This window comes from Crotalus tigris, unplaced genomic scaffold (assembly GCF_016545835.1).
Source record: "Crotalus tigris isolate CLP2741 ecotype Arizona unplaced genomic scaffold, ASM1654583v1 scf7180000024439.5362192, whole genome shotgun sequence".
Lineage (NCBI taxonomy): Eukaryota > Metazoa > Chordata > Lepidosauria > Squamata > Viperidae > Crotalus > Crotalus tigris.
This window is the reverse complement of record NW_024100609.1, coordinates 3735493-3807581: the sequence shown is the minus strand read 5'-3', so window position 1 is coordinate 3807581 and position 72089 is coordinate 3735493. Positions and strand designations below refer to the sequence as shown.

General features: G+C 39.6%; 3 long non-coding RNA genes across 3 annotated transcripts; 1 reads left to right on the top strand and 2 right to left on the bottom strand.

Annotated features, from left to right (window-relative positions):
- Positions 1-21439: 21439 nt before the first annotated feature.
- On the bottom strand, positions 21440-27712 carry LOC120302884. Its single transcript, XR_005555259.1, has 3 exons — positions 27497-27712; positions 23822-24040; positions 21440-22728 (listed from the first exon to the last, which is right to left on the bottom strand). It is a non-coding gene; the product is annotated as an uncharacterized LOC120302884 (long non-coding RNA).
- Positions 27713-33941: 6229 nt separating this feature from the next.
- LOC120302909 lies at positions 33942-45378 on the top strand. The gene is made up of 4 exons (XR_005555274.1): positions 33942-33991; positions 40707-40887; positions 43457-43667; positions 44677-45378. It is a non-coding gene; the product is annotated as an uncharacterized LOC120302909 (long non-coding RNA).
- Positions 45379-50737: 5359 nt separating this feature from the next.
- LOC120302910 lies at positions 50738-60933 on the bottom strand. The gene is made up of 3 exons (XR_005555275.1): positions 60806-60933; positions 57406-57516; positions 50738-52830 (listed from the first exon to the last, which is right to left on the bottom strand). It is a non-coding gene; the product is annotated as an uncharacterized LOC120302910 (long non-coding RNA).
- Positions 60934-72089: the final 11156 nt, after the last annotated feature.

The window sequence follows — 72089 nt, the reverse complement described above, 5'->3', positions numbered from 1 at the left end:
AGCGACCTGGTCACATGACTATGCTGCTTAGTAATGTCATTTCTGGTATTGTTGTCACTAAGTGAATCCCACAACGTTATTAAGCACGATGTCTCAAGGTCACCATTTGTGACCTCCTGCTAGCTTCCCAATTAACAGTACTTGTTGGAAGACAGCAGGGAAGGTTGCAAATGACGATTCTGTGATGTTGCATGGGACACTGTGGCATTGTACTTGTGAGCCAGTCACCGCCTGCTTGGATCATGATCACATGACCATGAAGACACTGTGACCATTGCAAGTATAAGGACTGGTCATAAGTAATACTCATTGAGCACCGTTTAAGCTGTAACTTGTAAGTTCTAAATGAATGGTTGTTAAGCAAGGATCGTCTGTATTCATGAAATCACTCAGAATTGAGCTCAACTCCATAGAGAGTTGATTTATCAGATATTTTAGAAATGGCTCAAACCAAGAGCTGCAATTATGTTTGCAAAGTACTTTCCATCTTTCAGTCATAAAAAACTTTATTAGGTCCACAAATAATAAATTACCTTACAGTCTTCACATCCTTTTCTCATCTAACCATTAGTTCAGGTTCGTTTTATGCACTGAAATACAACTTAACAAAACAAAAGCATAATAGTGCATGCTAAACCTGCTCAAATTGAAATTCAAAGGTTATGTAATCTTTTTGATGTATAACCTTCAGATAAAATCACATGTATAATGAATAATAAAAGTCTCTCCAATTCTATTTTCATTGGGACTGCAACAAACGGAGGACAGCTTTAATCCTTTCTTCTCTAGCTGTGAATTTGATGACAAGTGTTACTTGTCTTCATGTTGTAATAGGTAGGTAAAAAATGAAAGGAGGGAGGGAGGGAGGAAAGAAGGAAGGAAGGAAGGAAGGAAGGAAGGAAGGAAGGAAGGAAGGAAGGAAGGAAGGAAGGAAGGAAGGAAGGAAGGACTTTCCATATCAAATCTGTTTTTTTTTCTGCAAAGAGAAGTAGGAAAAATAGGTTTGCCCTATCTCTCTGAGAAGGGAACAAGAAGAGATAAATGTAACCAAAGTGAAGATGAACAGACAGAAGGCTGCAGTCTTGACCTGCAGTATTTGTAGCATATTTGTGTTCTTATCTGAAAACAAGCTGACATGTGTTTCCAGCAAATGCCAACTTTAATGTAGCTTGAAGACAAGTCAGATGGATTGGTAATGATTTGCACCCTTCAGGAAATAAAATAAAATTAAAACTTCTCAGAGTAAAGGAAAGGGTATGTCAAGCACCAGGGAAATTAGGAGAGTATATAAAGATTTATTGCAAGCTTAAGCTCTCTACAAGATGCTGACCAACTACCAGTAATGGTCAAGGAAAAATGCACAAGAGATAAGAGTGGCACTTAAGCTGGACTGGAGTTAGAGCTGTTGTGGGCAGGCAGGGACTCCAGTAGGAGATGACAAAGGAAACAAGTTTCTATAAAAAAGACTAAGAAAAAAGTTCATTGAAAAAAAATGCTTACCCAAATCAAGATACATAGATGATCCTCATTATGCTGGAACTCTGAAACATCTTTCACAGCTAAACCGGAAAAAAAAAAAAAGAGAGAGAGGGAGAGAGAGAGAGAGAGAGAGAGAGAGAGAGAGAGAGAGAGAGAGAGAGAGAGATGGTGAAATAGAGCTAGAACACTTCTTTTGTATATCCAATATAGGAAGCTTATCCACGTCACTTTCTTGATTTATTATTTGTATATCCTGTTTAATTATTAAGATGTCAGCTGATTTCTTTTGTACGCCCAGTATAGCATCTTTCCCCCTGTCCTTGTAGCTTGTCATTTTAAATCCACTTTCAAATCCGTGTCAGACTTGTCCAGTAAAAATTGTTCCTCTTCCATAACATCTTTTAAACATAGTATCTATAAAGGCAGATACTCCTAAAATTAACCTCTGACTCCATTGTTCAAAAATATCATTTAATATGTTGAATATTGAAATATTTTGCTCCATTCTGTATTAGTAACTCAAATGTAAGTATTCTTCTTTAATTGTAATCTTTAGTTCCTTCTGATGTTCAACCTTCAACCTTCCATCTTATCATGTTTTTTAAAGAATTCAAAACAAAAGTATTTTGCCATGGAAAGGATTCTGTTCATTAATTCCAAAATCTTATTTCAAATTTATCTGGATCCTTAGTCTATATGTAACTTTCTGAAATCAAGGTTTTTAATCACCTTTCTGCTGTTTATTCCAGAAAAACATTAAGGCCTTAAACTTGTACAGTATTTAAAACTTCTTTCCCTAAGGATTGAAGGAAACTCAACCAGCACTGTAAAAAGTGTCACTCTAAAGGTTCCCAAAAAGTAGTTAACTAGCAAAAGTGATTAGAAAAGGGAGTAAGAACCCAATGGTCTTAAAGGTGTGACTGTGGGTTGAGGTAGATGGTTATTCCTTCCTCTCCCAGAATTCTAAACCTATCTGAAATCCCTTCTTGTGATCTCCTCACAAAGAGCAACTATTTGGAGCACTTATGTGATCTCCAGTCTTCTGCTTGTCCAGAGAGGAATTATAAAGTATTCAAACAAGGGTATGCTCAGAAGAATCAATGGCTCGGATAGTGGTACCTCCCAGAAGCAAAGATCAGGAGGGAAAAAGAACAATTTCCAATTGTCAACTCTCAAAATGAAATTAGTGGAGGCCATTTTCTCTTCGTTTTTGATTGCCACAGAATTAGGAAGGGGGGATGCATGTTTTATCTTAGACATAACAATAAGTTGTGCTGTGAGAACCAAGATCATCGCTAACTGCATTTTGGGGGCCTGTAGTTGCCGTTAGAAAGCCCAGACAAGTAGTTAATTGGGGAATGTGATTTATAACTCGCTGTTGGGGTGGGAAGTTTAACTTTGTAACTTTGTAAACTTTGGGGGGGGGGTATTTCAGTTTTGGGTTCACCTTTGGATGTGCCGTTATTATGTAGCCAAATAAAAATGTTCTTTAAGGAAACTCTTTTTGCCTTGAAGTTCTTTTTTTGGTCTCATCTTTCAGAACCATGACACCAACATTTATGAAATCCAATGAAAATGATCCCTCCCTGTTCACCCACCTGGGGACAAATGTTCCTGGAAATGACACAGTTAGGATTATATCATCTGAGATTTTGGAGGAAGGAAACTCAAACACTGGAGGAGGGGAGAAGAATATTGAAAATGATTGATTGGCTATGCTGATGGTGATGGTGGAAGAAACTGGGTTTCTGGACTACAATTTCAGTTAACTGGATAATAGATTGATAGAATGAGATGGACAGAGTTCATAAGAACTGGAAAAATTGTATACCAGAGGACTTTAAAGTAAATCCTGGAAGAGCTGGAGTTTAAAAATTGAAAAAAAAAGAAGCTTAGGTAAAGATTTATGTGCTGAAGGAAGAAGTTGGAGTGCTGCTAAAATAGAGCTATTAAATGAGAGAGAAAATTGACAATTCTTGGCTTTACATACCAATGCTTAGAATATGAAAAATAAAAAAAGATAATACAGAAAGGCTAATATGATTTGAATAGGCATGAGGAAGCCAAGTAAGATGAATCTCATGATTGGAAACTAGCAATGGAAGGACACAATTTGTTCAAAAGTGCAGAAACAACAGAAAAAAATTGCATGGTATGTTAAAAATGCCCATATCTGCCCAGAAAATGAATTGAATGGATGTGGTGCTACTGTAAGCAGCAACTTGGCTAAAGTAAGTAGAAAATTCATAAGGGTAATATCATTTGTCATGTCAGTTATTGCCTACCCAAGCAGAGAGAAGATGCGAAAAAGATGCTTTCCAAAAACAAACTGCAAATTTTTCAAAATATCATGAAATAGCACTGAGGTGGAACTTTCATTGCTCTGACCTCTCTTGGAAGGAAAGCTCTGCCAAGCAGGAGTAGGAAATTTTTGATTTTGTTTCCAGCAACCTTCTTCTTCACATGAAGAAAAGCCATACTCAACTTGCTGGTCAGGTAAAAACAATAAAGACTTTTTTGAAGACTATTAGCTTGTTTTCGACTTTTTGCTGAAAGAGGAAAAGACTGAACTGATAATTTATAGATTTGGGCATTAAAGAGGGAGGGAAAAGAGTGAAATGGTAATAATTTGATAAAAAAAATAAGGGTGGAAATCAAAATTCTATGTTTCCATTTTCTTATTTCCTTTTTCCTTATTTTTCTTTTCATTTTTAAACACTTTTTTATGTTTAAGAGTCTAAAAAAATGTTTTTTTAAAAGAACCATACTTAACTTCGGGCTGGTCAATAGCAAAGCCTTGAAAGTAGAATAGAATAGGATAGGATAGGATAGGATAGGATAGGATAGGAGCTGGAAGGGACCTTGGAGATCTTCTAGTCCAGCCCCCCGCTCATGCAGGAGGAGTAGGCAACCTTGGCTCTTTTATGACTCGTGGACTTCAACTCCCAGAATTCTGAGATTTGAAGTCCACAAGTCTTAAAGTTGCCAAGGTTGAGGACCCCTCATCTAAGAAGTACTTGAGGAGAGGTTAATTCTCTTCAAGTTTTTTGGAAGTCTTAAGCGATGTTTAAGAAGGGTTAAATGTCAATTATTTGTGCTGAAAATGTGTCTAAGTCAGTGGTTCTCAACCTTTCTAATGCTGTGACCCCATAATACAGTTCCCCATGTTGTGGTGGCCCCCAACCACTTATACATCACCGGGTGCCAGGGGCATGGCCAAAGAAAAGGGGGAAAAATGGCAGACAGCCTTGTTTGGCGACCCCCATGAAATGGTCATTTGACCCCAAATGGGGTCCCGACTGACAGGTTGAGAACCACTGGTCTAAGTGGACTTGACGCAAGTCATTTGGACCTCTTCTATGGTTATTCATTTTGGTCTAAGGTTCATGTTAATTTGATTTTGGATCGAGAATAAAACTGTAAAAATGCAATTTTCTGAATTATATATCAAAATGTTGGAAGTTAGTGTCTAAAGAAACTCTAGCTTTATGAAATGTAGCTTAATGTATTTTTGTACTGGAAAAATGCCACAACTCTGGGCTTAACATCTTGGATTGAGGACCTTTGAATTACTTCTTTACAATGTAATAGACAGATTAAGCACTATTATTTTGCATGGTCATGATTCAAAAATGAGTTGTTCTTATATAGATAACACAATAGTTATATAGGTTTCTTTTTTTTCTTTTTTGGTTCACTTTTCTTTTCTCTTTTTTGAACACAGTGTTTTGCATATTTTTTTTTCGTTTTGTAATATATAACAATAAAATATATATGAAATTTTTAAAAGGAGTCAGCAGTGTGATATGACTGCCAAAAAGGCAATGATAGTTTTAGATTGCATCAAGAGAAGCATAATTCACTAATCATGGAAAATAATTGTTCCAATTTATTCTACACTGATCAGATTTTTAACGTAACATTAGCCCGATTCTGATCCGCATACTCTAAAAAGGCTTCTGTGAAAAAGTTTCAGGGAAAGACATTCATAAGAAGAATACAAACTAAATGTTATAAATGTAAATATTGAGTATGTTTAGCTTTGAGAAGAGGAAACAGAGGGGAATATCTTTGAATATCTGAAATGATATCAGACAGAAGATTAAAACGTGCTTTTTTGTTTTTTTCTAGAAAAGCAGAATAATAGATTAAGTTACAGGAAGACAATTGTAACTGTCAGAAAAATCACAGTAAGAGTAGTCGGACAGTTGAATGAATGACACAGAGAGATGGGCTCTCCCCTTTGCTGGATGTTGGACTCAGCTGGAGACCAGACAGTTATCTGTCAAGCAAACGCCTCTGATTTAGAAGTATTGTATCTTTTCAAGTGATTAAACAAAAGATGCTAAGTCAGGACTAAATTTTGCTGCTGCTCATGTTACTGAAATTCTAGAAGCAGTAAGTCTGCAAGAACTGTAGCATATATATATATAGTCAGGCCAAGGTAACTATACATGATCACAGCCATACTTAATCGATTAATCATAACAGTATTAATAATAACAGTAATGCCAAACACTGTGAGAAGCAAACTCCAATAAGCACTTGAGTAATGTGCCTCGATCATAAAGGAAAAATGTAAATAGCTATTTAATATAATGTAAATATTAGATGATATGGGTGCCACATCAATCAAATCAATCAATTGATAAAATTATGAAGAACTAGCTGCTATAGCTATTCATATTCAGGAAGAAAGCTGGAATTTTATCTGAGGCACTGTCTTGCTCTAGTGGGATTGACCTGCCCCACTTGTGCAGGCAGAAGAGGTCTTCTCTGGACCCTGTCAATCGAGAAATTTTGCTTAGCGGGATCAAGGAGAAGAGCCTTCTTTTCTGTGGCCCCCATTCCCTGGAACATTTTGCCTCTTGAGATAAGATTCCCCCCTTTTTTTGGCCTTCTGGAAGAATCTAAAACCCTGCGCCTGCCAGTTGACTTGGGGCCGGAGGTAGCTGACTGAGAGACAAATGTGCACCCTTGTACAGTCCTTGCTCTTTATTTTATGTATCATTTCCATTATTAAGTGAAACAGGTATGTGTGTCTGTGTCTGTGGGGGTGGAGTTGGCACTGTGGCCTCCCAAACCTGCTAAAAGCAATTTAAGTTTTAAACAGAGCACACAGTATTTTAGGGTTTCCACTGTGATTAGGAAGAGCTCACTTTAGATTCATTGATTTCAGCAGGTCTATTTCAATGAAATAAAATGTAATTATATGAGAAGTACTGCATGAAAAAAAAATCTATAAGAAAAGAAATTGATTAGGAGCCACCAAGTCGTATTGAGTCTTAGCTGCCACCTGGATAGATTTCACTAGGATGATCCATCCTCTCCACGTGGCAAAGAGAGAAACAAACACAAACCAGAAATCCCTAGCAGTAGCATAGAGAAGTCAGACTGCCAAATCACGATCCAGTGACAGATTCATCGTATAGGAAATCCTATATTTAAAACAAGATGATTATATTGTTTGGCCTTGTTTAAATCTTGCCATAAGAAAAACCACAGGATCTTTCTTACCCTACAGCACCTCAGCAGATCCACTACAGGAGTGACTTCTTAGTCGACCTATGAAGTCAGTTGGTTTATAGCTTCAAGCTCTGTTGTAATTGTCTCTGCATGATGGCCCTCCTACCAAAAGCAGGTAGAGATGACTGAAGAAAGAAAATGGCTCAGCATCACTCACCCAGGGATTTCATTATGAGCTCTTTGGCCAGAAGTAAATCCTAGCAGGACTGCCAATAGCCTTGGCCTCATAATAGCAAATGAAGGTGTCACATATTCTGGTACCATTATCACCTTGCGGGCTGATACTTCTTGACAGCCAGGGAAGTGCAATGTTGTCAAGGTAATGCACAGTGCAGTGGTGGTGTGTTACATGTTATGTTGAACCAAAAAAGGAAGAAAATAAACCAAGTTCTGTGATTTTTAGAGTATACCAGAGGTAGGAAAGCTGTGGCCCTTAAAAAGTTACTGTATGACATCCACCGGCATTCCTCACAACAAGCCATGCTGGGTGAAACACTTCTGACCTTAGGCTCTAATAGTTATCAGCTGAAAGTACTATTTCCATGATCTAGGACAGGGGTGTCAAACTGCCAGCCTGTGGGCCAGACGCGTCACGCGGAAGCTGCATCCACCCCATTGCCGGGAATGGCAAAACTGTCCCGATACGTTGAATGACATCACATGATGTCATGAGTTTGACATGTCTGATCTAGGATTACAGAGATGAATGTGTATTCTATAACAGGCAATTTTTTAAAAACTGGTCAGACAAAATTGTGATGATTCCGTGGGACAATTTTAGAGATATGCCTGTTCTGGAAACATAAGAGAAATGACCTTGACAGAGATATGCAGGAATTGTTACCTAGGCCCTCCCCTTATGGAAAAGGTTTGCCATCTTTACATCCTTTTGGATCTGGCCTTGATGCTGGACAATCCCACAACATCTACAGGAATTGAATGTGGCAGATGTGCCTACACTTGGAGAGGAACACCTGGTATTAGTGACACATGTTCTACAATCAAAATGTTGGATTGTTCCAACAGGGCCACTCTTGAAGACAATCCCAAAATTACAGCTGGTCCCACCTGTGGCAGCGCATGCGCTAAGGGTCACTTTTTAGTGATGTTGCAGAACCCCACGGACACTCAGCAGTACAACTCCTGATTCAAGGAGTCCCCTTTGATATACAAAGCCTCACATAGCTTAGACTGGAGTTTATTATAGGACTATTTATTTCCTTACTGCCTATCTGCATTTTCAGCTATTTTATGGAGCATGGATACATCTAATAATCATTAATTCTCTGCGACAGGGCCTTTATCGGGGAGAGACTGAGGCAAACCTCAGCCATAAGAGCTGAGGCAAACCTCCCCCATGTTATGGTTCTACTTTGTAAAGTAGTGTGGTTTACACTATTTGAATTATTCTATATTAATATTGGTATGCTACTCAGAGCCATTTGGCCGTGGGCAGCATTTACATCTGTAAAAAAAAAGTAAATAAACTTTCCTTTGAACTAATTATGTACAAGTCAGAATTCTAAAGTGTTTAAATGAAATGCTCACTAATTGGAAGGTGGGCTGAAGATTTCTCACTGCATTCTTTTCAGACTCAGGGAAACTAGAAACAGAGCATAGGTGTAAGGACACTGAACATGTTATTGGCGAACTCTAAACCAGAAGGTCACTCAAAATTGCTGTCATTCTAGATGTAACTTAAGCTGACTTGACAACAGACAAACCTGACCCACTGATATTTTTTCCAAACTCATTTTTCAGCAAGGACATTCAACCTGATACCTTGGAAACAACACCTGGATCTTTTTTATTCAGTAATTATAGTAAACATACGTTGCCTTTCTGGAAAAGGACACAACTGGACAGCTATGATGGGGCATAGTGAAACAAATAGCCATGGAGATTATTTCAGCCCCTTTGTACTGCTAATGACCAATCAATAAATAGAGACATTGTCTATATTTAAATATGTGCTTTTTGATTACTCATTATCCTGGAAAACTGGAAAATTGGCACTTGAGTATGCCTCTGATCCCAAAGCTGTTTTGCAAAGAAGTCCAGCCTTGTTTATTAAAATGATATCCTAATCATTTTATTTTGCTTAGAAGTGGGATGCCTACTCATTGGGCAGCCACACAGGAAATGAGGTTCTTTCAAAAACAGTCACCAGAAAAGTCACCTTTTTGAAAGTTGTAAAAAGGTAAGTGATGAATTCCTTTTGTCATGGATTAGTTAGTGTTGCCATGGCAAATGGAAAAAAAGGCTTTTACAGAAGTTGGGTTGACTAGTATAAATTATGTTTATGATTAGAGTCAGGACTGTTCCTGTGTAGTCCAAAAAATATCTGGGGATAATTAAAATCATACAGAGTGATTTCCCTGACCATTTTCTCTGCAATCCCAGGACCATCATCAATACTATCTTGGAGGATCTTTCAGCCAAAATGCTGCAGAGTGAAAGTCCAGAGTGCAAGCAGTGCTTACCTAGTGGCCACACGGAAACTCCACCGCTCAGCAAAAAATCAGGTGACCACGGCACTTCACTTGTTAATGAATCACTGAAAGTTGTTAAGCTAGACATCATATGACCATGGCTTTCATTTTTACCTGCTGGCTTCTTCATCAGACTCTGCTTGCCTGAAGCTGGTTCTGAAGCACCCCAATCTCTCTCCCATGATGTAAACGTGAGGAGTAGTCATAAAATTACTTCTTCAGCACTGTTAGAACTTTGAGCAGTCATTAAACAGGACAGCTGTTAAGCAAGGTCTATAAAAGGGATGGACAATAACTTTTCCCAAGCAGCCACATTAAAGCCGAGGTGGCGCAGCAGTTAGAGTGCAGTACTGCAGGCCACTTTAGCTGACTGTGTTCAGCAGGTCAGCGGTTCAAATCTCACCGGCTCAAGGTTGACTCAGCCTTCCATCCTTCCGGGGTAGGTAAAATGAGGACCCAGATTGTTGGGGGCAATGTAAATATATATATACATTGCTTACTGGTGTACACCGCTTAGAGAGTGCTTGCACTTAAAGCGGTATATAAGTCTCATAAATAAATAAATAAATAAATAAAAACTGGGACTGTTGTGGAAGGCCGCCACCGCCCCACCGCCCCACCACCCCAATCCCCCCACTCCAAGCCCTCCACCCCTACCCTGCCCTGCCACATGTCCTGCCAATGTGGATGTCCCACTCCCCGCCACCACCCCCCGCTTATGCCACCCTGCTCCCTCTGACACTAGGGACAGCCGAAAAGCCAAATGTGACTCATCAGCTGTAAAATGCCTATGTCTGAACTATAGTATCTAAATATCAGGAAGAATGTTGTATTAATTGTTGTATTAAAAATAGCTGTATTAATTTGTTAAGAGAAGCTAAATGTATTAAGGCATGAATTTATTGATAAATAAAAGAATATGCTTATCCACTGTGAAAATAAACTATTTTTGAAATAGTCATTTAAAAAGAACTTATTTAAACTTCTGCTGCAATGCTATTATCAAGTGCAATTCGTTACTAATTATAAACTGTTTGTGAATAGGTTTGGGGTACCCATGTCATTTTGATATATGGAAGCATGGATGAAGAATCTAGAAAGATATTTTATTATGTACTACCATAAGTGATGTATCTCATCTAAGGAATTACAGTAGCAGAAGCTAGAAAATGAAAAAGAAAAGGAAGATATTTTCATATCTATTGCAACTGACATTTGGCAAAGACATACTAGAAAAACGATAGGTATAAATCTACTAGTTCAATTATACCATATTTCTGTGAATTACAATACAACATACCTACACAGAGTAGTGAAACAATCCCTAACGTTATTACCATATCAAGAAAATGTCATGCCATGACAATGGTATTTATTGCACTGAAAAGGTAAAATATGTATTATATTTCCAGGAGTAATTAAACATGATTAAATGAAAAAACAGTACTTTACAATAATTCCCTCCAATCAGATTATTAACTATTGGTGTACTTTCTAACTGATATAGGCTGTTTTATTTAAAACTGCTTTCTCCCAAATTGTCTTCAACATATGCTTATGTTTTTTTTCCTACATATTAAATATTTAATATTTGTTCTCTTGGAAGGAGAATTAAAAATATAAGAACCTGGATGTTGGTGTTGCTATGGTGTTTTTTTTTTTCAAAAACGATACTTGTAAACAAATTCATGATTGACAGTTTGAGACTACAGACACACAGAGAGAGATAGCTGTGTTGAAGTCATATCCACCAGACCTTGACCAGCAGAAAAATATATCAGTAAAACATTTGCTGCCTTGATTTTCAAGCCCTCTTCAGTGAATGAACGAAGTCAGTAAATGGTACAATCCGTAAAGGGTAAATGCAGACCACACTAAGAAAAGCAATGGCAAGATTCACTCCTTCATCATTTGACAGAGGAAAAGTTCCAACGACTTTTCTTAAGATGCAGGAGAGAAGGCTGGGGCAAGTGTGGCTGGGTGATTAAAATGGCAGATTTACTCACCTGCCATCTTGCCCAACTGAGAAATTGCAGACACATCTATGCTGCCTGATACCCAAATATACCTTTCTACCCCGGTAACTTAAGCAATGCTGCTGCTGTCCTATCCTGGTGCCTGGATGGGGAACAGCTGGCTTCAATTGAACCTTGGCAACATTAGGTCCTCTGAGTTTTGAGGCCCTCTGACTCAGGAACTATGCCCACTTTGGTAGGAGTTTCGCTGCTTCAAATAAACCTGGTATGCAACTTGAGACTTCCCACTCCTGCTCAAAGAGCAGGTGGCAGTGCTGAATGTCAGTTGTATCTGTTATTGCCCAGGGAGGCTCTGCTCACAATCACTCATCCTTTGGTCCCTTCCCAAATTGACTATTGTAATGCACTCTGTATTGAGTGTCCCTGAAGAGTATCTGGAAGCTTCAGCACCAGCTGAAGTTAGCATGGGACACATTCTACCTCTGTTCCACTAGCTGCATTTGTTGCCAGTTTGCTTCCAGGTCCATTTTCAAGGCACTGGTTTTGACCTTTAAAGCCCTTTTTGGCATGGGGCTGGCTTATCTAACCCTCCTAAGTCATGACTGCCACCTACTCTTTGACCAAGAGTTGCAAGTCTAAGAGGACCCCCAAGTTGCACACTGGGTCTTTCCGGGGCAGTGCAACCCTATCCAATATCAAAGATGGCATAATCTCAGGACTGGATGTTTAGGGATGCCCACACTAAAGAATATTTTGCAATTTAAGTACATGGGTAGAAGTTGGTAACCCTTATTCATAAGCAGGATATTTAAGAGTCGAAAAGAGATCCCTCCCAAATACTAGACCTCTGCCAAACCATAGACTATAGTAAAATTTTAAAGATCAAGCTTGACTAAAATATTCCTACACCTTACTTTCAATTGATAATTATCATTTAAAAAAAAGGCTATGCAAGATCAAGAAAAAAATACGGCAGACTAAAAGGGGTTAACTGGACCCACAGCTCTGCAGCTTTTAGATTCCCAAATACCGTTCTTCCCAAACTCTGCAGCAAAACAGCGATTTTAGCTGTTTGAAGGTTCTTTTTTATTACATGACATAACAGTTAGTTGTTTACTGGTCCTCCTTTGCCTTTAGCCTCCACAAACCTCTAAAATAAAGAAAAATGTAGTGATGTGCCTGTCGTAGTTCCCATAGCCTTCAGAAGTGAAATTGTAACAGTAATATGGACATCAGATGAAAGCTTTTGTCCTTCCTTGAGCTAAACAGATGCTGGAATTCTCTAGGACCACTGGGCTTGTTTTGGTGGAGCACAATAAACATGATGTGATAGTTTGATTCCTGAATTAATTACCCAACCTCTGTCCATTTTATACTGCAGGAAACATTACCCAAGTTTATTGAATGGTTTCCTGCCAATTTTTTCTGCGGCTCAACAAGAGAATATAGCAGTAAAAGCAGACGCTTCCTCAGACCCCAAGAGAAGAGATGAGAGCAATTAGTTACGTGCCTCATCTCAGCGGCTACCAGAACGTGTCATTTCATTTTAATGAATGCCCCATGTATTATCCAACACGCTGTTTATGAATCCAGATTCAGATGCTGATTACTGTTGTCACCAGGTTGACAGAGACTTCCTTCAGGGATTTTTTTTTTTTAGCAGTTCCTTGTCTTTATTTTCTATACTTCAAGATCACATCCCCACATTTATTTATACTCAGTACATTTAGGGAGGGGGGGTGGGAAGTCTCCTTCCCGTTTAATTATTTTCAAGGCTGAATCCCAGAGACTTCAATGAGATTTAACAGTCAATTGCTTTTGGACTGCAGCCCAAAACTTTTTGTTTCTCTTCACTGTGAAAGATGGTGAAGGAGGAAAAAAAGCACCAAATCCCAAAATTAAAATCAGCTTCTCATCACAGGGAGCAGCCTCTAAACCGATCCTCTAGCCAAAGCTTGGCGGTCGCTTTCCAAAGTCTCCAGCAACCCCTTTTCAATTAACTGCTGCTAGAGACCATAAACTCTTCTGCAGGCAGATTGTATACTTGATCATTCAGCTCTGGCTTTTTGTCTATAAGGTCTATATAATCAAGAAACAAATATCCAAGAGAAGGTAGATGAGTAAAGGATGGCTAAATCAGAAAAAAAAAATGTTTCCTTTAATACAAGACCGTCAGATCTGCAAAAAGGCCCAAAGGCTATTAAACAGCATCCAAAAGAAACACAACCGCTTGTAACTCTGCTCCCTGGTTTATTGGATTTTATAGCCCAGCAATCTGCTATTGCTGCTATCACTCTGTCATAAACTTTTTAAGATATTGACTCAGCCTGATGCCTACTAGAAATGTTCCTCTAAAGCTACCAGAAGTCCTAGCTGACTTGGTCATTGATCCTTCTGCCAAGGAATTTGGAGAATTGCCATGACACATAAATATCAGACTTTATTTTGAGGATAGCTATCTTTGCCTGTATGAATGCATATTCATTATGATAAGCCACCCAGAGTCGTTTGCTACGAGATGGGTGGCAAATAAATAAATAAATAAATAAATAAATAAATAAATAATCTTGCTCTCCTACTCCTTGCATACTATTTCTATTCTTTTATTCAGGTAATCCTCGACTTACAATGGTTTGTGTATTGGCCATTCAAAGTTACAATGCATCCCCTTGCTCCTGTGATCAGAATTCAGATGCTTGGCCACTGGTTCATATTTATGACGGTTGCAGTGTGCCATGGTCACCTTTTGTGACCTTCTGATGAATAAAGTCAGTGGAGAAGCCAGATTCACTTAACAACCATATTACTAATTTAACAACTGCAATGATTCACTTAACAACAACAAGTAAAGTCGTAAAATGGGACAAAACTCACTTAACAAATGTCTCACTTAGCAACATAAATTTGGGGCTCAATCGTGGTCGTAAATTGAGGATTACCTGTATAGGGATAGGCACATCAGCAACTCCATCCTACTTCCAGTGGACTTCTTTCTTACTAGCTCCTGCTCTTAATCACCACCATTATCGTGCCATTCTTATTTCCTCCATTCATATCTGATCACCAGTTTTTAAGCAGTGCTTCTGTATCGCATGACTGAGTATAATAAACCAAGAGACACGTGCATGGAACACTGAACTGCAGCCCCCCCCAATTTGCAAACCTTTACAGCTGTTTCTGGAAGAGAAGAATGTAAAATCAGATTTGAAGAGAGCTTTGTCAATGATGTAAACCCCTTCTATGTAGCAAAACAATATCCATCCAGAATGGGGTCTACAACTTCAGGGTCCCCCTGATGTTATGCAATCTCCAAAGATCTTCATAAGGCAAACCTAAGTTTCAGCTCAGGTGCTGCTTCAGAGAAACTACTTCAATGCCACACAAGATATACACTCTGTAAAAAAGAGAGCTGCCACACATACACACGCTCCAAGAAAGGGATGTGGAAGTCATGTAAATCTGTGCATGGGACCATGACATCATGTAACATCTGTATCTCTCTGAGAATCAAAGAAAGATGGACCATGTATCCCTTTCATATAAAGCCTAAAGCATGAAGATCTGTGAGTATGATTCCTGGAAGAAGGTTTGACCCACACAGAACACGATTTAGCTACCTATATCTCATGAGTCTCATAAAGACCAGCCTGGTCACAAGGTACCCTCAGTCTTTGGAGTTGCAAAGCTAGCAGTTTCCCATTGGTAGGGGTTTCCACATCTTTCTGCTTCCAGCTTGAGATTTCTCCCCCATCCTGTTGAAATCATAGCACCTTAACACTTGTGTATCATCTTCCTATTCTGAAAGCCATCAGAGATCTCACTAGAAAAAGAAATGCAGCGAGAAAATATGAGGAACTGACAAGAAGAGCTGAGTGGAAGAGATCTTAAACAGAAATTATATGGTATGGCAATGTTTTTCTAGGGTGAATTGTATGAGGAACCTAAAGAAGTTAAAGCAGGTTTATTCATGATCTGGTTGTGTAATGAATAAAGTGAATGTCCTGTTAACTCTATCTAACACGGTTCTAATTGTGTGTGGGGAATAGAACACACAGGACTTTCCCCGTGTAGTGATGCTGCTGATTCAGATCGTGTTCCTCTGGAGCTGCAAGTGAAGTGGATTTCCATTGATCAGAATGCCCATCTTATTTTAATCCTGGTGTTATCTTGTCCTCTTGAAGCAAAGATGCTGCACTACTTTGCTGCCATTGTGACACGGTTTTCAATTACAAGGATACTTGTCAATTACCCTTGCCATCATGTTGGGACTAAATGCTATAACTGCCTATCACTTGATATATTACAAAAGATCATATCTGGACAAGTTCTTCTGTAGTTTTCCCAAAAGTGATTTTTTTTCCAAAAGGCAAGTAGTCTTTCTTGATTTTTTTTCCTTTAAAAACATTTCATTTTCATCCAAGAAGCTTTTTCAGTACCTTTGGGACAACCATGATCTGGATGACCGAGAATCTCCATAGACACTTCTGTAGTTTGTACATCTGGAGTTGGAGACATCTGAAGCCCCAATGCATCTAAAGACCACTACTTTCAGCACAGCTGCTGCTTTTTTGGGGGGGGAGGCATAGTGCTGAGTCCAGATTCTTACTCTAATAGGTCTTACAGATGTCACATATCAGCTAAGCAAATGTGAATAAGGGCATTTTGTTGAACTGCAGTAGGTGCAAAATAGATTCAAATCCTTGACAGCCATAATCTCCAGGAAGGGCAATGTTCCATACAACACAAAACACAGTATTGTTTTTTGAAAGGTGCAACAGCATGCAAGATGAGAGACTAATTAATACTGAATGTATTTTGATATAGGATTATTGTACTGGCAAAGCAGGTAAGGAGGAAGATATACAATATGTATGTGTTGAAAAAACTACTGTATGCTTCAAAATAATGATGGACACAATCTACTGGGAAATTCTGCATGACCTTACTCTGAAATGTACAGGTGTGAAGGGGAATGATATCCATTTCCCATTAATTTAAAAATAGCTTGGGTATTGAATAAACTGGTGGATTATGATCATTATCATCCTGTAATTGTGTCTCACTTTTATAACACAGCATGTAAGAAGTGTTGATGCTTCCTTCAATAGATGCAGAATAATAATGCATTTTCTCTCCTCCCCCACCCCCTCCTCTTTTGGCAGCACAGAATATGAAATAGAGAAATGTCCTGATATGGGATCTAACTTCATTTTTAATATTCCTCAAAGGATCATTATTGTTAGGCAATTCATGTATTAAATTTGATTTCCAAAAGCTCTTCCTTTAGGGAAATCCACACAGCGCATAAACAACTCCTCCCGCAGCTTTGAAAACCAGTGCCTGGAAAAATGTTATTTCCTCTCATAAGGGGCCAGCTATCATTTGGACCAGTACTTTAAAATTAGATTCTCCCAATGTCATACATCTGGAAAGCTATGCCTGCTTGATAAATATTTCTCCAGCCACTGTTGTGCAATGGAAATGTCAGATTGTTTCCTTATTGTCTCTGATGTGCCTGATGATTACCATAAACAAGAAAGAGTTTTGTATTTCAATAATAAGGTGATTTCTTTTCACGTTTTCATTGTTGTGGATGTTATTTCAAAATATTTTGTGGTGCTTTGAGAATACAAATAGTCACTACTCTGTTCATTTAATGAATCCTAATTTGCTTCTGACTTTTCCATTTTAACTCTTTTTCTTCCAGTCAAGGCTAGTGATTCTTAAAGACTCATTTCATTTTATTTTGAGAGGGTAGGTTTTGAGTCTAACATATGAGGGTTTTTTTTAATCATCACAGATTTTCTTGAAAACAAAATATTGCTCTTCACTATGGACCAGAGAGAAAATTGGCACAGTCACATTATCACATCCCCTAACTGTTAAGTCCTTGAATTAATGGCGAAAGAAGAGCACGCATTCTGTAGCCAACAACTGTTTATTCGTCTTCTGCTCACTCCAACACAACTCTGAGGCTCACAGGCCTCTTTCACATTAAATAGGATCCCCGGGCAAAAAGGTTACAAGAGAAAATGGCGCGCTTTTGCACCTTGCGCATGCACGCAGGCTGGCACCACTTAGTCTGGTCCCGGGCAGCTTGCAACAACCTGGGACCATAGCAACGTCCCGAGCCTGCTTTTGCAGGCTCAGGACACAACACTAACCATGGAGTGAACTCACCCTAGTAGTAACCATTTCTTATGCCTTATTCACATGACATTCTCAATCCCAGCCAACATCTAAGTTATCCTGAAAGTTGCTCATTACATTAACTATAATTCTAATACAGTAGAATTCCCTTTGCACAGTGAAGGGATGATTAAACTTTGGGTGGCTGGGGGTGACAGCCCTTGTGGTTGCAGTGTTGGTGGAGCTACACAATGCATTTGGATGAAGCTGAGAATTTCCACAGGTGGTGAGTTCTTCGTTGCTTAAAGTATTTATTCTAACAGGGCTTTTGTGTTTCTCAGTATTGAAATGACTGTTCCCTTGCAGGGTCACTGTTTTAGAGATGCTTAATATTTGTGGTTTTTGTATTATACCAAGAACATATATTTGTCTTTCATGTGTTCTTTTTCTGCTGCCACTGACTATGTAACCGTTCCTAAGGACATGCTCTGAATTCTTTCCAACTATGAAGTGATAAATTATTTACTATCACCTATGTATGTTTCAGCTTTCAAAACCACAATAAATTCGCATAAAATATGCCAGAAACACATTTGCAGAAGGTAGACAGAAGAAAGGAAAGTTCTATAGAAGAGAGGGTTCAATAGACCAGAGTTTCAAACTGTGTTGCACAGAACCTTAAAGTTGGGTTCCATGAGAGACTACAGGGGAAAAAAGGAAAAGGGGAAAAGGAAAGGAAGGAAGGAAGGAAGGAAGGAAGGAAGGAAGGAAGGAAGGAAGGAAGGAAGGAAGAAAGAAAGAAAGAAAGAAAGAAAGAAAGAAAGAAAGAAAGAAAGAAAGAAAGAAAGAAAGAATCACATAAGCTCTGCTTGATCGAGGGTTCTATTGCTTGAAAAGGTTTGAAAAAAAATCTGCTTTAGGCAGTTTAAGATGGAGAATGCAAAAGAACTAAGAAAAGCTTTGGGCATAGATGGGCAAATTAAGTCTTTTATTGGTCCATATAGTTTGCAAATCTACTCTTTCATAAATCTGTTCTGCTATCTTTGCACTTCAGCACACAAATTAGCACATATATTATTTTGAAATGTGCTTATTTTAATTAATAAAAACTCTTTCAATGCAGTTGATCCAAGAAGATAATTTAGTACTAAAATTTACATTCTTAAGCCAAGAGATTTGCCGTGGGACATAACTGCAAAGGATGCCTTCATTTATCAAGCCAAAATAGTATTGACTTGAGGATAGTCAAGTCACTTTCACACCTGAAGCAGATCCCACGTGACATTCTGGTAGGTTTTTTTGAATCAAGAAAGTGCTGATAAAATTCAGAGAAATACAAAAAAACATAAAATAACAGTGAAGACCTGGATTACCAGACATTGAGGCAGTAAACTTTGCAACATTTTGCAGCAATTTACATCATTTGCATGATGGTATAAATAAATGCAAAGGCTATAAATTTATTGTATTATGAGGCCATGCCTTGCATAAATTGCCACATTATGAATTTACCTATTAAATAGACATTCATAAAGCAGGGGTAATACCTTCACCAATGTGGTTTAACTATATTCTAATCCAAACCAACAAGTAAATTTATACAGAACACATACTGCAACCGTAACCCATCTTTCTGATGTTATTTTTTCTCCAAAACAATTTCCTTCACTTCATACTTTCCATAAACATTTCGGATAATTGCATAATGCATCTCAGAATTGTATTTTTATTACACTTATTTCAAGACTTCACATTAATGGAGAATAATACATAAGCTGGGAAAAATTAAAGCAGGAAATTTACTACCTGTATATAAAACATGAAGCTATGTAGGACACAAATATAATTGGCATAAATATATCAATACATAATCATATATATTAATAAGTACAAAAATTCCTAGTACTTTGAACCAAATATGACTTCTAAATCCTCAGCAGAGATTAACTTACTTATTATATACTTAAATTAAGATTTTTTAGTTTTAAATCTTTTTCAAACATTGATTGCCCAATGACATCATGCCTATGGATAAGCATAATGAAATATGGAATCTATTTATACAAAATAGGTTAAAAATTAATAGTTATGCAAGTGTATTAGAAATAAATACATACCCATTTGAATAATATTTACATTAGATAAATATTAAAACTACAATTATAACTGTTATGTTATTCATTTTAAAAGCACTTTTAATGTCCTGTTTAATTTTTAAAAAATTAGAAATAAATTACATTTTGAAATAATTGTATAATTTTTATCATTCTTGGTTTATTTCTTAAAAACAGAAATGACTTAATAAGAAGAGTACTAAATGCTATATGCTATACTCACTGCTGTGTTTAGATGATTTTAAAATGTTCAGTAGTCCACAAGGTAAATATAAGCTTATTTTAATAACTAATTACTCCACCCTTTATTATGGATGCTCGTGGGATGACTAAGGGTCAGCCAGTCTCTCTCAACCCATCTTACATAAGACTTTTGTAGGAGAAATTGGAAGGAGCCCCATATGCCATCTGGGATCTTGGCAAAAAGGTGGAATTTAAATATTACAAACACATATATTTAGCATCAAAGAATGATTCTTTTTTTTAAAAAAATAATGGGGTTGTCAAACAATATGTCCAATCGCTTCTACTTTGTTCAGTCTCATTATAGATTATCATAAAACATTAGCAAGAATATTGAAGTTCTTAATAAAAAGACAGAAAATGATGTAATTATTTTACTTGCAGATGATATCCTCATTTTTCTTCAGAATCACAGCAAAGATATAATTTAATTGCAGCTTGAATAAATACATTTTCTTCATTAGTGGCTTGGAAGTCAATTTAATAAATCATCTGTTATGTTAATTAACATTAGTAATGAATCACAAAAACCTCTTCAAAAATCTACTGCCTTGACTTCTTATTTATATCTTACTTAAAATTGATTATTATAAAGCATCTTTTTTGCACAAGATTAAAATATAGTTTAAATCATCAAAAAAACTTCCTTGATGGAATAGTTCCAGTAAAAACAACTGCTTTCCTAGAATGGGATGCTTTTTCCAATGCCATTGCTTAGTACTTTGATTCATATATTTATTTTTTTTCACTTAAATGTCTCAATTTTTTTTTAAAAAAATAATAATTAATTTAGGGGCATTGAATTGGATTTGACTTCTACTAACTTCATGAATAAATGTTCATCATTTCAACCTGTCTGTAGCAATAAAGAGTAGCTCTTCCAGGTCCTGTAATTTCTTTTCTGATCTCCTCCATTTACGTTAGCTGTTATCATATCCATTTTTGTTTCCCTGAACATATTCATGTTTTCTTTTTTAAAACAGTTTTCATTGAAGGATTTTACATATATAAGATGTGCAAGAAATGTAAGAGACCTGGCCTATAGAATCGCCAGGAGTTGAATGGATGGATAACATCATCAGTATGTGCAAGAATAAGAAATACATTAAACAAAGATATAGTGCAGGTAGTCCTCAACTTACAACAGTTCATTTAGTGACCATTTAAAGTTACAACAGCACTGAAAAAAGTGCCTTAGGACCATTTTTCACACTTATGACCGTTGCAGTACCCACACAGTCATGTGATCTAAATTCAGATGCTTCAACTGGTTCTTATTTACGATGGTTGCAGTGTCCCAGGGTCACGTGATCAGCTGTTGCAACCTTCTGACAAGCAAAATCAATAGGGAAACCAGATTCACTTAACAACCATGTTACTAATTTAACAACTGCAGTGATTCACTTAACAACTGTGGCAAGAAAGATCATAAAATGGGGCAAAATTCACAACAAATGTTTCACTTAGCAACAGAAATGTTGGACTCAATTGTGGTCATAAGTTGAGGACTACCTATAAATGTGAAAGATGAAAAAAGAAAGACAAAGAAGGAGAAAAGAACAGAACAGAAAACACACAAATATAAAAGAACAGATTCCAATCTTCTTCTCAGCAGTTAAACTATACAATTCTGATCAAACCTCTCTAAGATTGCATCACATTTCCCTTTTTATAACCTATTCTTTCTAGTCATCAAAAACATAAGTCAACCAAAATCATTTTTTTTCTGCAAAAAGTCCATAAGTGGTTTCTAGTCATTGATGGATGTCAATAAATGATCTTGTTCTAATCAAAGAAGTCAGTTTGTCCATCTTGGCCAATTCTCTTCATCAACCATTCCTCCATGGTGGGGAGTGCCAAGTCTTTCTGCCTATGTTCGTATAAAAATCTTACCACAGTAGTCATATATTGAAATAATCTTCCACGAGTTTTTTTCCCGTTTATCCACTGGATCAAGGGTAGGCAACCTCGGCTCTTTTATGACTCATGGACATCAACTCCATGGCTGGCTCAGGAATTCTGGGAATTGAAGTCCACGAGTCATAAAAGAGCCAAGGTTGCCTACCCCTGCACTAAATAATTAGCTAAAAGGGAAAGTTATGCCTTCAATTGAAAATTAATCTTGAAAATCCACTGTATCAATATTTTATCTGAATTCAAGAAACAATAAATCTTTGTTCGATTCAGGACTGCAAGTTCAATTCTTCTTGCAGCCCATGATATTCTGTATCTCCAGGGTCATAATTTAAAGGCCACTGTTTTTTTTCTTTTTTCAGAGCTGACTTTAAAGAGGCATATTTGCCCTTGAAAGACCAGTTTTAACTGTGATCTTGATTTGCGTTAAAGTATTCTTTGTCATTCCCTTCTTCCTTAAGATTAATTTCAACTTTATTTCTCTAGCACATGGTTCATCTAGCTATTTTAAGCATAGAAAAACAAAAGCATCTTCCATCTTCAATTCCTCTTTATCCATTATAAGTTTGTTAAGCATGTAGGCTGATAATGTCTTTGTCTTCTCAATTTTTGAAACTCACTTTTTACACTTTCCATTTTTACTTACATTATGACCTTTTCTAAGAGATGATAAATAATTGCATAGTTTCTGTTCTTCAGAATATGCATAGTTGCCATATTTCTATTCTTCAAACCAAAGAAATATGTACCATCACACATGGCTTCGCCCTTATTACCAGCTCCTGTTTTACCACAGGATGTGTGGTTATGTCTTTACTTTACCCCAACTTTATCTCCTCTTCTCCTGAGCATCACCTGCCAGAAAGAAAACCACTTGTCACTCTTCCTTTTTTATTCTTAAAACTCTATATTTTAAAGATTGTGTTTGTGAAGTAAAAAGGCAAAAGAAACAGAATAAACAAAGGATGGCTAATTAGAGTAAAGAAACAGAGCCATTAAGAGGTAGGACCATCCTGACTGAACTGGCAGATTCTTGGATTATCTCGACGCTGAAAAATAGCAGCTCTTTAGATGGCTGCACCCATCTGAAATAGGGAATGGATCACAACAGAATGTTTCTGCACAGAGAATTTTGTGATTTGGTAGTTGTTTGGTGTTGTTGTTTTTTTTTCTTTTGTTACCAAAGAAGCTTAAATAGTCTTACAGAAACTCTTCTTGTTTCCTTCTTAACACATTTTTTTTAAATCACGATTTCCACTATAGATACTCCTCGACCAATTGATTAGCAGCCATTCAAAGTTACAACAAAAAGCTATCAGATCCCAGAGTTCTGATAGTTGCCTATCTGCCCACGGACACATAACTGCATTTTGAGCACTTAAGAATTGACTCACCTTTATGCCCAGTTGTAGCATTCCTCATTTACATGACCACAACCTTTTTTGGCATTTCCAGCCAAAAAAAAAAAAAAATCCATAGGAATATATTGATTTGCTTAACGACCAAGGTGTTTGCTTAATAACTGCCACATTCATTTAACAACCATGGTATTTGCTTAACAACTGTTGCAAAAAAGTCGTAAAATCAGGTCTAGTCACATGGGTGCCTCGACTTACAGTCATCATGACTTACGATAGAAATTCTGGGCTCCATTATGGTTGTAAGTTGAGGACTACCTGTATTCTGATCAATTCTCTAAAAGCAATGTCGAGTTCAAAGCAATCCATAACTTAATACAGGCAAATTTTCTATTTCCATGTTAAAAGGGCAACATTTCAAGCGTGTTTCTTAATAAATATTTTGAAACCTTTCTAATATGCCTTGGATTGCCTTATAATATATTTATTTCAGCACGTACCTCAACATGAAGCTATCGAATGTCATTACTGGCTCATACTTGTTTCATTTCTTACCTTAGGAAAACAAGATCTTATTAACTGCCACTTACATGAGAAATACTGCAGGTGCTCCAATAGCAGTACATTGGCTATGGGGTGGAGAGATTCTAGCTTTTTTCCCCACCACAAGACTGATTGTAATTTTTTTATGCTGCTATAATGGAAAAATCACCATAATTATCCAAGCTGTGTTTACTTCTGCAGTTCTATGTTTCTTTCAATTCCATGCTGCATAGCATATTAGAAGAATCAAAGGTAATCACTTCAACCTTCAAGAAAGAAAGAAAAAAGTAATTCCACAGAGTTTTGGTGCAAATAACAGATTTCGTTAACACAGCAAGAATGGCAGGATCTCAGCAGCACATGAAATAAATAACAATTGATTGGATTAATGAGTAATATGGTAAGCTGTAAAGAACCAGAATGGTTAGATTCATGCAACACACCAAGCCGTAATGCAGTTAACTTTGTTTTGGGCCACTGTGATGTGTGAAAACATTACTTTACTATGTCATTAACATGCATATTGATTGTAGTTGTTTGACTCATCCATACACACACACACACACACACATACTAGGGAGTGCAGATATGAATGGACATGTTTCAAGGAGTAGATGTGGGAACTGTCAATCAAAGCGTGACAATGCAAGGTATTTCTTTCCTTCCTGAAAATATAGGAGGGACCTGGCAAGGTAAGGGTTAGGGAAGTTGAGGTAAAAGGCCAAATCTGAGGAACATTCACAGCCTCAGCCTAAGGAAAACCCATCTGTCACAGAGTCAGGGTTAGGAATATAATTAGTGCCAGTGCAGGAAAACATGGACTGGCTATAGCTATAATGCATAATCTAGTGGAACTTGTTTATAAACCGTTCTGAGGCATTTATAAAAGCCAATGTGTTTCCTCATTTACATTTTAAGCCAGTGACTGCATTGTCTCCTTCCTTCATGTTACACTAGACAAGTTGGCTAAATAAATAAATAAAAAATAAAGGCTAAAAAGATAAGAATTTCTAATCCAGAAAAGGCTTGGAGCTGTTTGCAAAAGTTGTAGAATCATTCATTTAAGAAGAATGTCAGTGATGTACTTGGCTCTGAATAATGCCACAGAGTATGCACAAATTCTTTTAGTAAATTTGGAGCACAAATCTAGATTCCCAAAGAAGATTTTCCTCCTCACACCAATTTGGGTCTAGGACAACTTGACATGGCCAATTTGTTGTGGGCCAAATCACCATAGCCAACTCGCTGCCACCAACTTGCCATGGTCAACAGGATGTGGCCAATTCGGATAAGAGTTACACTAATACTGAAGAAATGGTGGAATAGAATCTTTAAAGAAAGGATGCAAAAAGAGGGACAAAATGAAATGAGAATAACAAAAAATAGAATAATTTTTAAAATTATTTTAAATACTTAAATTGAATTGTTAAATTGTCCTGCAACGAGTTGTCCCGTGATGAGTTGTCCATGGTGAGTTGGCTGCACTGAGTTGGCCCATTCTGCTCCAATCTTCCCTCTTACAATTGATTCTTCCCCTTTTTGAATTCCTGCCTGTATTTCTTACATCTCATTCATTGTCTTTACTTGAGTTGCTATTTCACTGACCTTTCAGAAAGATATCTGTGTGAATGCTAAGCTAAAAATAATCCCCCAGGTCTTTTGAGCTGATATATTACCACTTGTGTTTTTCCAGCTCTTGACAATTTCATATTTATGGAGATTAGTTTCCTCAGCTAGAGTTTCCCAAGCAGTACTGTGTAGAATGACAAGAAAATCTCTGTTTTGTGTTGAGTGAAAAAAAAATAGAACCAGATAAACTCTGTTGTTGTCAAAACACAAGCTCCTGGAGAAAGATGGTTATTAAAATTAAACATGACCAAATAAACTACAGGCTCAAATATAAAGCTAGCCTGTATGTGAGAGCCACAAGCAGTAGTGGGGTTCAGCCAGTTTGCACCACTTCGGCAGAACTGGTAGCTAATTTTTTGTTGCCCAGGCCCAGAATGGACTTCCGGAAGTGACATCCACATAGAGAACCAGTTGTTCACATATTTGAATCCCACCACTGGCCACAACCACAGTTTTTGCTGAAGCATTGCTTAGCACAACTAGAAGCAAAACCTCATTTAATTATTATATGAAGATGGTGATGATGAAGATAAATTAGCCTCTGTGAAAATCTGCTGAAATCTGTTCTCTCCATTTGATTAGAGTGATTACTGTTTGGCTTCCATAGGCCTGGTTGGTATAAACAGAAACAATCTTATCCCACCCATTAAAGGTCAATGCTAGTCTTTATCCCTGTTGCTATATCCTTAGTCAGTATGAAGTAAGCTGATAGGGGAAAAAATGAACTCAAGATAGGATAAAAAAATAACATTAACTGTTAGTTGTAGTTCAATTACTGTTTAGAACGGGTGTCAAAGTCACCACGTCACATGACGTGTTGTGACATATCGCAACTTTTTTTCCATTGCCGGTAATGGGGTGGGCACGGTTTTGCCATGACGCATCTGGCCCGTGGACCGACAGTTTGACACCCCTGGTTTAGAACTAGTTTGGTATAGTGGTTAAGGCATCAGGCTAGAAATCAAAAGATGCTGAGGTTTGTCCCACCTGAGGCACAAAGCCATCTGTTTGGCCTTGAGCAAGTCACTCTTGTTCAGCCCTCAAAAGGAGGCAAGGGTAAGCCACTTCTGAAATCTTGCCAAGGGACTGGTCCAGGTATTCAACAAGGATCAAAACTGTCACAAAGTTCAATAGATCCTGTATCTATACAATTGCTGACCCTGCCTTACAATCAGAGATGTTCAACTTATAAGGGAAAGAGAAAGGAAGAAAGGAAGCAATGGAACATGACCAACTGGAGGAAAGATGTTAAGCTGAGACAATGCATTTCAAATGACTTCTCATCTAATTTAAACAAAGGATATAGGAGTATTGGTAAATTAATACATTATTACAAATTTCCCTATTTCCTCATATATTTTCTCTCATTGTTTTTGTATGAATGGCAGCAAACTGTTTTGTGTTATTGTTTATCTACAGAGGCTTAAAAAAATTAAGATGGAGGCCTTGGCCAGGCAACAAATGGGACAGAGTTTGACTGTATAATTACAGACACCATCTTGACACCATACATGCACTTTATGGACAACTTGGTTCACAGTTGGAAGGAACCTTGGAGATCTTCTAGTCCAATCCCCTGCTGAAATACGAGACCTATGCCATTTCAGACAGATGACTGTCCAGTCTGTTTTAAAAAATCCTCAGTGATAGAGCACCCACAATTTCTGGAGGCATGCCATTCCACTGGTTTATTGTACTCACTGTTAGGAAATGTCTTTTTATACTACTATTTGCTACTATTACAAATTTCTTCTTAGTTCTTACTTCCAGGTTAGATCTCTCCTTGATTAATTTCCATCCATTATTTCTTGTCCAGCCCTCAGGTGCATTGGAGAATAGATTGACCCCCTCTTCTTTGTGGCAGATCCTTAGATATTGGAACACTGCTGTTATATCACCTCAAGTCCTGTTTTTCATTAAACTAAACACACCCAATTAGGGAACAGAATTAAGACCAATTTGAAAGGGTCTTAGGCAAAATGATCCCTGAAAGATATTTCTAAAAGAGGTGTTAGCACTCTAAGCAGTATTGCACAACTGGATCTAGCACAAGCAACAGCTCTGCTTTGCATTCAAAACATTTTGTTTCTTACCTGAAAAGTTCTCTGATGATATCCTGACTTTTCTGGAAGTTTTCTAAGCTCAAAATAGCTCAGAATATTTGGAATGCCAGCCATTTCAATCTTAAAACAAGCTCTCCAAACTCAATATGAGATGTTTTGAGCTTAAAACATGTTGAATTTGAAATGTTTGGCATATTACTACTAGCAATTATTTAAATTTCTCTCAGTGCCCAGCAAGCAGCTGCATCAGAAATTATGCATCATTAGGACTAAACCCAGCAACCAAGCTACTTTGACTAGTGCACCTTCAGGAAAAAAAAACAAAACTGATGACCCTGAGGCTTTATCAGCTGCCCTTGTGGAAGTGAGAGAATCCACCTGTAGCCAGGCTTCTTGCTAATTTATTTATTTCTGTTATACTGTAAGGACTCCATTGGTTAAGACTGGTAATAGTCACTCATTGTGCAATACCATTAGGAAAACATTCATTGGTGTGAACTGGGATAACATTGTGCTCCTTTTAGAATCAGTCACAAGAATGGATTTAAATAAAGGAGATTTCTCCTCTGAAATCCATGTTGTTCTTATCTATCTTAAACAGCTTCCATATGCAGGTACATTGAAAGCAATAGCAAAGCATTTCTTATTATTGTCAAAAAGAATGTATGTGTATCCACATAGCCCTTTGGTATTAATCTTGACTTTAGGGAGTCTTTACCTTTAGCACAAAGATAGGGACTTAAACATTCCCTGGCATTTATCTCCAAATAATCTTTTAATAAAAAAAAGATTAGTGAGCCACAAAGGAGATAACCGATAATAACTCATTTTAATTTCATTTCTCAAATGAAAACCCTTCCTTCTTGTCTTTCTATTAATCTTTCTTCCAGGCTGAAGGACTTCTAGTGGTTCTCACTGGCCTCAGAATACTTTTAAGCAGACTGCTTTAAAGTACATTTCAGTATGGAAAGTTATAAAATCCACGGTGAACAAAACCATGACTTCAATTTTCAGATTCATGCCCTATGGCTTAATCAATTTTACCCAGTAGCAAAACATCATAAAGAGCTGCTTACAAAACTACACCAGCATTTATCAGATGAAAGTAAGTATGGTGTATGTTGTTTTCCACTGGGCTATGTGTGAGAAAGGCTGTTAATATAGAAAAGCAGAAAGCAATCTAAAAAATGGCCAAAGCGATGAACCTTCTGGCTGATACTGTTAGGTTAAAGGATTTTTAGGAAACCTTTCAAAAACACTATTTCATTACCACATTATTACGTAATACAGAAATAATTCAATAAAGTATACTAATCATGAACTAAAAAACAAGTGGGATTTTACACAAAGCTGGACAGCATTTAAATAAATATTTTAGCAGTTTCTTCTTACTTTCGGTTTATATCTTGATTTTTCCCAGGTTCTGCAGTGGCACCAACAGCCCCGCCCAGCCAGCCCACTTCTTCTGTGGGCAAAGGAGCAGTTTCATTCCATAGCTGAGAATGGAGCTCCGGCCTGCATTTTGCAGTCAGAGGCCTTTCCGGAAAACATTCACAGCTGAGAACCAAGTTATGGATTGAATCCATAGCTGGGTTCTTGGCTGCAGAGGCCTTCTAGAAAGGCCTCTGATTGTGAAATGCAGGCAGGGGGATGCCGCAGAAGAAGTGGGCTGGAGAGGAGAGGCAGATGTTGATTCCGGGGAACGTTGCCGAAGCGCAGGGCATGCTTCAAGCTGCCGTTGTCAGTTGCCTGGACCCCGTACTTGCTGCCGGCGTCCTCTCCCTGCGTGCCATCCTGTCCTTACCTCCCCATGTGTGTCGAGCCCAGCTTGATTTTTAGGCATGCACCTCACCCTAAAACTAGGGCTTATTTTGGGGGTAGGGCTTATATTAGGCCTACCCCCCAAAATCAAGCTAGGGCTTATTTTCAGGTTAGATCTTACTTTGGGGAAAATACGGTATATAATGATGACAGTATGCAAATAGTTTGCAATTTGATTGTTCTGAATTTTTTTCTTTAGTATCATAACCGACAACCCTGATATTCCTTGGAGGTCTCCTAGCAAGGTATTAACCAAATCCAATCCTGCTTAGCTTTCAAACTCAAAGTCAGCCAGGTATCATTACCCAGTAGTGAAGTCCAAACACATTCCTATAATAAGGCTCCCATATCTGAGCTTTCCCAAATCCAGACAACCTCTAGACCAGTGGTTCTCAACCTTTTTAATGCTGCGACCCCCAACCGGTCGTAAGTTGAGAACTACTCAACTGGTCGTAAGTCGAGGACTACTCAACTGGTGCAGCACCGTTTGCAGAATGGGACTTTTGGCGGGCTCAGCAGGGCAGAGACAGCCTGGACAATTCCTATTGGCTTTTGAAAGCCAATAGAATTAGACTCTATTCAAGAGAGTCTATTCTATTGGCTTTCAAAAGCCAATAGAATAAAAGGGAGTAGCACAGCTAAGGAAAAGGGGAAAAAATGGCGGACTGCGTTGTTTGGCGACCCCCGTGAAATGGTCGTTCGACCCCAAATGGGGTCCCGACCCACAGGTTGAGAACCACTGCTCTAGACAGCAGCTAAGAGACATGAGAAAACTAATTGTAGCTCTGGCCTCACCATCTCACACCACTGTAATGTGTTCTGCATGGAGCTCCCTTCAAAATCTATTTGAAGTTTCAGTCAACAGAGAAATTAGTTAACCATATGCAGACAGGTGAAAGCCAATTGAACAGAACAGCATCCTTTCTTCAGTTTTGCTGCACATGTTACCAAGTATATTTCTGGATACCATTCAAACTGTTGCTGATCATCCATATTGCCTACCATGGCTTGGATCTTAGTTACCTTGGGGTTACCAGCTAATTTACCTGTTGCCACATTCAAATCATAAAGGCACGCCATGTATTCCCAACTCCCCTGAAGCTAAAGGGAAGTAGGTATGGCTCCCTTCCTGTTAACATTCTGCAAGATGAAAACCATGCTTTTTAATGAGGCTCTGGCGCTTTGATTCATGAGGAGGTAGCTGCTGCATGGAACGAGATCGGTATTATTGAATTTACAATAAGGTTAACACCAAAAGGTGGATATGCAATGCCTGACTGAGGCTGCGATCCCGTGTGTAGTTGTTAGGGAAATACGGTGGATTGTACTCACTTTGCATATTTCTGAATCCTTAGGCTTGGGATTATAGAGTACAATATCTGAGAACCAAGTAAACAAGCCAAATCATCAGAGAAAATATGTCTTAATTTTTATTAAAATATTTTCTACCTCGATGAGATTTCAAACTCTGTGGGATTTCAGACAAGTAATTTTTTTTAAATTAGGACTGGAGGTTTTTTTGGGGGGGGGTTACCTCTGTCTCTTTGCACACAAGTAAAGCACTATGAACCACATAGCAGCAACCCTGTCAAATGATGCACAATAATGAAATCATGCTTAGACAACTGTGATCTCAAAAACCTAAACAGGGTCACATCTGGTTATAATGTGAATGGAAGACCACTGGAAGTCTCAGGGCTATATAGCACTCTGGACAATTAAGCAGCAAAATAAAAAAAAGCATGGGCAAAGTTGATTAAGATAGATAAATAGCTGTGCAGCTAAGTCATGTCCCACCGTAAACCGTTTGAACATCCTGGTAGAAATACATGCAAAGGAACACAATTCATTAATTCCTGATCACAGAGAAAGCCTTTTTTTTTCAGGAACTGCCCATGCCGTAGATATTTTTGAATAGATTCTTCTGCTGACTCACCTGCAGCACTGTTTTATACTTGTCTTTTTATTCTTGTAGAATCTTTACTGAGAACACTGCTTGACCCACCATCTAGGTTGAAGAGAAACAAGCATCCAGGCCTCCAATGTTAATTAGCAGAGAACTAAAATACCCCGCACTCCTTATTGATACAGTAAAGGAAAAACAAATATAATATAGGGACCTCCAAATAATCATAATCCCTGAGGCAGGTACACTGTAGTCCACATGCAGAACAGTGGAATATGACTGCTGCACTTTTGCTTTTTGCTTTTTTTAAAAAACTGTAAATGGAGTTTGTCCTGTGGCAGAGATTAAATTCTTATCAGCATAAAAGAGGTTTCCATGATTTTTTTAGAAATTCATTTAATTGTGCCTTTTAGGAAACAACAACCCAGCAGACTGGAGTGGCAGGAGCCCCAAAATTGCCAGGGACATCTATATTTACAAATATACAATTTATGACTACAATTAGACCAGAACTTCCATCACTAAGTGATGCGGTCATTAAGTGCTTCCCCCCCCCCGATTTTACTACCTTTTTGCTGTGTTTATGAGAAACACATGGTTATTAAGCAAATCCAGCTTCCCCACCCCACCCTGTTGATGGGATGCTGCAACAATTGTAAACACATGCCAGTTTGCACTCAAATTTTGATCAAATGACCACAGGAACACTGCGAGAGTTTTAAGTAAAACAACCACAAGTCGCTTTTTTCAGCACTGTCATAACTTTGAATGGTTGTTAAATGAATAGTCATAAATTGAAGACTGCCTGTATTTCCTATATCTCCACGTACTCATCCACATTTGTGATTCCTAAGATATAACAAACATAGCATTGATTGCACTATATGTTGGTTGCATGCATGTTCTTTGGACCAGGGATGGGCCATATTTGAAAGGTCAAAGCCAAAACTCAACCTTTGGACCTTCTCAAAGCTTCAGGAGGACATCCTCTGATTGGAAGACTTTCCTGGAAGAGATGAGGCTGAAATTATTCATCCATTTCCTCCTGCTTTTGGGTGTGTGAAGTATGAAAATGGGAATAGGAGTCCTCTAGGCCAGGGGTCCCCAGCCCCTGGTCTGTGGACCAGTACCAGGCCGCGGCATGCCAGCAACTGGTCCGCACAAACAAGCAAAGCCCCATCCACAGGATGCAGGCAGCATCCAAAACCACACACCCTCCAGTCCATGGAAAAAACTCTCTCCATGGAACAGGTCCCTGGTGCCCAAAAGGTTGGGGACCTCTATTCTAGGTGGTAAAGTCATGCAATCTTTCCAAAGTCTTGAAATCACTAATTTGGCAGCCAGTTTAAAGGAGGACTTTAATGTGCTTTTTCTAGTCCTTGAGTAGGAGGAAAGAAAGCGGACTAGAAAAGTCTGGCCTCCCTTTTTTCCTCAGTGTTGAGATGGTTACTGTGCTGTCCTCACACAATCGAATGCAGAATAGTTTCTGGTATGGGCAGCGATTGGAGGCTTTCCTGCCATCCTTTCCCTTCCTACCCGTGTTATTTACCAACAGGAAAGCAAACCACCAAATGCAGATCTGAACATGGGTCAGAATGGGGTTGTGCATATAACCAAACTACCACTTGGTTATATATTTTATATTGCCCTACTTTACTAGTGGATTTTCATTGTGGATATAGTGTTCACTTGCTAGTTAGCCAAAAACTGCTCACATCTGTCCCTTAGAAAGAAGGCAACTTGCCTCTCCACAAATGGATTCTTCTCCTCCAAGGCTGGGCTGGGAAAAAGCAGCTTGGTGGGAAGAGATCTCTCTCCCACGCCCCCAGCCAACTCCAAACTGGGAGTCTCTGTTGTTTGGAATTGTTACTTCTCTTCTTCCATGGCCTTAAAATCATGTTAGGTTTCTTTAAAAATGTTATTTCTAGCCAACAGAAGAGCAGACTCCCACTTAAAGGAAGCCCCTATGCATGATGGAGGGAGGGGGCTTCCACACAGAGGTCTCCAAAGACTTCTTCAGCTCTCAGCAGAGCAACACTTCTCCTCCTTGTTAGGTTCCTGGCTAGGAGACTGAGGTGTTTACTCCACCTAGATCCAGGGTCTTACAGCCAGACAGCTGGCAGCAAGAGCAATAGGAAGTGAGCTGGTTGGCCACATGAAAACCTGAGCAACTGAAAAGGAGATACACTGCAGCTGTTTCTTTTCACCGACTCCCTCATTTGATCCACTTACAGAAAAAATATAGTGAGCAAAATTCTGTTTTCTGGTTTCTTTTTCCTCTCCCTTCTGGCTTATTCTTTTTTTTTTCTCAAGGTGACCCCTTTTAAGTCCACCAACAACCCACAAAAGAGTAGAGCAATCAGGTCCCTTTGCCCAAAGTAGCTCCAGCAAAGTGTTATTTCATTAGCTTAAGTAGTGCTGAGGCTCACAGAAACTAGCTGGTTTTATTTGGACTTAACCAATGGAAATACCAGCAGTGAATGCATTCAGTCTTCTATGAGGTTGATAATCCCGTCTCCAATTCCATCCTCAAAAAACAAGAACATAGCTGGCTGGGTGTTAATGCTTCATGAAGACCCAGCTGAAATTATTATGGAGACACACAACCCAATGACCAGACAGTCCCACAGCAGAGCTGCTGTGCTAACCATAGCCTGGCTGACAGCTAATCTCCACAAACCCTACAAAGTCCACATGGGAAGTTTTGTGTTGTAATACCATACAAGAACATACAAGAACCAACGTCAGCCTGCTTCGGCAACAGACTGGCAACAAGAGAGGCTACATCAGGAGGACAGGTTAGTGGGCCATTTTTGTACTAAAGCAAGTAAGATCTGGTTGGTGCAAAAAAAAAATAGTCAAGAGACTGACCAAACTTCAGGGATCCTATTGGCAAAATTGAGCAAATTACAGAACAAGGAAGTTAACCACATACTATTTGGGCACTCTTACATGAGGGCTTTGCACAAGTTTAGACTCATTTTTCCGATGTCAGTGTTGGCAGGCTTGGGAAATGAATTGCCCATATTTCTGGCTGGTGTATATGAAACCAGAGCAAAGCTGGTTCTTGCTTCTGAATCACTATAGTTCTGCTGAGTTGTCGGGTTGTGTGTTTGCCAATTGGCAGGAATTTTGACCTTATCTGTCTTCCAGCTTCTAGACATACAACAGTCATTAGTCTTCCTCCCTCCCTCCCTCTCCCCATTAACACAGAGTTTAAGCAGGTACATATTATTTGGAGTTTATCTCCCCCTTCTTCATTCTTGAACAGATGTATTGATAAAAAGAGAATAGTGGCAAAACATGCCAGCCTCCTATCATTTCATGAACACAGCAAGCAAGAGATTTACAAGAATAATGCTATCTTACAGCCCAGAGGTTTTCCCTTAAAGCAACCACTCAGTTTTGTTTGTCTGCTTTTTAGCAAATAACCAGACAAATTCACACAACATTTACTAAAAAGATGAATCTGGGATGCTACCGGTAGAACCTTTATTCCTCTTGTGATTTTGTTGCTCCATCACCAGTAACAGATCAGTTTGAAGCTCTTTGTGTTCTTTTATTGATCAGCAGAAATGAAAACAACCATTGTCTGCTTCAACTTATTTGTGAAGGATTAGGAAACAAAAATAACAAAAATGCCTAGTTTTTGCAGCATGTCTGCTTGCTACCAAGGCTTTTATGCAGAGAAAACACAGGACTTAAGGACTTAGAGCCGGGATAAATTCTTGAGTTTTTACTCCGAAGTTGTCTACCTGAATCCTTACACTTTTGCACTATGCTGTGCAACATCCATTCTTTGGGGCTTGGTAAGAGTATTTTCAAAGAGAAATGACTGAGCTACATCTCTGGACAAAATGTCCACGTTGAACTCCATATTCAGATTTCAGCTTTTGATTTGATTCCTCCAAAACAAGGATTCATCTGGGGGGGGGGGAACCATGACAATGAGCCACAAGAGTGAGACAGACCTCTGTTTTATTGCCCCCCCCCCAAGGAACTCATTATTGGAGGGATCTAAACAAGAGAACAGGAAATCAAATAGTTAAAACCAGGTTCAGCTTTATAGAAAAAGCATGGAAAAAATCGGCTTCAAAAGCTGACTGTAAAATATGGTATGTTTGATTTTCCACCAACATACTCATGTATTTAAAAAAGTAATTTTTAATGGAAAAGCTTTTTGGCTGTCATACTTAAAGGTAGTCCTGTTATTAGCCCAGAGAACACTTTTTCTGTGTATATTTTAGTCACCTTGGTTTTGCAACTCAGTACACATTTTGAGATAATTTACATAGCAAGCTGGCTATAAAAATATGGACCAAGACTGTGGCCCATATGCCCTCTAGTCACAGGAGAAAAAAAAATCCATCCCATTGAAGTATTCCATTTTGTATGTTATTATGGATTTTTTTTTTCAATGATGACAATTCCATTGTACTAACATATCTGGTGTTTTAGGCAGGCAAGACGTTTAAATGTATGTTGCTTTAAAGTTCCTAATTTCCCTGAAAACATTTATCTTAGAAATTTACTTTAGCCATGCTAAGTTCTCTGGTCACTATCCAAAAAGCATCTAAGTTCATCCAATACTCCAGCTGTATGTGCTTCTTTCCAATGATGGATAGCCAAAGTATGTTGAATCCCGCATTTGTCTGCCTGATAACTTTCTCCAAGGAGTGGTCCCACCATCAGAATGAAAATGCCAACTAGATGTTTGACCTTTTGATCTGTGTATCTGTCAACCCACTCTGCAATAAGAATTTTAATCTAAATTTCTAACCAAAAGGACAGCTGTCTTGGCAAGGGGAAAGAAAAAGAAAATGGACAGCACTTCCCCTCTGTAGATTAAAAATGTTATTCTGAAATCCTAACGCACATTGATTTCATAACATAAATGCTCAGTAGCCAAAGCAATCCATAAAAAAATTATGTTACCAATATTGGAGGGCTCTTCAACAACCTGCTTCTCTCATGGTGAAATGTTTTTCTTTTTTACAGTCTATCTGTACTGATAGTATGGAGACTTCTTGGTGATGTATTGTGCCCCACCATGTAGAAATTGTTGGGGAAAAATAAATTAAATGAAGGCTCACATTTTTTGAGAAAAAAAAAATCATAAATGCTACTTGATCCTAGTACAGAAGCAGAGGGGGAAGCAGGCAATTCCCTGTTGTGCACATCTTGTTAAGACGGGTTTCTTCCAAACAGAATATTATAGAGAGTTTGCTACCACAGGCTACTCTGTGCCTGAATATGCCCCTTTAAATTCTTCAGCTTCTTGGAGACTCTCTGAGCAACATTATCAAAAACCCCTTTTCCTTTAACTTAAGATTATAAAAAGACACCCAAGGCAGCTTTGCCCAAAGGACCTTCCTTCCCTCCCAAAAACCTTTATGTAAGATATCCCAGGAAGAGATATATTACAGAAAATTTACTAAATTAACCTTCTAGATCAGACATGTCAAACACAAGGCCTGCAGGCTGGATTCAGCCCACCATGTGGTTCTGTCTGGCCCGGGGACCTGCTCTGAAAACAGCGGACCAGCTCACGGTACCTCGGCCCAGCCCAGACAGACTGGGCACTGATCTACAACCTGGTGCCAGCCATCAAAGCCAGAACATGCTCAGCTTAGATCCATGGGACAGCCCTGGAACCAGCGACGGGCACCCTTGGCCTACCTGCTGGGCGCGCGTGCAAGCAGAGTCCAGCATCCCTGCTGGCTGTCTTGCCCCACAGGCTAACTTCACCCAGGACGCCGGTGCTGGCCATCTCCTGTGCGCACACCCAGGGGGCGGGGCAGAGGCGGTAGGGCAGCTCCTTGCTGTCCCATGGATCTAAGGCTGAGCAAGTTCTGGCTTTGAGGGACACAACCAGGTTGTAGATTAGTATCACCACCACCCTCCCACCAGCATCTCCATGGCCCCCTCGCTGACCTAGCCTTGCAGCCACAAGGCTTCCCTTTCACCAGGACCGGCCCCGCCTGTGTGGGATAGCAATGGCCAGCTGCAGCATGGACACTGGCAGCGCTGGCAATCTCTCCCCCTTCCATCACCCCTTCCTGAGCACAGAGGAAGGAAAGAGATGAAAAGGAAGGGATGGAGGGAGGGAGGGAGGGAGGGAGAGAGAGGGAGGGAGGGAAGAAGGAAGGAACGGAGGGAGGGAGGGATGGAGGAGGAAGGAAGGAAGGAAGGAAGGAAGGAAGGAAGGAAGGAAGGAAGGAAGGAAGGAAGGAAGGAAGGAAGGAAGGAAGGAAGGAAGGAAGGAAGGAAAGGAAACTTGGTTGAAGATGCCCCAGTTCACGCAGTTCTGCTTCAATCTTGGATCCATTGAGACTTGGGCTCAAAGGAGAAAGAAAACAATTTTGTGTTCTCTTTTGTCACAAACAGGACTTTATTGGCAATCCAAGTTAACACTGGTATTCTTGAATTGTGAACGTATCCTCCCCTTGTATGTTGCAAACAGCATTTCCAGCGGGGAAAACAGGACAAAGCATAGTGGGGGAAAATATTTTTCTTTGCTATATTTCCAGTCTGAATTAGACCATGAGCAACTTAGCCAAGGAGAGCGAGCCAATCAGCAGCAGCCTTGAGGAGGAGATAAGTGCAGCCGGGCACCCCCTTAGGAAAGTCTGGATTGGGCACTTGCCCTCCACTGCCAGGGCTTTGGGCAGCCTGCATCATGGGGGTCCTCTGCATGGCCTGAGAGAGACAGCAAGGCTCCTCTGGTGGACAAGGCTATAGTGCTCGCCCTGGTCTCGCCCTCCTCGGCTGGAGAAAATGGATCCCTCCCAGCCCTGCCTGGGCCACCACAGGCACCCCCCCTCCCGACACGAGCAATGTTGAGGTGGCCATGCCCACCCCAGCCATGCCCACCCTGACTCTCAATCACAACTCTTATGTGGCCCTCAATGAAATCGAGTTTGACACCCCTGTTCTAGATGCTCTCAGTGGAAAGAATTGAATATGTCAAATTTTAAACATTTCCACAATACTTTTCCCAAAAGATTGGCAATGGAAAAATTAAAGGAATATGTTTTCATGTCTGAATAAACACCCCAACTGAGATAGAAAGCTTTAATCATTATAGTAGAGTTCGGCAAACATTTATTGATTATAGTACTAATATTGAGGGAGGGAGGGAGGGAGGGAGGGAGGGAGGGAGGGAGGGAGGGAGGAAGGAAGGAAGGAAGGAAGGAAGGAAGGAAGGAAGGAAGGAAGGAAGGAAGGAAGGAAGGAAATGTTTTGATATTTATTAATCACTTTTGATTATTTGGATGTATATGTCATGTTGACAAGGTGAGAGTATACATTTTAAGACTGTTTTGAGACTGAAAGGGAAAAAATGGTAATTTTGTAACTCTCTAATCCTTTAAGACAGTGGTTCTCAACCTGTGGGTCAGGACCCCATTTGGGGTCGAACGACCATTTCACGGGGGTTGCCAAACAACGCAGTCCGCCATTTTTTTCCCTTTTCCTTAGCTGTGCTACTCCCTTTTATTCTATTGGCTTTTGAAAGCCAATAGAATAGACTCTCTTGAATAGAGTCTAATTCTATTGGCTTTCAAAAGCCAATAGGAATTGTCCAGGATGTCTCTGCCCTGCTGAGCCCACCAAAAGTCCCATTCTGCAAACGGTGCTGCAAGTTGTCTGCAGCGAAGGCGAGCTGTCTGGAAGTTTCCACCCCTCCCTGCTGAGCAACTACTAAAAATGTAAGTAAAAGAGGGCCAGGGGTGGGAGGTGGGAGGCCGGTGGGGGCAGGGCAGGTTGCTGGCGTGCATGGGGCCCGGCGGGTGCCTTACCTCCCTTGGGCTGGGCCAGTTGGTGGCCCAGCCAGTGGTCAGCCTGCGCCATCTCTGCCGCTTGCCAGCTACGCCTTGGCCGGCGCAGGGGGTGGTACCACACATGCGCGGCACTCCTGGGCAGGGAAAGTCCTCGACTTACGATCGGTTGGGTAGTCCTCGACTTACGACCGGTTGGGTAGTCCTCGACTTACGACCGGTTGGGGTCACGGCATTAAAAAGGTTGAGAACCACTGCTTTAAGATATATGATTATATTAAATTCATTGCCAAATGCTCAGGATAAAAAAAATGTGAGAAGAAAAAAAAGAATGGAAGGTAATGATTCACAGAATTCTAACTGAAATCAATGAAGTCAGTCTCACATAATTGTACTTTGTCTATTTGAATAGAGTTCTGGGTCTGCGCTGTTTGCAGAGGGATTGCTAAGAAAGAAAGCATTTGTAGTCTCTTGATTAGATGTCATTAGGCAGACGGGCAGTAGAAATAAAGCCTAATTTTTATGGGCATTGTAATGAACAGAGACTGGCTGTTATTTTGTCCAATGGTCTTCAGTTCTCATTTGAAATAACATTGTGCTGAACCTTCTGGTGCATTCTGCTTCATTTCTTATTTTAGTACTGTGCTCTATTGTGACTACTGCTATTGTGAAACTGCTTCTATGGTGCCAGAGCTCCATTTCACAGTAGTAACTACATGTGACATCCAATTCAAGCCATCATCAGAAGCTATAGCTAGACCAGTGGTTCTCAACCTGTGGGTCGGGACCCCATTTGGGGTCGAACGACCATTTCACGGGGATCGCCAAACAACGCAGTCCGCCATTTTTTCCCCCTTTTCCTTAGCTGTGCTACTCTATACTATTGGCTTTCCCTTAGCTGTGCTAGTCTATTCTATTGGCTTTTGAAAGCCAATAGAATAGACTCTCTTGAATAGAGTCTAATTCTATTGGCTTTCAAAAGCCAATAGGAATTGTCCAGGCTGTCTCTGCCCTGCTGAGCAAAGTCCCATTCTGCAAACGGTGCTGCACCAGTTGAGTAGTCCTCGACTTACGACCGATTGGGGTCACGGCATTAAAAAGGTTGAGAACCACTGAGCTAGACATTCAGCAATTTGTGGAGGTACAAATGTCAGGAGCTGCAGAGTTGCTATCTGGCTGCATATCTCATAGTATGAGGTCCAGACCCAGCTATATAAAAGCATGGCTATGGATGGCTAATGTAGCACTAACCCTTGAATGAGGTCTTCAAACCCTTACCTCAGGGGTAGGCAACTTTGGCTCTTTTACGACTCGTGGGCTTCAACTCCCAGAATTCCTGAACCAGCTATGCTGACTCAGGAATTTTGGAAGTTGAAATCCACGAGTCATAGAAGAGCCAAGGTTGCCTACCCCTGCCCTAGCTCATAGGGTACATGGAATGGGCGGGATAATGTGTATCTGTCCCTCAACACTGTATAAGGTTCTGGGACTTCCCAGGTTTGTGCACAAATAACTATAGATAATTACTTCTTCTGGTGCTGAAATCACTTTTATTATTCCTTCTGTACAATGGTAGGCATGGGTCATCATCCAAAGCGGAAGGGGGGAAGGAGAGGAAAGGAATTAAATAATTCATTGCTCCAAAAGCTAAACTGAGGACGAGATTGATTGTCTGTCTAAGCTCAGGAGTGCTCATTATTTAAGGATGATCTCAGAAACTTTGTTTTGTTTCCAGGTTGGCTGCTGAAATCCATTTTCTTGAAGTTGATTCTGGCCACAGGAGGGTTAATTTTTACTTGAAGCAACTGCTCCGTGATTCCAGCCTGATTATATCACATCACATCCCCAAATTCTGCCTAGAAGAGAACCCACAGTTAATCCATCAAACGTGAATGAATCCAGAGTTTTCAATCACAGTTAAGCTAGACTTTTTTCATTATCTTTTCCTAGAATAAGAGAAAGCAATATAAAAAAATTCAAAAGTACTTTTTTGATAGCTTGTTGACAGAGTCACTATGACTCTGAGAAACTCTTCATAATGCTACAGAGAGACATCTAAATGAAACAGTTCTCCCTGCATTCATTCTTCAGATGATCCACAATCCAATATTCATCAACTGTTCTTTGCCACACATTATTTCATAATTTTGGCCTTAAAAAGGCATTAGGAATCACTAGTTTATTGCTAAATCTGATCAATTGCTTTATTATAAAAATTACTCTTTCTTAAACTCACCTAATCCCTTCTTGAAAACTTGAAAGAATTATCCAAGTAATGGTGTAGCATATTAAGTAGGTTTCCAACTAACTTCATCATATTCTTCTCCATTAGATGGAGATATCTTCTATTTCTACTTAAATATAGCTATTATTTCAATTAGGGTATGCAAAATATGCATTTATGTGAGTACGTGTGCCTTCTTTTATCTTCAATTCTGGTGCCTGCCCTACCTGAAACTGTGAGCTTCAATTTTTTCACATTTATCAAAAGCCTGAAACCCTGTGGAATGAGACTATTCAGAGAGAATATTTGTTTTTAAGGCACATTAATGTAAAACCTGATAGAATACATTCAGGCTATGGAAGGAACATAAGGAAATAGCAAAGGCCAAATATAGGGAGGAGGGGAAGCTTGTTCCCATTTTATATTTTGAAAGCCTTGGGTCTGTTGTTATGCTATCTAGGTATGTTGGCTAGCTTGGCTAAAGATGAACATGGGTTAGAGCAGTGGTTCTCAACCTTTCTAATGCCGCAACCCCATAATACAGTTCCCCATGTTGTGGTGACCCCCAACCACTTATGCATTACTGGGTGCCAGGGGCGTGGCCAAAGAAAAGGGGGGAAAAATGGTGGACAGCCTTGTTTGGCGACCCCCGTGAAATGGTCATTCGACCCCAAATGGGGTCCCGACCCACAGGTTGAGAACCACTGGGTTAGAGAGATGTTTTCAGAGACAGCACAACCAAACAAGAACAGAACAAGAAATTTGCTAATATGAGATGCTTGAGCAAGCTGACAATTTATAATTAAATGCAAACTGGCTGACTACTACTAGAGATAAAGTTGTTATATCTACCATAAACAAGGCTGGACAAGCATAATTCAAGGGTTACATGCGAGTCCCAAATTCCTTTTCTTGGAGTCTGAAACACACTCACCTGCACAATATTTCTGCCACCAACATTTTGTTGAGCTAAGCAGTCCTACATATCCAGGGAAGGGTTAATTGTAGCAGATACTACAATTAGTATTGCCTTGTTAATAGATATGATTTAAGCAGTTGCTTGGTGGTTGTGAGATTCTGGAGGATTCCTTTAACCTTCACCTTTTCTATAACCCTTTATTACTGTTCCTTTACTTTTCTTTCATAGAATGTGTTTCATTTGCTGCTCTGGTTATTTTCTTTCTGCTAGCTAGTGTTGAAGGAAAAGTCTTCATCATGGTTCAGTCCAAGCCAGGAATAAACAACATGGCAACTGCTTTAGAAAGAAGGTTGCAGTTTATTAGAGAGGAGAGCCAGACAGAAAGATGGCCCTGGAAGAAAAGAGAGCGAGCACATGTAGGGAGTGGGTTTTTATACCTTCTTGAGCTTTTTATTTGGAATTGTTCCTATGGTATAAATTTGATCTGAGTCTGAGTGTGCCTTTCTGGTATTCTGATGGTGGTAGGTTAATCCTATTATGTCTCAAGGGTCATATCCTGCTTCCCTGGGGCTGTGGCTGATGACTCTTAGATTTTTGGTGTTGATTCTAGGGATCTTTCTTCCTAATCCTAGTTTCCTGATTCCAGTCTTTCTGACAAGTTTATCATCTGCAATTCTACAGACTTGGTTTCTGCTTGGGACAGAGAGACTTGGGGGCAGGGTTGGTTTCTGCTTTTAAAATCCTTTAGGGAAATATATTCTGCCCTTTTAATATTTCCTTCTCTGGGGGGCTGACTTCCCACACTAGCTTATAGGTAAAGTTTAGCAGCCCTGACCTTACTGGCTAAAATAGGGGCAGGAAGTGTTCCAGGATCATTACATACTTTCCCCTTTCCTGCCTCATCACTTCCTGTTACAAAGCATTGAGGGGAAAGAGAAGGGAAGTAAGGCCCTTCCAGCCTCTATCTTCCATTCAGAGAAGCCACTCACAGGGCTTCAGCTGCAATCTTGATCTATCTGGAGATACTACAGGTGAGCAGCGTATCCTCCTTACACACCAGTTACATTTTTTGGCCTAGAGCAGGGGTGTCAAACTGCCAGCCCGCAGGCTGGATGCGTCATGCCGAAACCGCGCCCACTTCATTGCTGGCAATGGAAAAAAAGACGTGATACGTTGCGACATGTCACGTGACATTACGAGTTTCACACCCCTGGTCTAGAGTATAAGTAAGTCACTTAGGTTATACTTAGGAGCACATGGTTTCCTTTATGGAGCATGGGTCTAGTTGTTATTCATGTTGTAATCATATACTATTGCTTGTTTTTTTGTTTTTTTTTTACAGATTTACCAGAACTTGCAGCATTCAATAAAGATTAGATGGTTAAATGCTGTCTCCTTTGTTGAATGGCAAGAAAGGCTAACTGCTTGGGTGGCTTTCCATAGAGCCACAAGGTTATGGATGAGCGAGTCCAGGACAGAATGATCACACAGAATCATGTTCTTTCCCTCCTGTTTCTTAGTGAACATCAGCATCATCTGAACTGTAATTACAGGTTTGTATATGAGGATAATGTAATTCTTTAAGTGGGGCAATTGCCTTGAGAAGGGAGGGAAGAGAGAAATGAGGATAAAAAGCTGAACTGAAGCCATTTAAAACACTGATCACAAGGCTGTCCAATAATTTCCCAATCACACCTTTAGCTGCATAGAATAATTCATACCACATAACACAGTTTACAGTGGTGGACTGAAAAATGCACATTTAATTGCTGACTTTAAGTAAGAAACCAAGAAAAGTAGAAGACTTTAAAAATAAATCCAGCCCCCTCCTCCCAATTCTTAATTCCGTAAAGTTATATTGCCATTGTAGCATCCATGTTTGAATTTTGGTTATCTTACTACTGTACCCCAACTTTACAATTATATTTTCAAAGACACATATAGTAGCTGAAATGAATTCCCATCTAGCTCAACTTTGCCTCGTCAGACCTACAGTGGAGACCTCTTCTTTTGATGCTAGCATATCTAATTAAGTGAAGAAATTACTGTTCTCTCTGCTAAAGATCTTTTGACTAAATTAAGCCCTATGTAAATATGTGTGCATGCTTGCATGTGTAAGTAGGTAGGTAGATGGAAAGAAGGAAGGAAGGAGGGAAGGAATGAAGGAAGGAAGAGACAGAAAGAAAGAAAGAAAGAAAGAAAGAAAGAAAGAAAGAAAGAAAGAAAGAAAGAAAGAAAGAAAGAAGGAAGGAAGGAAGGAAGGAAGGAAGGAAGGAAGGAAGGAAGGAAGGAAGGAAGGAAGGAAGGAAGGAAGGAAAGAAGAGGAAATAATGATCTCAAGTTCTATATAATCCCATTTCAAAAATTCAGCTGTCTGCTTCCATTTGGAATTATAACTCTTCTACAGGTCTCTTCCAAGTGGCCATTTACAGACAGTTCCCTTTAATTTCTGTTCTTGCTTCACTACGTTTGCTGCTCTTTCATTCTGTCAGTTGAGATCACTGTTAGCAGTTTAACAAAATTTAAGTGAATTTCAGGTGAATGCTCAATTGTTGTTTACAGATTCCTTTGAGGCACAGAAATGGAGTTAGTTTTCCCATTCCATAGAGATGAAAAACCATTAGCAGCCATACCTGGAGTGGAAAATAAGAAATATTAAATCCTGAAGACAAGTGAAGACAATTTAAAGTGACAGATCCTGTGAATGAAGAATAAACGTATCATAAATTCCTTCAAAAACATATTGTACCCCAGAGATATGGATACACACACACCTGAGAGAAGTTGTCACAATGCAAATGGTTCATTTCATAAATAAAAAAATTTAAGTGCCCAGCTATACAACCTGTCACAACATAATCATTCAAACCAGTGAAAGGGATCGCTCTCCCATACATCAAAAACATTTCTAAGACAAGCAACTATCTACTACAATCTCTCATTATCACTGTAGCATACAAATCAACAAAATTACTCCAAAATATCTTAAATGAAGCCAAGACACAGTAACCAAATAATTAAAACCAGAAGTCATCTGGTTAAGATAAGGAATAAAATAGGCACTAGGTATATAGGACAGACAGGTAAAGACTGGTCAAATGCATTGACAAAAGTCAATTAGGAGCCAGAAGACATGACAAAAATTCACTAATCTCTCAACACATAGACAAATTCAACCACAATTTCAACTGGGAAACTCTTGATATTGTAGACCAGTGGCTCTCAACCTGTGGGTTGGGACCCCATTTGGGGTCGAACGACCATTTCACGGGGGTCGCCAAACAACGCAGTCTGCCATTTTTTCCCCCTTTTCCTTAGCTGTGCTATTCTCTTTTATTCTATTGGCTTTTGGAAGCCAATAGAATAGACTCTCTTGAATAGAGTCTAATTCTGTTGGCTTTCAAAAGCCAATAGGAATTGTCCAGGCTGTCTCTGCCCTGCTGAGCCTGCCTAAAGTCCCATTCTGCAAACAGTGCTGCACCAGTTGAGTAGTCCTCGACTTACGACCGGTTGGGGGTCGCGGCATTAAAAAGGTTGAAAACCACTGTTGTAGACCAAGCTGAATCCAAAAACTACAGAGAATTCTGGCAAGCTTGGCATTCAGACAAATCAGCCATCAAAAGACACATGGAGATAAGGCCTTTCCACATTTAAAGAACCAAAATCAAGGAATGAAACAACCAACTCAGAGCATATCCTTGTTGGCAGTCATCACCCACATAAGGAGAGAAGAGAACCAGATAACCACACCATAAGAAGAAACAATACCCAAATAAATGAACCATTAAGTAAATGTGTTTGTTAACAAAAGCTGCAGTTGTTACGCAACTACTGCTGTCATTAACTGAACCCATTGTTTGGTATAGAGCAGTTTTGCCCAAAATAACCGCCAGTTTCCAGCAAAAAACGTAAATCACAATCACTTGAGTACAGGACACTTTTTAAACTGGTATGCCTGAATTGAACTCAATACTCAAGGTGGGTTCTCACCAAAACTGAATTAAAAGGGACTTATTATTCACAGTAGTATTTAGAAGTTGTTCTTGTGTTTGAGGAAAGCTAAAAATGCATTTTTGTAGCCACCTCATCCTGCAAGCTCATATTCAGTCTGCAGTCAATTTGTCTTTTTCATTATCATCAGGCATCATCAGCCTATAGCTGTGCATTTGGTTTTTGTTTGTTCAGTGAAGGACTTTGTACTTCTTTTCTTAAATTTCATTCTGCTTACTTTCAACTCATTCCATTAACCAGACTTTTTCCAGCTGGGGTTCTGTAGTATAAGAGGTCTTTAGGAGTTGAGCAAGAGATCATGATTTAAAACATTTTTTTTAAAAAAAGTGCATATTGTACAATGCTAGCACTCACAGTGGTGGGAATTTTTATGTGTCGAGACTTAGCTATCTGTCTGCCACATTGCTCTTGTAAATATTTTAAACATGGATCAGGCACACTGGAAGTGAATTGTATTGTATGGTTTTTGCATTTATGCAGAGATTCCCTATTAATGTTTTGAATTTTATTTTAATCTTTTACATATCAGCTCTTTTGTGCAATTTTGTATCGCCTACAAGGTTAATAATTCCCTCTATTCATCCACAACATTTATAAAAATATTGAAGAGAAGTCCCATGGCTCATTGTCATTTGGGGAGGAAGCATTAATGTACATATTTCAGTATGATTCTTAAGCCAACTGTGCAATTATATTTGTCATGTCTAATCCATATGGTGAAAAATTCAATGGTGAAAAAAGCAAGGTTCTACATTTAGGCAAGAAAAACCAAATGCACAAGTACAGCATAGGTGGCACCTTGCTCAATAGTAGTAACTGTGAGAGGGACCTTGGAGTCCTAGTGGACAATCACCTAAATATGAGCCAGCAGTGTGCTGCAGCTGCCAAAAAGGCCAACACAGTGCTAGGCTGCATTAACAGAGGGATAGAATCAAGATCATGTGAAGTATTAATACCACTCTTACAATGCCTTGGTAAGGCCACACTTGGAATACTGCATCCAGTTTTGGTCACCACGATGTAAAAAAGATGTTGAGACTCTAGAAAGAGTACAGAGAAGAGCAACAAAGATGATTAGGGGACTGGAGGCTAAAACATATAAGGAACGGTTGCTGAAATTGGGTATGTCTAGTTTAACGAAGAGAAGGACGAGGGGGGACATGATAGCAGTGTTCCAATATCTCAGGGGCTGCCATAAAGAAGAGGGAATCAAGCTATTTTCCAAAGTGCCTGAAGGCAGGACAAGAAGCAACGGGTGGAAATTAATCAACAAGAGAAGCAACCTAGAACTAAGGAAAATCTTCCTGACAGTGAGAACAATTAATCAGTGGAACAACCTGCCTCCAGAAGTGTCAATGCTCCAACACTGCTTAAATGGTATTTATTGGACTAGATCTCCAAGATCGATCACAGTCAGCCAGATGTTCAGACTGGATTTGGCATTTTGTCTACCTATCGAGTCCTTACCCAGGACCTGGGATAGGCAGATGTGGATGTTTGATGGTATTACAGATATCGTCGCAGGATGGAAGCAGTTCCTAATAAGGCCGCCTTTTGCAATTGACTAATAGCGAATTTGTCAATGCCAATGGTGTTCAAGTGGTGCTCCAGTTGTTTTGGGATTGCACCCAAGGAGCCTATGACTATTGGTACTACCCTTGCTTGCTTTTGCCACAGTCTTTCTATTTCTATTTGTAGGTCTTTGTATTTTGTTATCTTCTCCAGTTCTTTCTCTTCTATTCTGCTATCTCCAGGCACTGCCACGTCCACTATCCAGACTTTTTTGTCTTTCTTATCGACAATTGTTAAGTCTGGGGTGTTATGTTGCAGGTGCTTGTCTGTTTGAATTCTGAAGTCCCAGAGCAGTTTAATTTTATCATTTTCTATGACTTTCTCTATTTTATGATCCCACCAGTTTTTGCTTACAGGCAAATGATATTTTTTGCAGATCTTCCAATGCACCATTGTTGCTACTTTGTCATGCCGCTGCTTGTAATCAGTCTGTGCAATCTTCTTGCAACAGCTTACCAAGTGGTCCACTGTTTCTTCAGCTTCTTTGCATAGGCGGCACTTACTGTCTGTTGCTGTCTTCTCAATTTTGACTTTATATGCATTTGTCCTTAAGGCTTGGTCTTGTGCAGCCAGAATTAGTCCCTCGGTCTCTTTCTTCAATTTTCCTGCTCTTAGCCATTGCCAGGTTTTATTATTATCTGCTTTCCCAGCTATTTTTTTCATGTATTGGCCATGTAGTGCTTTGTCTTCCCATGCCTCTATTCTGTTCTTCATTTGGTCTTTCTTGTAGGCCAGTTTGGTCTCTCCAGTAGTTAGTAAGCCTTCCTGATATACTAATTTCAGTGCATCTTCATCATTGTTCTTCAGATATTCTTCCAAAGCCATTTTTTCTTCTTCAACCATCTGATGTACTTGTAGCATTCCACGCCCACCTATTTGCCTTGGTAGATAAAGTCTATCAATGTCACTGCGTGGATGAAGGGCATGATTCATTGTCATTATTTTTCTGGTCTGCCTATCCATTGCTTTTAGTTCTGCTTGAGTCCAGTCCACTATTCCAGCTGTGTACCTAATGACTGGGATTGCCCAGGTGTTGATTGCCTTTATGGTATTTCCTCCATTGAGTTTGGATTTTAAGATCTTCTTCACTCTCTTCATGTATTCACCTCTAATCTTTTTCTTGACTTCAGTGTGCTTGATGTTGTCAGCTTGAAGGATACCCAAGTATTTGTAGTACTCTTCCTCATCCAGACTCTTAATGTTATTTTCGTGGGGCATCTTGATTCCTTCAGTTTTCATTATTTTTCCTTGTTTGATAGTAAGTGTGGCACATTTGTCCAAGCCAAACTCCATTACAATATCTTGGCTATATATACGGACAGTGTTGAGCAGCAATTCTATTTCAGATGATGTTTTTCCATACAGCTTCAGATCATCCATGTAAAGGAGGTGGGATAGTCTGGCAGATGTTTTTGATGTTTGATAGCCATGTCCTGAGTTATTCAGTATTGTTGAAAGAGGAAACAGTGCAATAACAACAGTAATGGTGATAATGATCTCCTTGAAATATTCCTCTCTTGATATTAACCTCTCCCAGCCTCTCACCATTGATCTGCAACTGTGTCTTCCATTGTGCCATCGATCTTTGCACAAATTTTCTGATGTTTCTTTATTATTATTATTATTATTATTATTATTATTATTATTATTATTATTTTAACTGGTTAAATAATCGGCATGCCATGGGTTATTTTGTCAAATTTGCTGAAGTCAAGACACATTAGGCTACAACATCATTCCCACAATCTATTAAGGAACTTGCTCAGTTAACAAAGACAATACGGTTACACGGACAAGCTTTGTTCTTAAAAATCCCTGCTTCTTCTGATATTTGCCATGCTACTTTTAAGGATGTGCAAGCAGGGTTATGATCTGTTCTAAAAATTTTCCCAGATTTCTGTGTCTGACTAGTTGATAGTTTGCTGGATCTGTTTTTTTTCCTTTTGTAAAAAATAGATTTGCGTTCCTACATCATTTCCTCCAGCCTATGGTTCATCATATGCTAGAGCCTCAATTGGATTATGGTATTATAGCTGTTCAGATTGCTTTTTTGTTGCTTTATTGTTTCATCATTCTTTGTAGGTATATGCAGGGGGGGAGGTTGTCACAGGACGCCCAGAATGGAGTTCTGGCACCTTTTTTGGATGGATCCTTGTAGGATAGGCAAGGCGGGTTATATAACATGTGTGAGTTCTGGCACTTTTTTTTTTTTTTTTTACAAAAAAAGCACTGGGTATATGTATTATATTTTGGTATTTGTTTTTCTTCTTTTGTGCAGCTATATAAATGTTTAATAAAAACAAAATGAAATAATTAAAATCTGGCAGTTCATCAGTTCTCCAGGATTTCTGAAAAATATAATACATAAGAATTCAGAGAAACCACCTGCTAATTCTTGAATAACATAGGCTGCGGTTCATCTGCTCCTAGAGATTTAGCCTCGTTTTAAAGGGGGGGGGGTTCATTATGTTTCTATCCATCTCAAATTTCAATCCTGCCGTCTTTTTTATTTATTTGTTACTTGTTGTAGATTGTTGTTAGGCACCTGAGGTTGTTATTTAAGCTGTGGAGAAACCTGGATTCAACAAACTATCATCCCAAGAATTTTCTTTTTTTTCTTCTATATTTACATTCTTATACAGATGATACTTGCATGCTAAATGTTTGCGTCTACTCGGGGTAATTACTGTAGAAACCTACAGCTGAAACATTTCTTTGAATTTTTAATTTTAAACGCGAGTACGTGAGAGCAATGATTTATTTTATTATTTATATTCTCTCTGTACTTTTACAAATAATTCAAGGTGGCAAAAACACACAATACTCCTTCCTCCCTCTCTTTTCCCTACAACAACAATCCTGTGAAGTGAGTTGGGCCGAGAGTGCCCAGTTTTCATGGCTGAGGCAAGGCTAGAATTCATGGTCTCCCACTTTCTAGCCTTGTGCCTTAACCACCAGTCCAATTCGATGGAATTGGACTGGTGGTTAAGGCACAAGGCTAGAAAGTGGAATCCTAATTTCAGATATTATTGGGGGCAATCCATCATTATTGAGAAAAGTGCCTCTAGAGAGGCTCCAGGATGGCAAGAAACTTTCAGTACCAGGTCTCTAGCAAACTCACAAGGTCAATTTCACACGGTCGTTGAAAACCCATTGGAGGCAGCAGCAGCAGTGCTTAATCTACCTTCATTCCTTGTTCATCTGAACTTCTAATTATCCAGATGTATTGGATCTTCTCCAAGCTGTTTCGTTCCCAGTGAGTGTACTATTAATCTTTTTCTAAAGGCTGATCTTACTCTTAAGTGTGACAATGATGCAGCGAGCCAATTTGGGGGGAAAATACAACAGACTTTGAAGATGTTTATTTAAAAGAAAGAAAAAAAGCACACCGCATACCTGCAGAAGTTACCTTAAACTCCCTAGACACGTCCACGCATCAGGATGACAGGTTGAATTAACTCACCTGTCTTAGAGCAAATGTCAGGCTTACATGGCAGTAATGGCATGCTCTTGGTTGCTAATAGCTACACAATTGGATCAACAGTATAATGCAATCAGTAATTCACAAGGTGTTTGTCAAACCAAAAGAGGGGTCGCACAATTCCCAAATGTAGTTACAGCAAAATTGCAAGGACAATTAGACTGCTTGAAAGGCAAGTAGAAATAGGTTCTATCTACTGATAGTGTCCTGTCATGAATTTAGAAACCTCAAAGGAAAAGGCCAATGTTCTAACTGCTCACACACTTTTATCTATTCCTGCAGGCAAGAAAACCTGTCCATCATGCAAGGGCCTTTCGGTAGCAGCTGAGCCCTCTGCTTCTTTCTCTCACTTTCAGATAAATGTCAGAAGCCATATGGCTTAGACACATGTCTTGGTCATGTTTGCTGGTGTATTTTTGATCCTTTAGTACAAGATTATTATAACCTCCCTGAAACTAAGGTAATTTTATAAATCCAGAAACGACATCCACTAACTGTTTAAAAAATGGACCACAATTCACTAAAATGACAATTTTTGGATGTGTGGGAAATTCTTGGAGTTTTCCTTAGAGACCATCAGGAGAAGATCAGGAATGAGGAACATGTTTTAGCACGTGCCAGCTGAGCAGGCCCACAGCAGTCAACCTTTTCACTGAAACAGTAGCCACAGGATAGAGGTTGTGCTTCATCAACATAACAAAAGATTATGGGAAAGCTACAGATAAAGCAGGTATGTGGAAAGGCACTCTAGAACAGGGGTTTCAAGACCATTGAGCCTGTTCATTAAAAAAAACTTGGAATTTCTAATTGTGAGGCAAAGTTCTAGTGGTAGAAAACTAGCTCCATTTAAGTGGACTTCCACCCCCCAGTCTCTAATGGAACCCCATAATGTTCTCATAGATTTTGGGGAACTCAGCTGAAAGAACATCTCTGGACAATGCACCTCCATATTTCAGAAACTTCTTTTCTCATTTATAAAAGCTGATAAATACCTGTCAATTTACAAAAGTGGTGGGGATGGGGGAGAGATTAGAACTGTGGTCCCCAACATTTGCAGCTTGGCCCAACTTGGGAGGGGGAATAGGGGAACTTGCCTGCATGAGTGTCAGGCTAGTGTGCACACAGCTTGACTCACATGAACATCAGGGTCACACGTGCATCGAGCTCGCATGTGCTTGCAGGACCACACCAGCCCACCACTCACACGAGTTGAGCTGCACATGCACCCAAGGCATATTGGCCTGACATGCAGCCCAGTTGGAATATAGACAGTGGTCTGGTAGTGGGTTGCGACCCCTGGATTAGAATATTATGCTTAGTTTCTCTACTTTTGCAATCTCCTTATTCTTCTTTCAATTTATAAGATAAATTGAGATTGCTAATGTTCTTAATAAATGTACAGGTACTTGATGTTTGCAGCTTCTCTGTACCCTCTGCATGTGACCTGTTTTGCATTAACATCAAGCTTTGCCATCTTGAGACGTCTCTTTCTATCAAGAGACTTTGGTTTCAGCCTAGATTCTTCTCTAAAGTATTGTTGAAGGAAAAATCTTAATCCTGGTTCAGTCCAAGCCGGGGATAAACAACATGGCGACTGCTTTAGAAAGAAGGTTGCAGTTTATTGAAGAGGAGAGCCAGACAGGAAGATGACTCTGGAAGAAAAGAGAGAGAGAAAAGGGGTGAGCACATGTAGGGAGTGGGTTTTTATACCCTCTGGAGCCTTTTGTTTGGAGTTGCTTCCTGTTCCTGTCTTGAGGCTTTGTATTTCCTGTGTCATGTATTTTGACCTGTCTCTGAGTATGCCCTTTGGCATCTGTGGGTTAATCCTATTATTTCCTGTCTTAGAGTTTGGATGGGGTATGTAGATTTTAGGTGTCTTTTTCTTCTTAATCTTCTAGCTGGGGGCCTCCATCTGCATTTCTACGAGCTGGTTTCTGCTTGGGGAAGGGAGACCTGGGGCTACTAAGAAAACTGGGCATGCTTTTCTGCCTCTTCAGGATCCTTTGAGGAAATATATTTTTCTGCCTTTTTAATATTTCCTTCTCTGGGGAGCCGACTTCCCACAGTATATTATTTTAAAATGTTACCCCTGCAAATGCTGAGAAGTAGAATTTAAAGCCTTCCATCTTGAGAGAATGCAGGAGTAGAAACCTAGCACCTGGCTGTCTATAACTCTTTAAAACAGCCACATCTTTTCCTGAGGTCATGTGGCTGTGCCTCTGGAACTATGCTTGCACCCCTGTGAGTACTCCAAAGCACCCTTTTTGGAACTGAAGCTGGGGCACGGCATGGCTTTAATTTTCATTCACACTTTTATCAAAACACATTCTGCAGTTAACAAGATATTGGGTAATTAATATTTTATCATACTTTCTATAAACTTTGGGAACACAAATTTATTTTTGAGTAGAAGCAAGAAGAAATATTTTTTTTACATCTGCACAACAGACTGTGTCAATATTTACAATCCTCTTTTCATTTAGCTTTCTTTCCAATTGTCTTGGGATCCCAGCAACACAGATACTCCAACATAAAACAACTGAAATGTATTCTTGTGATGTTGAAATTAGAGATAGGAAATGTCAATAGCTTCTGAGATAGTCATGATTTCTTTGTAATAAGGAACAAACAGATTCTCTCATTCTTCCTGGAACGATCTCCAGTATCTTGAAAATCATTCAGTCAGCAACCAGGATGCCTGCTTTAAATGACCAATCACAAATAGAAAATCAGAAAAGTTCAGGAAGAAGAGAATAATGAACTCAGAGATCTCTGGAACACCTTTGCAAGGAATTGAGCATTTCTACTGTTCAACTGCACATTTTTTCCTCTCAGGATTCAAACTGGCTTCCATCACTTTTTCCTCTGGACAACATTTGCAAATTGACAAAGATCCAATTCACACATTATGTTAAACCAAGTTTGCTTAAACAGCTTTGATTAAATAAACTATCAATGTCTCTTTTTGCACAACATGCCCTCCATAAGCCAGGATTTACAAATCACAATTGTTGGATTCATACAACCCAGAAAATTGTATTATGATAGTACTGAGCCACGATCCCAAGCTAACTCTTTTATTAGAGCATCACAGTTTCTGAATTGCCCAAATATTACGTCAATGTACACCTATAACATGCAGCTTACTGTACAGTTTAGTATAAATGGAAAACTATAATTGGTAAAGGGCAGAAAAATGGCTTGAAGCAATTCTACACACAAGTTGTCCATGGGAGGGCAGGGGAGAGGGGGGGAAGTGATGAAAGCAATGTCATGCATCATGATAGTGCACAGATATACATGTGATGAAGCATGTAGCATGATAGCCCAATCTGCTTTTTTTTTACTTAAAGCCTTCAGACATCCCTGCCCCCATCTACTTACTACTAAAACTCTTGTGTTTTATTTATCTGTCTGTAACCTTCAAATGAGTGATATGGTGGATCATCAATTTTTGAACCAAGTTACCTCAAATGGGCTCACTGAAAAAAATGTGCCCCAAATCCAGGACCCATCCCTCCCACTCCCACTGCTTTTTTTGCCCACTGTGGTCATTTGTTGCTCTGTTTAGGTAAGTAAGTCAATATCTCTAAAATGATGATGCAATTGTAATGATGACTCAAAGTCACAACTTGTGTAGCATTTCACAAATGTTTATATCTATATCCATTGTAGAGCAAAATTGCATTACCACCGTCTGTAATGCAGTTAATTTTGAGAAAGTGGCATTACAAGTACAGATAGATGTGGGAGAAAGGGCATTTCATCCACCCTTTGAAATTTTCAGCCAGTGGGCTGGGCGCAGCAGGGATGGGGTGGGGGGTGGTTTTTGGGCACTCGGTCTCTAAAAGGTTCGCCATCACTGTACTAGATTTTAAACGTGTGTGTTTGTGTAGGATGATATTCAAATTAATCAGTTTGGTTCCTTTGAGTTATTACTATTGTCTTTAAATACATGCTTGAAATTCTGATTGCAAGATAGTGGGGCAACTTTCAAATTGTATTTGTCTTTCTGTCTCATTTACGTCTTTTTTAAGAATCTTAACAGAGGATATAAATCTGAATTCTTCACTCTCCCCTGCCTTTCTTGAATAATATATTCAAAATATATAATTTTCATGGTTTAATGGAAGAATGAAAGCATTTCTGGCTTTCTGACCTCATTTACTGACAGTACAATAAATAATTCAGTCATCTTTGAGAGGATGCGTGCTTTCACTCTCTATATCAGACAGCATGTTCAGTGGGAATTCATTTCACAGAATTTATATTCCATATCTTCAAAAAATGTTTAGATTGAATCAATCGCTTTCTTTTAAAAGCCGGAACTTCTATCTTCAGAATTACAAGGGCTGGGACTACATATCACTGTTCCCTGTAACAGCATACCTAATACTAAACAGAAGAGTTGAACAAATGGATTTGAAGGGTGCCTCAGTAACACAGATTGAAGAAAATAGCTACCCAAAAGTGATTCAGGTCAATTGTATAGTTGGTGGGACACGCAAAAGGAAGTGAAGGAAGCAATCTGGTTTAAATAAATGTATATATTTTAAGTTCTTGCCTGGCACTTAAATGGTTAAATGCATCACTTTGAACACTTGCTTTTGACGATGCAGAATTTCACGAATGAAGGCAAATATACGTTGTTAAGATCCAATCTGGGTCGGTCACCAGGACCATAGGTTTTACTCTTCCAGAATTTCATTATAATGCTTACAAAGCACATTTAAAGTCAGTCAATGTTGTAAAACGTTCATGTATTAATATATACTGGTATTAAACAATATAACTGATGGAACAGCAAATAAGGAAATAAGCAACTTGCTTTTGTTTTTTTCCTGTTTTTAACCAGATGAAATTGACAAAGGTTCTGCAACCTTGCCCTTGTATTGATATGTAATTTCCTTCCTTCCTTCCTTCCTTCCTTCCTTCCTTCCTTCCTTCCTTCCTTCCTTCCTTCCTTCCTTCCTTCCTTCCTTCCCTTTTACTTTTTTCTAAATGCATCATGTGCTACATTATGTCATCCCATTTGTGTATTCTCTTTCATTGTCCCCTTTTAGAACTTCATTTGCCCTGGTCATTTCAAATTGTCCTTTTATATTTTGTTTCCCAAGCTATTGTATGATTTACCATCTATTTTGCTTTCATTGCATCATATGATTATATGATTACTTGTTTCTTGCTTTACAGCAGCCTGATCCTATTTGATAAGGACAGTCTAAAAAATAAGTTTCCAATTCAAAAGTGCATGGTTTATTTCAGTTGCCTGAAAACTTTTTTTTTCTCTTAAAAAGGAAACCATATCAATTTCTCTAGACAAGGCAAATTGTCTTGCATTTTTGTGCATTTCTGCACACGAAGAGAAAATAAAATCAATCAGAGCTTAAACCAGGTAGTCCTTAACTTACAACCATTTCTTTAATGATCGAAGCTACAGTGGCACTGAAAAAGTGACTTATGACCATTTTCCCACAGTTTAGACCAGTGTTTCCCAAACTTGACAATTTTAAGGCATGTGGACGTCAACTCCCAGAATTCCACAGCCAGCGTTGCTGGCTGTGGAATTCTGGGAGTTGAAGTCCTCATGCCTTAAAATTGTCAAGTTTGGGAAACACTGGTTTAGACCATTGCAGCATCCCCGTGATCACGTGATCAAAATTCAGATGCTTGGCAGCTGGTTCATATTTACGACAATTGCAGTATCCCGGAGTCATCTGATCCTCTTTTGTGATCTTCTGACAAGCAAAGTCAATGGGGAAGCCAGATTCATTTAATAGCTGTGTTACTAATTTAACTGCAGTGATTCACTTAACAACTGTGGCAAGAAACATCGTAAAATGGGGCAAAATTCACCTAACAATTGTCTCACTTAGCAATAGAAATTTGGGGCTCGCTTGTGGTCATAAGTCAAGGACTACCTCTATTAGGTCCATTTATTAGCCTTGTATTGTATCATTTGATGCACAATATGAATTTATAGTGGAATAGTTTTAATCGTTTCATTTTTATTTCCCCAGAATCGCAGAAAGCACTTGAGGTCAACCTGCATTTGTCCTCACCTGTGATGTCCTCATTACAGTTGAGCGTACCGTGTGAGCAATTAGCGTGCCCCTGGTTGACTGAAAAGAGGGGCAAACTCAGCCACTCTGCCTGCTCCAGGGCAGCACTTGGAGTCTATTCTGTTCTGACATTTAAAACTTCTGACCATCAACAATCAGGCTTACCTGCAAAGTTGCCAAAGGCCAAATCGCTAGCATAGATCAGGTCATTCTTCTCGAATCATTAAAACAGCAGAAATGAAAGCATCACGGTGTCAGATGCAGAACTCAGGAAACCTAGGCAGTTCAAATGAATATAAGGATTTATTGCAAGCTTAAGCTATCTACAAGAGACTGAACTACTAACAGTCAAAGCAAATTGGCGGTAGATAAGAGTCAACGGAATTCAAGGTGGGCTGGATGTCCATCCAGCAGATGTCAGTCCCTGTGATGGGGTAATTCAGCTGAAGCCTTTTGTGGGTGCGAAGGGACTCAAGACTTATGACGCATTTGACTCCTCCCTCAGGCGGAGCCTGATCGTCTTCTACACAAGCAATAGCATTTTCATCTCGGCAATGAGGGGAGTCATCCCTGACTCCAGCAGATGGGGTGAGGCAAGATCTCATCTGATGAGTCACTAACTTGCTCCCAAGTCCCATAGAGCTCCAGAGGTTCTGTTCAAAAATGGGACTTGAAGTGTTTCATGTGGAACCATAGCTAAGAGATGGTATCGTGGGTTGGGGGGATTAGTCTGGGAGCAGGGCTAACACCGAGTGGCAGCTTGGCAAAGGAAAAGTTCCATCCAAATTTGCCAAAGAGCAGGACACAAAGTATGCATAGAAAAAACCAAGTCTTCACTGGATGTTCAGTGCATGTAATTATCTTCAGGCCTCACCTGACCTCTACCCCATCTTGACAGATAAGCCCTACCATCCTTTTGCTGTCAGCCCTTGTGATGGGGTAATTCAGCTGAAGCCTGGCACCTTTGGTACTGACAGACTGTAACAACCAGCTGGCATTAAGATTTAATGAGCAAAATCTAACTCATGCCTACTGGATTAATTAAGTAACTGAATGTGATGAATTATAATGAAAATCCATCATTGAAAACACAGATTTCCTGCCTTCCAACCAAGAGCACAGCATAATATACTATTTTTCTCTGGGAGAAAGTTCAGCTGAAAAGAGACAATTATTTCTTTGAAATATTGCTGGAGGAAAGCAAAATGGAAAGCATCATTTCCCAGAGCTGAATGTCTTTTTTTTTTGCCACTGTTGATAGGATTTTATCATTTTTCAAAATAATACAATAATTGCTAGGAGAGAATCGGTAATGGGTATTTAAGAGTTCTTGAAACTTTGGGGAATGAAAATGTTCTGTTTTGGTCTGCATAGTCATTCGGGCAGAAAAACATTGTAACCTGCTTAATACCATGGGTCTTTAAATTGCCCAAATTTGATCACACAGATTGTTGATTTGTAGCAATATTCCTAATATCAGAGTATTATATACTTGAATGACAAAGAGCAGTGCGGTGGCCTAGACATGAAGACACTCCCTCACAAAGAAAAAATATCTGCTGCAAGCTCCTCATAGATGTCAGGAAGGGCACCTGGCCAGTAAATGCTCAGCTCTATTCAGTTACCCCCAACTCCATCCTGAAGCAAGAGATTACAGGATTGTAAAAAGAAATATATATATACTTGAATGACACAAAAAGACCTTCACATTCAGTTTGTAATTCTCAGGTCACTGACTTAGTAGCCTCCATAGGTAGCATTAGAAATGCTAGATGTAGCATTAAAAATTCAAATGTTTCACTAACGCTTCAGAAAAAGAAAACATCATCTCTAAGGATTGTGCTGAAGAATTATTAGTGACATTCACATCAGTCTAAAATACTCCATGAGGAACTAATATCCTGTATTACTATTTCAGGTATTAATGTTTTGATCAACAAGGTAACTTTTGAGCCCACATGTTGAAGAGAGTTTAGACACATATTTGAAAGAGAAATATGTTGCCTTGGGAAATACAGAAATAAAGCCCTTTTATGTCTTTTCTCCTCTCCAGTATTGTCTCATTGAAGTGGCTTTCATTGGCATTTGCTTTTCTCATTTTCATGTACAAGTGCAGCCCTGACTTCTGATTAATCAGGAATCCATTTTATCCACTTTCGCCCTCCAGCTTGTTATTGAACCTGCTCTGCACTTGAGAATATTAGAAGCTGCTCTGCAGGTTGGAAAAGAAATCTCCTTCTCTCTCTCTCTATTTATGATTTTTCCTCCTGTGGAAATACTTTAATTTGCACTATTCTCTTCCCGGCTGATATAATTTTCAAACATGGAGTAGGAAAAGAAAAACACCTAAGGCATCACAGTGAGGATCAATACTCCTGTTGATGAGAAACCTTACATCTAGGCATCTTAATGAATCTAAAATTTGAGTCTAGTTATATATTCTGGGTTCTCATTCAGGATACTTTCATTGCTGTCTAATATATGGTATGTAATCTAGCACTCCAGAGAGAGAAGTTTTGTCTTGTTGTCTATCAGAAATGAGTCTTGACGTATCAAATATCCCATGCAGTCTGATATGGTATAGTCTCAGAAGGATTACATTTGATTTGGATTCCTCAGAGCAAACCGCTCCCTGTTCTTTAATGGATATCATATAAGGTAAAATCTGCTCTGCACTTTTAGAATTGATTATTAGGTTTAAAATATCCCTCAGTGCATTAGATGGCATGAAATACCAGGGTTTAGTAAAAAAAAAAAAAAAAGAAGGTTGCAATTTGACCTGGCTTTGCCACTAAGGGCTTCATATGGAAAGAGGCCTCTTCTGTTTTCTGTAGGCCAGCTTAACCTGGAATGGAGCAAGTGGAAATCCAAAAGTTTAAAATGTGAGCAGTCCTCGGACTCATGAACTTCTCAGCACACGTCAACCATTTTAAGAAGAGGATTTCATGGGGAAAAATTGCAGCTATACAAATGTGCATTGGAAAAAGTATCCTGCTGCACTAATAAGATTGTAAAGCATTTCTACCAAAATGCTAGACTCATTTCTTTATTGAATCGATTTCCTTGAAAATGGAAATGTGTGACCAGTCTATCAGAAAAACCGCTTAATTTAACATGAGCACTTCACCTTATAGCTGATAGGCCTGGGATTCTCCATTTACTTTCCCACAGTTCTGTTTATTTAAGTGGTTTCTTTTCTGGCCTGGTTTTGGCTTCTCTATTACATCATGATTCCTTTTTGACCTCATCTCCTCCCTCCAGCAGGATGGCATTGCCTTAAAATCAAATATTGTCTGAATAAATATTGTTTTTTATCTCTCCTCCTGAGAGCTTTTCTCTGTCAGGTTTCTCTAATAGTGCTAACTGCAAGCTAACAAGCTCCACTCTGTGATCTTAAATTAGTTGATTAGTACCCTGGCTTGGGCTTCTGACTGAAATTGACAAGATCTTAATCAGTTACTGCTCAAGGCTTGTGCCTCCTAATCTGCTGTGGCACATACCTACCATTGAAAAAGCAGTCTTTCTGATTATGGAAAAAGTAATTTCATATATGCCTAAGAAGTACCTTTTTATTGAAAGTTCTTTTTATGTTTTGGAGTCCGCGGCATTGAAGCAAGAGACATGTTGTAAACAAATACTTCTTTATTCATTCCTCAGCTCAACTCAACTCAACAAGCAGGCACACAGGCCTTTTATAGTCTCCTAAGACCCCAGGCAGTCCAGCCAATAGGGAGGAACCTTTTTCGTGCCTTGCACATGCGCACAAGTCCAGCACCAGCCAATCTGGTCCCGGGCAGCTTTTCGGTGTGCCCGGGACCGTTTGCAACATTTCTGGGCCTGCTGAAATGCTTCAGCAGGCCCAGGACACAACAGTTCTCATTACAATTTTTGTCACAGAAAGTTAAACAGTTGATGGGGCCCATTGTCAGAGATGAGGACATCAGGAAGTCCATGTGTAGCGAAGATTCCTCTCAACACCTGGATGGTCCTAGCAGTAGTAGTGGAGGAGACAGGTACAACCTCTAGCCACTTGGAATGGCTATCCTAGACCAAGGGGTTTGTGTCTCTCCCACCTGTGTACAGGGGCCTGAGGCATTTCATGCCATGACTGTTGGCACACCTGGCACCTATGCACCTGGGCTTTATAGCTTTATCAAGCCCAGGCCACCAAAGATGGCTGCATGCAAGCGCTTTCATGCACACAATGCCCGGATGTCCCTCATGCAGAGAGAACAAGATTCTAGACCTCAGTGAGGCTGGGATAACTACTCTACTACCCCATAACAGGCATCCATTAAATGTAGACAGTTCGTGCCTCCTTTGCCAGAAGCTTTGAAACACAGCATCTGGACACGTGTCAGGCCATCCTGACAACACCCATGTCAGCACATATGTAAGCGTGTGATCAGTGGCTGTTTCTGCAGCCACGTCCCTAGCATTGAGGGGAGATTCAAGCAGTTCCTGAATAGAGAGAATATTAATAGCAGGTGCAGGATCCGCCTCTATTTGTGTGAGAGGTAGCCTACTGAGACCATCTGCATGGCCCATTTCTTTCCCAGGTTTGTGAATGAGCATGTAGTCAAATGCTGACAGGAAAATGGACCACCTCAGCATATGTGGGGATATGATGTGTGGGGTTTGTTTGGTCATTGTAAACAACCCCAGCAAAGGCTTGTGGTCTGTATAGACCATGAAATGATGGCCATATAAGAAATCATGGAATTTCTTTATGCCAGCCACTATGGCCAAGGCTTCTCTGTCAATCTGAGCGTAATTCCGCTCTGCAGATGACAGAGTCCTTGAGTAGTAAGCCACAGGGACTTGTGTCCCGTCAGCCTTCAGGTGACTGAGTACTGCACCCACCCCATAAGGGGATGCATCACAAGTGATGCACACAGGCAGTTGCTCGTTAAAATGTGCTAATACAGCATTTGATGAGAGCAAGGCCTTGACCTCTTTAAAACTCCTGTCATGGATCTTAGTCCACTGCCATGGAGCTTGCTTATCTAAGAGCCGGTGTAAAGGCTCAGCCATTGCAGCCTTATGGGGAAGAAAAGCATGATAGAAGTTGAGAAGTCCCAAGAAAGCCTGAAGCTCACTTTTAGACTTGGGACTTGGGGCCTCCTGAATGGCCTTCAGTTTGGATTCTGCAGGGTGGATACCTCAGCATCAATTTTAAAGCCTAAAAATTCTGTGGAAGTAACTGCAATTTTGCATTTGTCTTTTTTCAATTTGAGGTCCGCTTGGCGGAACCTTAGCATCACAGCCCGTAACCTCTCAGCCAAATTCTGTGATGACTCCTCTGCGATGAGGATGTCATCGAACTAGGGGCACACCCATGGAATACCCCTGAGCGTGAGCTCCATAATGCTCTGAAATATGCCAGGTGCAACATTCACCCCAAATTGTAAACTTTTTACCCTAAAAGCACCCCTATGGGTCATTATTGTTTGGATCTCAGCAGTTGCCTCATCAACAGGTAGCTGTTGATAGGCCTGTGCTAAATCAAGCTTTGCAAATAGCTTTCCCCCTTTGAGGGAGGCCAGAATATGACTCACTACCAGTACAGGATATGCATGCTGTTGCAAAGCTGTATTCAAAGTACATTTATAGTCCACGCAAATTTGGACTTCCCCATTAGTCTTTAAAGGTGTTACAATGGGGGTTTCCCATGGACTGGAGTCCACAGATTCTAAGATGCCCTGCTGGAGCAGCTTGTCCACCTCAGCATCAATCTTGCCCTTGAGGGTGAAGGGCATCCTCCTAGGCTTAATCCTAACCGGTGTGATGTTTGGGTCTAACCGCAGGGCAATGGGAGGCCCCTTATATGAACCAAGCTCTGAACTAAACACATCCACAAACTTTCTGCAGACTTCTGCAATTCCTGGAGTTTGCAGGCTGTGTAGGCCAGTTACCTGGATTCCCAGGGCCTCGAACCAATCGAGTCCAATTAGACTCGTACGATCACCCACAACAACCGCCACATCTAATAGGCCTTGGAAAGCCTTACACTGCACTTTGAGTGTGGCTTCTCCAAGTACATTAACCCTTGAATTTTGAAAGTCAGTTAGAATTAAGTTCGATGGCCTGAGTTTGACTTGAAGGCCACTACTGCTGCAAATCCTTTTAAAGGTATTGTGTGAAATGATCGATAGAGCGGACCCGGTGTCCAGCTCCATCGATAAGGGAACCCCTTGTAACTTCACATCAATGCGAAGTTTCTTTTTAAGGGACTTGTGTGTCCTGTCCGCAAAATACTTCTATGCGACACACAAAAACCCACCCTGTATTGGCTGGGGACCCTGTTACCTTTCTGAAGGAATTCTTCCCGAGGTTGCACCTGCTGGCGACCCAAACAAACTGTGACAATGTGGCCTTGCTTACCACATGCCCAGCAAATGGCAGAGCAGAACCGGCAGTCCGTGCACTTGTGGCATCCTCCACAACTGAGACACTGAAGGGCTGCTGGGGCCTTGTCTGGTTTCTCTCACAGCCTTCTTACTGCAGGCTAGTGAAGTCTGTCCACCAGGTCTGGAACTTCTTGAGCGATCTCTTGATGGACGGTCGCAACGGCTGGAGTGTTTCTGGCAAGCCACAAGGCCTTCACAGCGCCTCCTGATGCTTCTTCAGCTGCAACTTTGTGCAAGACATCTTAGAAAGTGACTTCAGCTTTAGCAAAGGTTTTTTGTTGCAGCTCTCTGCTTCTAAGGCCACAGACGAAGCGGTCTCGTAAGCGTTCTTCCAGGTCCTTGAATTCACAAGGCCTGGCAGCTTGTCTCAAGGTAGCGATGAATTCTGCAGCAGACTCACCCGGCTTCTGGTCCGTCTGCTCAAAAGCATGCCTCCATGCAATTACAGACAGTTTGGGATGGAAGTGATCCTTCAGCGTGTTTTTTAAGTCCGTGTAGGTGACAGATTCCAGCGATGCAGGGGCTACCAGGTTTTTGGCCACATCGAAGGTGTCCTGACCGCAGACACGCAGCAGGGTTGCCGCTTTCAGGCTGTCTTCCTGGACCTGGTTAACCCTTAGGTAATTTTCTACCCGGGCCACATAAGAGTTCCAGCGCTCTGGGTGAGAAACGTCGAATTCCGACAAGCGTTCTAGCTTCGACATCTTCAGCTTTGGAATGCCTCGCTGCAAGCCTTCATTGAGGAAAGGACCTGTTTGCCAAGCTCACCTCCAGCAATGCTGTACTGGCAGGTGAGTGCAGAGCTGGATGCCGACTTCCCAAGCTTCAGGCTCTTCAGATGAGGCTTACCCTCTTCTTATTGCCTTCTTCCTTGCAGCGATCTCACCTTCGTCGCCACTTTTATGTTTTGGAGTTAGCGGCATTGAAGCAAGAGACATGTTGTAAACAAGTACTTCTTTATTCGTTCCTCAACTCAATTCAACTCAGCAAGCAGGCACACAGGCCTTTTATAGTCTTCCAAAACCCCAGGCAGTCCAGCCAATAGGGAAGAACCTTTTTTGTGCCTTGCGCATGTGCACAAGTCCGGCACCAGCCAGTCTGGTCCCGGGCAGCTTTTCGGTTGCCCGGGACCATTTGCAACATTTCTGGGCCTGCTGAAATGCTTCAGCAGGCCCAGGACACAACAGTTCTCATTACAATTTTTGTCACAGAAAGTTAAACAGTTGATGTGTCCTCCTTGTCTCCCCATTTGTTCTCCTTCCCAGTTGTCTCTGTCCTCCTTTGCCTGTACAGATATCTGATAACCCTAAGGCAATGAGGATGATCAAAATCTAAAAGCTACAATGCTTTATCCCCAGGGGTCTCCAAACTTGGCAAGTTTAAGACTTGTGGACTTCAACACCAAGAATTCTCAGCCAACCATGCTGGCTAGGGAATTCTGGGAGTTGAAGTCTACAAGTCTTAAAAGTTACCAAGTTTGGAGACCCTTGCTTTATCCTAAGAAGAACAATGAGGGAGCTGGATATCTTTGCCTTGAGAAAAGGGGGCTGGGGGAAAAATAATTTGCAAATATCTGGAAAGAAAAAGTTCAAGCTCTATTCCTCATAATTCCAATATCACATAATGCAGTGGTGGCGAACCTATGGCACACATGCCAGAGGCGGCACTCAGAGCCTCCTCTGTGGGCACTCGCACCATGCCCTGGAGATGGCAACCGCCCCTCTTCAACCAGCCACCCGCTAACTCGCCAAGGTCCCACATGGATGGATGCATCCTAGCACCCATGCGCTCGCTGGCCTCTGTGTGCAGGGGCCAATAGTGTCAGGCAGCAGCCACCCTGGCCCCTGCCTTGCCTTGCCCTGTGACAATGACACCCCCGCCCTGCCTTGCCTTGCCTCGCCTCATCCCCCAGGATGAGCCTCCTGCGCACCGTCCCACCTGACAGAGACCCCCTGGATCTCCCCCAACCTTGCCCGGCCCCCACAGGCATCCCTCCCCACGAGCAACATTGAAGTGATCACGCCCACCTTGGCCACACCCACCCAACCTGCCATGACCACCACAGCCACGCCCATCCAGTGGGCCACGCCCACCTGGCACCCAGCAATAAATAAGTGGGGTTTGGGTTGTAGTTTGGGCACTCGGTCTCTAAAGGTTTCGCCATCACTGACATAATGGATTCTAGTTACATAAAGGCCATTTCTGACTGAATGTCAGGAGGAAAAATGCTAACAATAAGAGTAGTTTGATAGTCATGATTTTATTTTCTCTTCACTGGATATATTCAGATGGAGGTTAAACAACCCTCTAATTGAGATGCTTGAAATAGAGTTCCTGCCGTGAGCAGAACCTTAGATTCAGAGGTTAAAAAGCCCCCCTTCAAACACTATGATTCAAAGAATCTGTGAATCTTAAAATCTACAGAGCCTGGGGAAAAATATTAATGAAAATACAAATTATTTTTTTATTCATTCATTTGTAGCCCCCTTTATTATTCTTTATTATTTTATGATTATTATTTTTACAAATAAAGAGGTGAACATATCTAACCTTCCTCCTATTTTCCTCACAACAACAACCCTGTGGTATGGGTTGGGCTGAGAGGGAGTGACTGGCCCAAGGTAACCCAGCTGTAGTTTGATTTGTGAGTTAACCCTGACATTTGTATTTGTGTTTAAATAAGAACAGAGTTGTCTCACAACAGATAGGATAAAGAAATGAAGATCTAAAAGAATGGGAGATTATCTAAATTAAAAAAAAATGTTACAAAGGTTTCCATGGAAGAGAACAAAAGGGGCATTTCCTAAGCAGGAATCAGTGCAGCTAAAGACAAAAGAAAGAAGAAGCAGACAGAATTTTATTGCAGAATAAGCTATTTTTAAGGATTTTTTTCATATTCTACAAAATGTATTGCTATGGGGAAATACAAGACAGGTATGCTTATATTACCTCTTTCTATAAGCAAACCCCAAAACACAGAGAACTGATCTAGGGAAGAGTAGGCGTGATGGCCTAGAAAAATATGAATGCAGACCTTATATTTAGTTGGTTAATAGATCCTATTTATCTATAGCAAGACCAAGAGGAACTGAAATATAATAATATATTATAGAGATTCCTTTATATCTTTCCAGAAGAGGAATGTCTGACATGTTGAAAGATGTAGGCCAAAACAATATGGATTTCACAGAATCCAAAGACATGAATTTCTATTCAAAAAGTGCTTGATTCTTACTTATCCTAGCTTAGACCCGCAATTTGAAATAAATTTATTATTGCAAGATTAATAGATAGGAATACATCTTAATTCATGTACTTATTTTTTTAATTATTAGAGAGATAGAATGTAATTCCCTTCATCATCATCAGATCCTATGCAGGGCACATTGGGCAGCAAGTGTTTTCCAGCGGTTTCGATTGTTCTCAGCATCTTCGGTGTCCCTAGGGACATTAATAATCTTAAGATCTTCCTTAGGTGTTTGGTGCCAAGTTTTCTGAGGCCAGTCTCTTCCTCTTTCCACGGGGGGCATCTAATGTAGTGTAGTTTTTGGATGCCAGTCTTTAGGCATATGTAATATATGGCCAACAAGCCATATTCAATGTTCATTCGCAGCTCTTGATAGGCATTCTATATTTGATCTTTGTAGGATCTCTTCATTAGTGAGGTGATCATTTATATGAGATGTGGAAGATTCTTCTCAAACAGAATTGTTAGAGAACATTTAACCATTTAATCATCTTGGCTATACACTTCCATGTTTCAGAAGCATATATTGCAGTTGGTTATGACAACACCCTCGAAGAGTTTTATCTTTGTGGTAATATTTATGGCTGCCATTGACCAAATTGGGTGCATGCGTTGAAACACATCCGCTGCCATTCCAATCTGATGATTAATGTCCTTATCTATACCTCCATCAATAGATATAATGCTACCAAGATAAGTAAATTGCTGGGCTTGTTCTATAGTCTGGCCATGAACTTTTATAAGCATATTATCCTGAGCACTTCTGATCTACGTACACTTGGTCTTCTCAAAATTTATACGCAAGCCAATCTTGTTGGCCTCATTATCTCAACTGGTGGTCATTTCTTGCAAGCACACCTTTGTTTTGATGTACCAAGAAGTTTCTAATTTAGTTCAACTTGTTCCCAGATAACGGAGTAGAAGACAAAGTAACAGAATTCTACTAAATAAAAATGTTTATAGCAAATGCTTCCATAAATACATGAAAGAACAATAAAGATTCCCAACTGATGATACATATGAAAATCTGATCACTGGAGCAGACATTTTGAAAAGGGGAATAAATATGCCCCAGAAAATATAGCTACCAACAAAAGTGCAGGATCTAATGCACTACCATCAGAACTGATTAAAACTAAACAGTGATGCTGTTACAGTTACATAAGGTTTATGCTATAGGCATGTGCAGAAAGCATGTGGCAGTATATGAAAGAATAATACACACACATACATATACACAGAGCCATATATGCAGGTGCCGTGGAATACAAAAAGAAACATTAGTTATTTTTCCAGAAAAGAGCTGTGCTAAACAATGCTCAAACTACTGAATAACTGCATTTATCTTACATGCTTAAGAGGCTGCCATTCAGATTTCAACAACAGATGGACAGAGAATTACTAGTTGTACAAACTGGATTGAAAAGCAACAAGGGCACCCAAGAACACTCTCCTAAAAGTCACTGGATAACAGAAAAGGAAAGAGTTCCAAAAAGACCTGTTTTTCTTTTATTGATTATACAAAGGATTTTGACTACATAGACCACAACAAAATTGGGAACTGCTCTTAAAAACACAAATGTACCAGGCCACTATATCTGCCTTTTGAAAAAATTGTATGATGATGGGATGCAGAACAACTAACTGATGAAAGGAATGCACCAATCCATATGAACAATGCATTTATTTGAACTATTTGAGAATGTATCATTAAAAATGCTGGTTTAGAAGGAATATACATTTGAATTAAAATTGTTGAGATATGTCTGATTTGCTGATGATCCCTCTTTGACAGCTAGAAGTGAGGAAGACTTAAGAAATCTCTTGTTGAAACTGAAAGATGAGAGATAAAAACCAGTCTGCTACTCAATGTTTTAAAAATGTTTTTAAAACTCACCAATGTATACCAACAGGAAATAGAGAAGAAATTTTTTAGATTGCAAAACTCACAAGGATTACATATAATTACAACTGTCACATAAAGCTGTCACATTATATTCTGCTTAGCAGAAAGTTTATATCTAAAAAAATATTAAAGTATAGAGACTTCTTACTTATGTTTTGTCAAAGCTAAATTTTTGATTTTTTTTTTTTCATTTGAAAGCTGGATCATCAGAAAGATCATGTTTTTTTAAAAAAAATTGCCTTTGAACTGGGGTGCTGAAGAAAAATGTTGGGAATAGTTTGAACTGCAAAGTAAATCTTAGATGTTAGAGGAAGTAAAAACAGACCACTTGCCAGAAGCAATAAAAATGAAGCAAAAGCTTAAATATTTTGGACATATAACATGAAAACTTATTAAAGAAGTCATCAATGCTTAGAAAAACTGGACAGAATAAAAAGGGAAAAGGTGACTACCATTGATAACAAAAGCATGACCTCAAAGCAGCTGTTTCTGACTGAGAATCCAAGTGAAATTGTGTCTACTACATGATCACAAAGTGTTGGAAATGAGTAAACAATTAAGCAACAGAAAATACTAAAACATAATTACTACCTAAACATTTGGAAAGTGTTTGCTGAACCTCAAAATGGTTTTCAGAATTGGATTTAGGCAGTGGTGGGATTCAAATATGTGAACAACCGGTTCTCTGTGTAGATGCCGTTTCCAGAAGTCCATTCTGGGCCTAGGCAACAAAAAATTAGCTACCAGTTCTGCCGAATTGGTGCCGAATCCCACCACTGGATTTAGGTCTGTAAAAATTCTCAAAAAGAGCAAAAGCCAATTGATACCAGAGCTGAAACACTGTGAATTTGTGACTGTATGGAAAAAAAGAATAAAGGAAGGACAAAATGCATCCATTCTGGTTTTCACCAGTAACATTATTGCATTCTTTCTTACATTACTATCACTGAGGTAGAGAAATTGGCCAATACTTTTGCCACTTTATTCAAGGTTAGAATATATAAAACCAATTATAAATTGTTGCATAAAAACATAGCCATTCTGTTCAATTAGACCACAGAATGTCAGGTAGACTTTTGAGTGATGCAGAAGGAAAATATCAAAAGCAGAAGCAATCATGCATGGAAAGGAATTTCAATTTGTGACAGAAAGTTTAAAATGTTGATTTGGTGTAACACAATAGTAGAAGTAAGGAAATGAAACATTTGGAATTAAATTAAAGATGACTGAAAATCTTAAAAGCTAATTCTCATGAAGTTATTTATATATCTCTGATACATCTATTTTTAAAAAAGCAGGTGCAGCTTATTGCATAGCAATGATTTTATTGATATGGCTTAAATTAAGAAACAATAAATAAAATCTAATGAACAACCTCATTCTTCTCCAAAGACAAAGGCACCAGAATGGATGAGGGTTTGGGATTCTCATTCTTATAAGGGCTAAGGAAAGAAAGATAAGGAGAGCTGAAGAGGCATGCAATATATTTATGAAATTACAAATGGCTTGGCAAAGAAAAAAAAACCAGTTTGATTTTATCTAGTGAGATTGTTTGGGAATATATTCAGCACAAATAAAAATGAAGGGATGCTAAAAATGCACTTTGGAGACAATCAATATCCCACAGCTTCCTAAGATTCCTCCCTGTTTTGGGGAGAATAACAGGCAAAATAGGTACTTCAATTTTGCAATGGATTTCAGACACCTAATTCACCCTTTAGGCATCTGTCAACCCATCCCATCTGCGAAAACTGTTCTGGCCCTGGAGTGTATTCTCAAGATAGAAGGGGAACTCATCAAATTTGCAGATGACACCAAACTGGCAGGAATAGCCAACACCCCAGAAGACAAACTCAGGATCCAAAAAGATCTTGACAAACTTGCACAATGGGCCCTATCCAACAAAATGAGTTTTAATGTGGAGAAAAGCAAAGTTTTACATTTAGGCAGGAAAAAATCAAAGGTTTAAGTACAGATTAGGCAACATCTGGCTCAAAAACAGCAATGTGAGAGGGACCTTGGAGTCCTAGTGGACTATCACTTGACTATGAGCCAGCAGTGTGCAGCAGCAGCCAAAAAAGCTAATACAATCCTGGGTTGTATAAAAGAGGCATAGAATCAAGATCACGTGAAGTATTAGTACCACTTTATAAAACCCTAGTAAGACCACACCTGGAATACTGCAACCAATTTTGGTCACCATATTACAATGTTGAGACCTTGGAAAAATTTCAGAGAAGAGCAACTAAAATGATCAAAGGCCTGGAGACTAAAACATATGAAGAACAGCTGCAGGACTTGCGTTTGGCTAGTCTAAAGAAAAAAAGAAATAGGGGTGACATGATAACAGTATTCCAGTATTTCAGGGGCTGCCACAAAGAATAAGGGGTCAAACTATTCTCCAAAGCACCAGAGAGCAAAGCAAGAAACAATGGTTGGAAACTGACCAAAGAGAGAAGCAACCTGGAATTACTGAGAAACTTCCTAACAGTGAGGACAATTAACCAGTGGAACAGCTTGCCCCCCAGAAATCGTGGGCGCTCCATCACTGGAGATTTTTAAGAAGACATTAGACAGTCACTTGTCTGAAATGGTATAGATTCTCCTGCTTGAGCAGGGGGCTGGACTTGAAGACCTCCAAGGTCCCTTCCAGCTTCTATTCTATTCTATTCTATTCTATTCTATTCTATTCTATTCTATTCTATTCTATTCTATTCTATTCTATTCTAGCTAAACAAGGTTGAGAGTGGTTTTCAATCCCGCAGAACTTGCATAATCTTGATTTAAAATGCTAGTTTATTTACTTTGTAATTTGGTTATCAAGTGCAAGAAGGAAAGGGAAGGGAGGAAGGGAAGGAGGGAGGAAGTACTCTTCTCTGATCCTGCTTTGTTTTCCAACATTCACATGTTCCTGGATTTAGCTGGAGGATGGACTATTAATTCTTAAACTTAATTCTCAGAAGAGTTCTTATTTTATTGCTGAATGGAAGTGATGAATGTAAGTCATGCAGAAATTTGGACTGAGCTGTGTTATAAATCTAAATCATGCAATCAAAATTGGAATTGCTTATCATAGCTGGTGTATACTATTGGTTTTAAAATTATCCAGTCAGTTTTCCATAAGTTTTGCACTGTAAATAAACAATTCCAAACTCAAGCAGTATATATTGACACAACACAAAAGATATTTTCAATCCTTTTTCATCCTCTGACTATTTTTGTAGCATACAATAAAAATTCCTGGGAATTAGATTGCAAAATCAACATAACTTAAAGGCAGATGGTA